Source organism: Ranitomeya imitator, chromosome 2 (genome assembly GCF_032444005.1).
Source record: "Ranitomeya imitator isolate aRanImi1 chromosome 2, aRanImi1.pri, whole genome shotgun sequence".
NCBI classification, from domain to species: domain Eukaryota; kingdom Metazoa; phylum Chordata; class Amphibia; order Anura; family Dendrobatidae; genus Ranitomeya; species Ranitomeya imitator.
The window spans coordinates 628,466,783-628,538,871 of record NC_091283.1 but is presented as its reverse complement, the minus strand read 5'-3'; the positions used below and the strand labels follow the sequence as shown (position 1 = coordinate 628,538,871).

At 43.8% G+C, this 72,089-nt stretch overlaps 2 protein-coding genes across 4 annotated transcripts in view; one reads left to right on the top strand and one right to left on the bottom strand.

The window, feature by feature from the left end:
* The window catches only part of LOC138665263 (gastrula zinc finger protein XlCGF57.1-like), an 85,785-nt gene extending 73,111 nt beyond the window's left edge, over positions 1-12,674 (top strand). For 2 of the 3 annotated variants that reach the window (XM_069752584.1, XM_069752582.1), the window contains 3 exons: positions 6,676-6,773; positions 6,904-7,018; positions 9,891-11,372. In XM_069752584.1, the coding sequence (XP_069608685.1) occupies positions 6,676-6,773; positions 6,904-7,018; positions 9,891-11,050 (1,373 nt within the window). In that variant the 3' untranslated portion in view covers positions 11,051-11,372. Of the gene's footprint in view, positions 1-6,675; positions 6,774-6,903; positions 7,019-9,890 lie in introns of all 3 variants that reach the window. The other variant, XM_069752581.1, reaches the window with a different exon arrangement.
* A 40,508-nt stretch (positions 12,675-53,182) lies between these two features.
* Positions 53,183-67,222, bottom strand: LOC138665251 (uncharacterized). The gene is made up of 2 exons (XM_069752560.1): positions 67,154-67,222; positions 53,183-58,983 (listed from the first exon to the last, which is right to left on the bottom strand). Exon 2 carries the CDS (start codon positions 58,980-58,982, stop codon positions 56,679-56,681), a length of 2,304 nt encoding a protein of 767 aa, XP_069608661.1. The 5' UTR covers position 58,983; positions 67,154-67,222; the 3' UTR covers positions 53,183-56,678.
* Positions 67,223-72,089: the final 4,867 nt, after the last annotated feature.

The window sequence follows — 72,089 nt, the reverse complement described above, 5'->3', positions numbered from 1 at the left end:
GACGCCCCCCCCCCCCCCGTGCCCTGATCTCCCCCCCCCTCCCGGCCGGCAGATTCGTTCCAGAGTGAATTTTGATCACTGTGATAAAACCTCACAGTGATCAAAATAAAAAAAAAACAGTAAATGACCCCCCCCCCCTTTCTTACCCCCATAGGTAGGGACAATAATAAAATAAAGATTTTTTTTTTCCCCCCACTAAGGTTGGAGTTAGAACTAGGGTTAGGGGTAGGGTTAGGGTAGGGTTAGGGGTAGGGTTAGGGTTAGGAATGTGCACACGTATTCTGGTCCTCTGCGGATTTTTCCGCAGCGGATTTCATAAATCCGCAGTGCTAAACCGCTGTGGATTTATCGCGGTTTTTCTGCGCATTTCACTGCGGTTTTACAACTGCGATTTTCTATTGGAGCAGTTGTAAAACCGCTGCGGAATCCGCAGAAGGAAGTGACATGCTGCGGAATGTAAACCCTTGCGTTTCCGTGCAGTTTTTCTGCAGCATGTGTACAGCGATTTTTGTTTCTCATAGGTTTACATTGAACTGTAAACTCATGGGAAACTGCTGCGGATCCGCAGCGTTTTCCGCAGCGTGTGCACATACCTTTAGAATTAGGCTATGTGCACACGGTGCAGATTTGGCTGCGGATCCGCAGCGGATTGGCCGCTGCGGATCCGCAGCAGAGTTCCATCAGGTTTACAGTACCATGTAAACATATGGAAAACCAAATCCGCTGTGCCCATGGTGCGGAAAATACCACGCGGAAACGCTGCGTTGTATTTTCCACAGCATGTCAATTCTTTGTGCGGATTCCGCAGCGTTTAACACCTGTTCCTCAATAGGAATCCGCAGGTGAAATCCGCACAAAAAACACTGGAAATCCGCGGAAAATCCGCAGGTAAAACGCAGTGCCTTTTACCCGCGGATTTTTCAAAAATGATGCTGAAAAATCTCACACGAATCTGCAACGTGGGCACATAGCCTTAGGGTTAGGGTTGGGTTGGAATTAGGGTTGTGGTTAGGGTTAGGGGTGTGTTGGGGTTAGGGTTGGGGTTAGGGTTGTGATTAGGGTTACGGCTACAGTTGGGATAAGGGTTAGGGGTGTGTTGGAGTTAGAATTGAGGGGTTTCCACTGTTTAGGCACATCAGGGGGTCTCCAAACGCAACATGGCGCCACCATTGATTCCAGCCAATCTTGCATTCAAAAAGTCAAATGGTGCTCCCTCACTTTGAGCCCCGACGTGTGCCCAAACAGTGGTTTACCCCCACATATGGGGTACCAAAAAGGCTTCATGGAGTACATACCAGTCACCCAAACGATAATGATATTATTACTCCCAATAGGGACTTAGTTACTAATATATAGAAAGAAACAGGGGGACTGGATAAGACCATCATGGACAAAACTGCATATTCACAAAGAACAGCCCACTAAGAAAAAACGCAGTCATACGTCCAAATAGATATAAATTACAAAAATCTTTATTAAACATGACAAGTATAAAAACAGCAGATAGGGATACTTCCCCGTGCCACCCTCAGCACATACGCACAGGACGGAGGCGGATATTGGTATGCATATCATATGCCAAAACAGTATACATGTATAGCCAGGGACCCTATAAGGTGCATATTACTAGATAAATACCATCATTCACTTTTAGTCAGCCTGATCATATCACCATACAGAATGTAAGTATAGGGGACATACATACCAATAAGAGTAATGACCACAGTATACCGCACGTCCGTCCACCCCTGGGGTACCAGCATACTCCGGACAAACTGTGCAACAATTACTGGGGTCCAATTTCTCCTGTTACCCTTGAGAAAATAAAAAATTGCTTGCTAAAACATCATTTTTGAGGAAAGAAAAATGATTTTTTATTTTCACGGCTCTGCGTTGTAAACGTCTGTGAAGCATTTGGGGGTTCAAAGTGCTCACCACATATCTAGATAAGTTCCTTGGGGGGTCTAGTTTACAAAATGGGGTCACTTGTGGTGGGTTTCTACTGTTTAGGCACACCAGGGGCTCTGCAAACGCAACGTGATGTCCACAGACCATTCCATCAAAGTCTGCATTTCAAAAGTCACTACTTCCCTTCTGAGCCCCGACGTGTGCCCAAACAATGGTTTACCCCCACACATCGGGTATCAGCGTACTCAGGAGAAACTGGACAACAACTTTTGGGGTCCAATTTCTCCTGTAACCCTTGGGAAAATAAAAATTTCTGGGCTAAAAAATTATTTTTGAGGAAAGAAAACGTATTTATTATTTTCACGGCTCTGCGTTATAAACTTCTGTGAAGCACTTGGGGATTGAAAGTGCTCACCACATATCTAGATAAGTTCCTTTCGGGGTCTAGTTTCCAAAATAGGGTCACTTGTGGGGGGTTTCTACTGTTTAGCCACATCAGGGGCTCTGCAAACGCAACGTGACGCCCGTAGAGCATTCCATCAAAGTCTGCATTTCAAAACGTCACTACTTCACTTCCGAGCCCCGGCATGTGCCCAAACAGTAGTTTACCCCCACATATGGGGTATCACCGTACTCAAGAGAAACTGGACAACAAATATTGGGGTCAAATTTCTCCTGTTACCCTTGGGAAAATAAAAAATTGCGGGCTAAAAAATCATTTTTGAGAAAATATTTTTTTTTTTTTTTATTTTCATGGCTCTGCGTTATAAACTTCTGTGAAGCACTTGAGGGTTCAAAGTGCTCACCACACATCTAGATTAGTTCCTTTGGGGGTCTAGTTTCCAAAATGGGGTCATTTGTGGGGGATCTCCAATGTTTAGGCACACAGGGGCTCTCCAAACGCGACATGGTGTCCGCTAATGATTGGAACTAATTTTCCATTTAAAAAGCAAAATGGCGTGCCTTCCCTTCTGAGCCCTGCCGTGCGCCCAAACAGTGGTTTACCCCACATATGGGGTATCTGCGTACTTAGAACAAACTGGACAACAAAATTTGTGGTCCAATTTCTCCTATTACCCTTGGCAAAATAGGAAATTCCAGGCTAAAAAATCATTTTTGAGGAAATAAAAATTATTTTTTATTTTCATGGCTCTGCGTTATAAGCTTCTGTGAAGCACCTGGGGGTTTAAAGTGCTCAGTATGTATCTAGATAAGTTCCTTGGGGGGTCTAGTTTCCAAAATGGGGTCACTTGTGGGGGAGCTCCAATGCATAGGCACACAGGGGCTCTCCAAACGCGACATGGTGTCCGCTAACAATTGGAGCTAATTTTCCATTCAAAAAGTCAAAAGGCACGCCTTCCCTTCCGAGCCCTGCCGTGTGCCCAAACAGTGGTTTACCCCCACATATGAGGTATCGGCGTACTCGGGAGAAATTGCCCAAAAAAATTTAGGATCTATTTAATCCTATTGCCCATGTAAAAATTAAAAAAATTGAGGCGAAAAGAAATTTTTTGTGAAAAAAAAAGTACTTTTTCATTTTTACGGATCAATTTGTGAAGCACCTGGGGGTTTAAAGTGCTCACTATGCATCTAGATAAGTTCCTTGGGGCGTCTAATTTCCAAAATGGGGTCACTTGTGGGGGAGCTCCAATTTTTAGGCACACGGGGGCTCTCCAAATGTGACATGGTGTCCGCTAAAGAGTGCAGCCAATTTTTCATTCAAAAAGTCAAATGGCGCTCCTTCCCTTACAAGCCCTGCCGTGCGCCCAAACAGTGGTTTACCCCCACATATGAGGTATCAGCGTACTCAGGACAAATTGGACAACAACTTTCGTGGTTCAGTTTCTCCTTTTACCATTGGGAAAATAAAAAAATTGTTGCTCAAAGATAATTTTTGTGACTAAAAAGTTAAATGTTCATTTTTTCCTTCCATGTTGCTTCTGCTGCTGTGAAGCACCTGAAGGGTTAATAAACTTCTGGAATGTGGTTTTGTGCACCTTGAGGGGTGCAGTTTTTAGAATGGTGTCACTTTTGGGTATTTTCAGCCATATAGACCCCTCAAACTGACTTCAAATGTGAGGTGGTCCCTAAAAAAAAAGGTTTTGTAAATTTCGTTGTAAAAATGAGAAATCGCTGGTCAAATTTTAACCCTTATAACTTCCTAGCAAAAAAAAATTTTGTTTCCAAAATTGTGCTGATGTAAATTAGACGTGTGGGAAATGTTATTTATTAACTATTTTGTGTCATATAACTCTCTGGTTTAACAGAATAAAAATTCAAAATGTGAAAATTGCAAAATTTTCAAAATTTTCGCCAAATTTCCGTTTTTATCACAAATAAACACAGAATTTATTGACCTAAATTTACCACTAACATGAAGCCCAATATGTCACAAGAAAACAATCTCAGAACCGCTAGGATCCATTGAAGCGTTCCCGAGTTATTACCTCATAAAGGGACACTGGTCAGAATTGCAAAAAATAACAAGGTCTTTAAGGTCGAAATAGGCTGGGTCATGAAGGGGTTAAACCTGACAGGGCACACCTGTGAAGTGAAAATCATTTCCGATGACCACCTCTTGAAGCTCATCAAGAGAATGCCAAGAGTGTGCAAAGCAGTCATCAAAGCAAAAGGTGGCTACTTTGAAGAGCCTAGAATATAAGACATACAGTCATGGCTAAAAGTATTGACACCTCTGCAATTGTGTCCGATAATGCTCATTTTCTTCCTGAAAATGATTGCAAACACAAATTATGTGGTATTATCTTCATTTAATTTGTCTTAAATGAAAAAAACACAAAAGAGAATGAAGCAAAAAGCAAAACATTGATCATTTCACACAAAACTCCAAAAATGGGCCAGACAAAAGTATTGGCACCCTCAGCCTAATACTTGGTTGCACAACCTTTAGCCAAAATAACTGCGACCAACCGCTTCCGGTAACCATCAATGAGTTTCTTACAATGCTCAGCTGGAATTTTAGACCATTCTTCTTTGGCAAACTGCTCCAGGTCCCTGATATTTGAAGGGTGCCTTCTCCAAACTGCCATTTTTAGATCTTTCCACAGGTGTTGTATGGGATTCAGGTCTGGACTCATTGCTGGCCACCTTAGAAGTCTCCAGTGTTTTCTCTCAAACCACTTTCTAGTGCTTTTTGAAGTGTGTTTTGGGTCATTGTCCTGCTGGAAGACCCATGACCTCTGAGGGAGACCCAGCTTACTCACACTGGGCCCTACATTATGCTGCAAAATTTGTTGGTAGTCTTCAGACTTCATAATGCCATGCACACAGTCAAGCAGTCCAGTGCCAGAGGCAGTAAAGCAACCCCAAAACATCAGGGAACCTCCGCCATGTTTGACTGTGGGGACTGTGTCCTTTTCTTTGAATGCCTCTTTTTTTTTTTTTTTCTCCTGTAAACTCTATGTTGATGCCTTTGCCCAAAAAGCTCTACTTTTGTCTCATCTGACCAGAGAACATTCTTCCAAAACGTTTTAGGCTTTTTCAGGTAAGCTTTGGTAAACTCCAGCCTGGCTTTTTTATGTCTCGGGGTAAGAAGTGGGGTCTTCCTGGGTCTCCTACCATACAGTCCCTTTTCATTCAGACGCCGACGGATAGTACGGGTTGACACTGTTGTACCCTCGGACTGCAGGGCAGGTTGAACTTGTTTGGATGTTAGTCGAGGTTCTTTATCCAACATCCGCACAATCTTGCGTTGAAATCTCTTGTCAGTTTTTCTTTTCTGTCCACATCTAGGGAGGTTAGTCACAGTGCCATGGGCTTTAAACTTCTTGATGACACTGCGCAAGGTAGACACAGGAACATTCAGGTCTTTGGAGATGGACTTGTAGCCTTGAGATTGCTCATGCTTTCTCACAATTTGGTTTCTCAAGTCCTCAGACAGTTCTTTGGTCTTCTTTCTTTTCTCCATGCTCAATGTGGTACACACAAGGATACAGAACAGAGGTTGAGTCAACTTTAATCCATGTCAACTGGCTGCAAGTGTGATTTAGTTATTGCCAACACCTGTTAGGTGCCACAGGTAAGTTACAGGTTCTGTTAATTACACAAATTAGAGAAGCATCACATGATTTTTCGAACAGTGCCAATACTTTTGTCCACCCCCTTTTTATGTTTGGTGTGGAATTATATCCAATTTGGCTTTAGGACAATTCTTTTTGTGTTTTTTTTCATTTAAGAACAATTAAATGAAGATAATAATAATAACAGAATTTGTGTTTGCAATCATTTTCAGGAAGAAACTGAGTATTATCTGACAGAATTGCAGGGGTGTCAATACTTTTGGCCACAACTGTAGATGTTAGATTGTTATGCACAGACAATGTTCCCTCAATCACACATGTCCAGGACATGCAGTCGTTTTGTTTCTTACTCGATTAATGTTGTTAGGTTGAGTTCATACTTCTTCACTTGAAGTATGTTGTTAAAGATTTTGATGCATAACTCGATTTTATTCATAGGTTGTCTTTTTGCCACACCTCTGGATGTTTGCATGAATGTAGTTTTTTTTGTTTTTTTTCACCTGAACTGAATAGCTGTATTGACATTAACCCAGAATCGTAAGTCTTGCGCTATACTTCATTTCTTGGTAAGGTAGCTAGCACTTGTATTATAAAGCTGGAGGCAGATAACACAGGACCCATCACTGACAATAAGTGATGGACTTGGGATTCCCACCCCTGCACTGTGACTCCCACCACTGGACAAAGAGCGTGCACACGAAAGTCCCATGCTTTTATTTTGTCATAGATGGATCCAGTGACAGAAGTACATCGGATCGAAGTCACAGTCCTCTGTCTCCACAGGTTTGTGTAGATGAAGATCCTGATGATCCTCCAATAAACCAGGTATTTAGTGTTCCCAAATGCCAACGTATTTTTGTAACTAAAGCTTCATTGAATCCTTTAAAGAACCTTTAGGGAAATATTTGTACCCATTTTTTTGCTGAAATCAAAACATATTATTTTGTCTTTTCAGGCTGACGATATGATTGACATCAAAATTGAAGTAGCCGAGGAAGAAGACGAGGATGCATATCTCATTGATGAGAGCCAAATTAAGGAAGAGGAAATAATGGTAGACATTGGCACAGGTAAGTGATAACCATGGAATAAATACCGTATATACTCGAGTATAAGCCGACCCGAGTACCAGCTCGAGACCCCTAATTTTGCCACAAAAAACGGGAACAGGTGAATATCACATGGCTCACCCTCCCCCGTCATACTCACCCTATCCTGGCGCAGTCTCTCTGTATGTCCCTGCTTCTCTGATGGCCTCCGGCGTGCGCCGGCAGCTTGTTCCTGTGTTCAGCGGTCACGTGGTACCGCTCATTAAAGTAATGAATATGCGCTCCACCCCTATGGGAGTGAAGTCGCGTCCATATTCATTACTTTAATGAGCGGTACCACGTGACCACTGTTTACAGGAAGAGCTGCTGGCACTGGAGTCCATCAGAGAAGCAGGGACTTTCAGAGACCGAATCGGGAGCAGGTGAGCATGATGTGACAGCTGCCGCTCCCCCGCCGACGCCTTGGGACAATGACTCGAGTATAAACCGAGAGGGGCACTTTCAGCCTAAAAAAATCTAATCTCGGTTTATACTCGAGTATATAAGGTAAGCTATTTTATCATTCTTTATACGATTTTCTTAATCCACTCCAATGTTTCTATAATGGGCAGGTTTGGGAAAAAACTCCTATAATAGAGACGTATTTAACTCCGCATATATTTTATGTCTCTTCCCTGCTTTCTTCAACATATGGTGAGCGCGCCTTAGCACTTTGTTATATTGCAAGAGGAACTGAGTAAATTGATACATAGGTTTGTGAGAAAAGATTCAGTATAACCTGTGTTTTCATTATTTAATTGTCTGCTCTTTCTGGGATTTTCAGGATGGCCCACTGGACTATCAGTGACTGACAGCTGTCTCTGCATGCACCCAAAGAAATCTGCCAGTCACTGATAGGACCGCCCACTGGACTGAAAATCCCAGAAAGAGCAGAGGTCTAAATGATAAAACCATCGGTTATACTTTTTTTTTTTCTCTTAAAACTGCACAACTCGGCTATTCCTGTCCTATAACATGGTGCCTGCAGATTAGACTGCATTTTCACAGTAACCGGTTCCTTTTAAAAGGACTCTGTCAGCACAGAATGACTGTGCCAACCCTCCCTCTTCTTTGATTGATAACTCTGGCTTCATAGAATCTGAGGACAACTAGCAGGTGGAAAGGTGTAATTAAATGATTGGTCACGCCATGAAGCACTGAGCGCCTGTACTTCATGTGAACCGTCATTCTGTGTTGACAGAGTCCTTTTTAACCCCTTTCTGACCTCGGATGGCATAGTACGTCCAAGGTCAGAACCACCTGCTTTGATGTGGGCTCCGGCAGTGAGCCCGCATCAAAGCCGGGACATGCCAGATGTTTTGAACAGCTGACATGTGCGCGCAATAGCGGCAGGTGGAATCGCGATCCACCCGCCGCTATTAACTAGTTAAATGCTGCTGTCAAACACTGATAGTGGCATTTAACTAGCGCTTCTGGCCATCGGGACGGAAATGAGTGCATCGTTGTCCCCCGTCACGTGATCGGGGGTCAGCGATGCGTCGGCATGACAACCAGAGGTCTCTTGAAGACCTCTATGGTTGTTAATGCCGGATTGCTGTGAGGACCACCCTGTAGTTGGCGCTCATAGCAATGCAGTAAATGTACTACATAGGAGTGATCTATGCATCACTCCTATGTAGCAGAGCCGATTGAGTTGTGCCAGCTTCTAGCCTCCCATGGAGGCTGTTGAAGCATGGCAAAAGTAAAAAAAAAAAGTTTAAATCTCCTCCCTTTCGCCCCATTCAAAATAAAACAATAAAAAAAGTCAAACCTATACATATTTGGTATCCCTGCATTCAAAATTGCTCGATCTATCAATAAAAAAAATTAACCTGATCCCTAAATGGCGTAGCAAGAAAAAAATTGGAAACGCCAGCGACGTTTTTTGGTCGCCGCGACATTGCATTAAAATGCAGTAGCAGGTGATCAAAAGAACGTATCTGCATCAAAATGGTATCATTAAAAGCATCAGCTCGGCCCACAAAAATTAAGCCCTCACCCGGCCCAGATCACGAAAAATGGAGACACCACGATTGTTGGAAAATTGCGCGATTTTAAAAAAAAAAAAATTATTTTTTTTGTTTTAGCAAAGTTTGGAATTTTTTTTTACCACTTAGACACCAAACATGTCTTTTTTTATCTATCAACTCCTAATGACCTGGAGAATCAAAATGGCATATCAGTTTTAGCATTTAGTGAATCTAGCAAAAAAGCCAAACAAAACAAGTGTGGGATTGCACTTTTTTTGCAATTTCACCGCACTTGGAATTTTTTTCCGTTTTCTAGTACACGGCATGCTAAAACTAATGATGTAGTTCAATAGTACAACTTGTCCCGCAAAAAATAAGCCCTCACGTGGCCATATTGACAGAAAAATAAAAGAAGTTACGGCTCTGGGAAGGAGGGGAGTGAAAAACAAAAACGCAAAACCGAGAAAAGCTGGGGTCAAGAAGTGGTTAAAGGCAATTTGTCAGCACAGAATGACTGTTCAAACCAAGAACAGATGCTCTGTGCACCCATGGCATAGCTAAATAGTTCAGTTTACTTTTCCACCTACTTGTTTTCGGTCTACATCCACCCTCTTGTTTGACAGCTTTGGCTTTATAAAGGCAGAGATACACATATTGCAGATGCTATTACTTTTATGGGGATGAGATGTCCATTTTCAAGTAGATCTTGATCTTATGGATAAGTTAAACTGTTATTGTTTTTGTAAAGAAATGTATCTCCCTAGATGTGTAGCTGAGACTTTAAAGGCACTTTGTCAGCACATGACTGTTCGGGTGCACCCTTGGTGTGGCCAAACATTTAACTGCACCTTACCACCTGCTTGTATTTCATCTTTTGCAATTAGGTACTCACAGAGATGCGTCAGATGAGCAGCTCTTGTCTTCGGATTGTAAAAGTGAAGATAATGACTTTTCACAAGATTCTACAGAAGAAAACTCAGTTACACCTCAAGTCTTGGACACTACAGATCAGTCCCCTGATTTATCACATTATGAGCAACATTCTTTTGAGAAGTCATTTACTGACACTCAAGGTGCAGATCACAGTATGGACAAAATCTACACGTGTTCTGAATGTGGTAAATGTTTTACGACAAAACTTTTCTTGCTCCGACATCAGAAAACGCACTCAAAAAAGATTCTGTTTTCATGCTCTGACTGTGGAAAATGCTTTATACATAAATCAGAACGCACTCGGCATGAAAGAATTCATACCGGAGAGAAGCCTTTTTCATGCTTTGACTGTGGAAAAAGTTTTCCCCACAAATCGGAACTTGTTCGACATGAGAGAATTCACACAGGTGAGAAGCCATTTTCATGCTCTGACTGTGGGAAGAGTTTCAGGCAGAAATCTGACTTTCTGAAGCATCAGAGAATTCACACCGGTGAAAAGCCGTTTTCATGTACAGAGTGTGGGAAATATTTTACACAAAAGTCTAATCTTGTCGAACACCAGAAAATTCACACTGGTGAGAAACCATTTGCATGTTCAATTTGTATGAAAAGTTTTGCAAGGAAAGCAGAACTTGGTAAACATCTGAGAATCCACACAGGAGAGAAGCCCTTTTTATGTTCTCAGTGCGGGAAACGCTTTACACACAAATCTGAACACATACGACATGAACGAATTCACAAGGGGGAGAAGCCATTTTCATGTTTTGAATGTGGATACAGCTTTGCAATGAAATCTGAATTGGTTAAACATCAGAGAATCCATACAGGAGAGAAGCCGTTCTCTTGTCCAGATTGTGGGAAATGTTTTACTCAAAAGTCTACTCTTGTCACTCATCAAAGAACACATACAGGAGAGAGGCCATTCATGTGTTTGGAGTGCGGAAAGGGGTTTACCCAGAAATCGGATCTTGGAAAACATCTAAGAATACACACGGGGGAGAAGCCATTTACTTGCTCTGAATGTGGGAGATGTTTTGCAAGGAAACCTGAACTTCTCACCCATGAGAGAAGTCATAAATATGAGAACACTAGCACAGTGTTAGATGAATAGAAATTTAGAAATTTACTATCTATTACTCTTAGACAAGCAATTTTCATATATTGAATGTTGTAGTTCTTTTGGTTCTTCTGTTTTTAGTGTCCCTCCCCACCACTATATTTATCTTCATAGAAACAAACATATGAAAATGCACCTTCTTAAATTTTATTTCTGTAAAATGCTTTATTTTTTAACATTAATGGTTTTCAATGTAAAATACATTAATTTGAGAGTGAGATATTGTTTTCCCTTCATAAATATGATTGAGATGATTCCTTCACCATAATTAAATATACCTTTGAGCTGGGAAACAATATAAGTTTGTGTGTGACTGATCAATCCGAAAGTGAGTATTGGCATGCGATTCATACATGTTATTACTTCACTTCCATAGATGCTTTAATAGCACCAGTGACAGCTCCTGTTTTCTATATGCCTCAGGTGTCCATGTCCTGACAACACATTGTAGTCAATTTTCCTAAAACATGGATTATCCCATCAATTCAACTGATGCCAGCAATATTGAAGGAAAAGTATTGTGGATTATTTCTGACTGCTCAACCTTAAAGTGGTTTTCCAAACTAGGCGTTCAAGTCTACAGTCACTGTATTTTACTGCAGATGTATGAATTCTCACAGCGCACAAAACGCTCTGTCATGATTTTACTTTGTTTAGAGCGGGTAAGCCCTTGACCACAAGTCGCACACCTTCGCTCAATACAAGTGAATTGAATGAGGCTGGACATGTCTTGGAATTTGGCCAAAAGTATGCAATCGCATACTTGTGATCACATTGCCACCTGCTCCTGGCAAATCCTGACTGCAAATATGAACACCATGTCTGGACAACCCTTCTAACATGATCAAAATACTTGTTTCCATAGTTCATAATCTTCAGCTTTCCCAGGATTTTTCTGCAGTGCATTAAAGGGGTTACCTGGGACTCTAAAAAAAAAATTTACTAAATTTACTAAGAACTAACAGCTGTTAACCATCTGCCTGCCGCCGACCTCTGCTGGTCGAGTGTTCACAGACCGCTTCTGCCAGCAATCCTACAGCCTCTGCTGAAAGAGCATTTTCTTCTCTTCCGCTCTGTTGACAGGGCGTGACTGCCGATATCATGTTGATTGACAGTCAGCTGTCTATCAGCAAGACTTTAGTTGTCGCACCCATTCAACAGAGCTGCCTGAAAGAGAAGAACTGCTCAGTTGACATGAAGCATCAAAATCACTGGCAGGAGCAGTCAAAGACTGCTCTGACAGTGTGGATAGAACAAGCAAGTTGTTGGCAACTACCTGCCTGTTATTTTGTTAATTTTATTGTAAAAAAAAAAAAATAGTCCTGGATAAACCATTTAAGTGATGTGACCAAGAAAATGTGAGAAACTATGTTCACAGTATCATATTTTCAGTCCCAGTGCTGTCAGTGGAATAAAAAGTGACACCACATTGACAACACAAGGACCAATTGTTATTCAATTGGGCTGTTCAGATGACCTTTTATTTACATGGTCCAAAAGTGTCTGTGTCAGGAAAAAAATGATATGAGACTTGTCTATTCAAGTCTTTGTGCAAAAAAAATAAATCTGATCCCATATGGATCACCTGTATAGCATCCAGTTTTTACATACATATTGCTGTTCTTAGCATGGGAAATTGTTTTTAGTCTTATAAACTTTACTCACTGCTGGTGTATAAAAGATAATGCCACATGGATGACAATACAGATGAAAATACAGATGAAAAATCGTCCTTTTTCTTAATGAAAATTCGACTTTTATATTATATGCTCGTCTGAATTTAGCTTAAGATGTGATTATTATTACAAAGCTCTGAATGCTGGCCAAGGACAGACTGTGGAGACAGTCATGCAATACAATTGAGCCAGAAAACATTCCATATTATAAATCAATGCAGATTTAGAAAATCCCCAACATTAATCAAATAAACATGAAATAAACACTACTATTCCAAAGTGTAAAACATAATGATTCAAAGGCTTTGCAAAATTATAGCTCTGTTTAACCTCAAACATAGACATCATATTATAAATCTGTATATTACAGTGTATGAGCCCTTCAAAGGGAATCTGTAACCCCGGGACATATATGACCTATTGCTATGGGCATACAGGTAATAGAAATGTTAAACTAGTCCTACCTGTATGCCTCATATTAATGGTCTTGTTGCTGAAAAATTTTATATTTTTTCCTTATGGTAATGATTTCTTCCATACTCCGGGGCATTCAGTGCTTTAAATAAATCCCTGCCTCCTGTCTTCATTACAATACTTCTTCTTCCCCCCCAATGCACGTCAGTTATGGCCTCGGAAGCCTGCGCCCTGCACTTCCTCAGAAATACATACCTCATCCTGCAGTTTGTCAGCCCTACCATTCAATCCACTCATAATAGAATGAATAAGCATGGAAGCGGAGCTCTTGTCTACGGTGAGACACACACACATACACTAAATACAGATACCACTGATGCATATTAATGCAAACTACTCATAGGGATACACCCTACAATGGACATGAGAAATAACAGGGTAAAACTCCTCTACGAGATAAATCCTACAGAAAAACTATGGAGTATCAAAAACCCAAAAAGCGTAACAAGCTAAAAAGCGTAACAAATTTTATTAGATATAATCATGACATAAAAATAGCAGACATAACATACAAGGGACACGTATAGTACATGTACGGCAGACAACAAACACTGCAAGTAACACCTAGGGCATAGAGAGGACAGGAGCAAAATGGCTATTAGAAGCATATCAGTCCATCATAGATATGTTAGTAAAGTGCACAGTGCTTTTAAGGGACATGCATATACCTAATACCGCCATATATATTGATACTAATCAGACCTAAAATAGGTAGAAATAATGATAATAGATCTCTGCCAATCTTACCCAAAACCAGTGGTGCCAGTGTGTGTCCAGCGGCCCCGACGTGCGTTTTGCGTGAGCTTCCTCGGAGGGTCGTATTTGTGTGCTTACCTGGGGTTATATTTAAGGGCATATCGACAGCTGCGGCGACCGTGCTGCACAATGATTGGCGCATGCGCACCGCCATAATCTGGGACGCTGCACACAACACCTCCGGCACTTCCGGCATGCAGAGCAGGCCGAGAGAAAACCCTCCAGACGACATTTCCTGCTCCGCCGCAAATGGATGCCGGAGATGATGGTCAGTAAGCCCCACCGTGGCGCGCATGCGCGCGTGCAGTAACGGCCATTTTACTCAAGGGAACCACTGATGGCAGCAGGAAGAATACCAATCTCGTGAAACAAACAAAAAGGTGACCGTGATGTCAAAAGGGAATAATTCCCTACCCAAATACCCTCAGACTCAAACAGTTGACAGTATGTGCCAGCTGTCATAATATATAACTAAAGTGCAAAAAGTGCATATGAAAGAATAGCAGCCCTTTGCCGTGAGTGAAGCTATGAGGACAACAGGGCAGGACAAGAATGTGAAGATACTAAATAAATAAGCGTGATGTAAAGGGGGATAATTCCCAACCCACACTCCCTCAAGGTCATACTATAGTGGGTATGTGCCAACATGGAGATTATATCTCACAATATATGTACAATATATAAGAGATAATGTGCACAAAGTGCACGTGCATAACAATTAGAATAACAGACACGTAATATGCTAGTCGTACAACAATCCACGTGCACAGAACTAAATAATGGTAATATAGTACACATATAAAAACTACACTGTGTATTAAAAATAAACAAAACATAAAAAACAGAGAAACATAAAAAACATATATCACAGCTATATTCCTACTGCCATAAAGCGCCCTCAAGTTTATAAGTAGAGGACAAAAAAGCCACACACACACAGTCAGTAACTAGTTAAATTCTTTTTCCAATCTTTTCGTCCATCAGGATGTGCTGCTGTCAAGATGTCCAGATGTCACATGCTAAGCCCAGAAGAACAGACAATGATGAAGATGGATACGTGCAATACAGGTACTACAAATAAACATAAAAACACACAAAATTAAAATCCAAAGACAGGAGATCAGAGCGAACCCAACACTTGAGATTTATAGAAAAGACGCAAAGCTCAGCTGTTCATTAAGACCATGTGGGGCCATAGTGCCCAACACAGATATCCATCGACATTCCAACTGAGCCAGTTTTTTCTTCAAATCCCCACCTCTTATTCCACCCCTAACATGATCTATCCCAAAGACTTTTAGGTCCTTAGGATTGCATCCGTGGTACTGCTTGAAATGTCTCGGTATAGACTTCAGAGGTACATCATCACCCGCTTCTTTAGCTGCCATAATGTCCCTGATGTGTTCCCGGGTCCTGACTCTCAACTCCCGTGAGGTCAGTCCGACATAGGGAAGGCCGCATGTACATATTGCCATGTAGACCACAAATGTGGTACTACAGGAAATGTAATCTGTGATTTTAAATTCTTTTTTACCATCTGCAGAAGCAAATGATAGTGTCCTCACATGATTCCGACATGCCAAGCAGTCCCCACATGGGAAAAAATCCCACTTTCTTTTCCCAGTACCAAAGGTAGATGGCATCTTGGAAACGTAGTGGCTTTTGACCAAGATATCTCTCAGATTTTTTGATCTCCTGGCTGTCATAAGCGGTTCATCTGAGAGGTATTTGGCCAAAACGGGTTCTGTTCTAAGAATGGGCCAATGTCTCCTCAAGATGTTCCTCATTTTTCCCCACTGATGGTTAAATGTGGAGATATATCTAATTTTCCCATCCTTCTTCTTTTTCATTTTGGGTTGTTGCGATAAAAGGTCACATCTTTTCTGATTCTTGGCCCGAGTGAAACCTCATTTAATGCTCCTATTGCTATACCCACGTGACCGAAATCTCTCCCCAAGGTCCGCAGATTGTCTCGCGAATGCCTCCTCAGTAGAACATATCCTCCTCATCCTTAAAAACTGCCCTATAGGGATAGCTCCAATTGTGGAGCTATTGTGGGACGAGGAGGCATGGAGAAGTGCATTAACCGAGGTGTCCTTTCTGAATACGTCCGTACCAATGGAGCCATCAGTCTGAATCTGCAGCATGATATCAAGAAAAGAGATGCTCACCCCACTAAAATTATACGTGAGCCTGATGTTGAGGCTGTTACGGTTCAAATCCTGCATAAACAAATGAAGATGTTCGACCGGCCTTTGCCAAATAAACAGAATATCATCAATATACCGATACCACCCCAGTACTTGGGGGGTGGAGTGTGCACCTCCGAACAGGGTCCTTTCCCAGTATCCCAAGAATAAATTTGCATACGAAGGCGCACACGCCGCCCCCATCGCAGTACCGCGACTCGAGGTAGTATCGGTCCTTAAAAGTAAAACAATTGTGTGTTAGGATGAACCGCAAGAGCCTCAACACCAGGCCCACCACATCTGAGTCAATATTACTCGATTCCAGATAGAAAGTTCCAGCCTCCATCCCATCATCATGATGGATGGAGGTATATAATGTTTCAATATCTGCTGTGACCAGTACCATGTCTGGCTCCAAGGACAGACCATCCAATCTCCTCAGGACGTCCGTTGTGTCCCTGACATAGGAGGGCAAAGTCTCCACCTGTGACCTTAAATAATAATCTATGTATTTACACACTGGGTCACACAGCCCCCCTATGCCAGAGACAATCGGACGCCCCGGGGGATTCACAGAGTCCTTGTGGACCTTGGGGAGAAGGTAAAACGTGGGCATAATAGGGCATTCCACTACTAAACCATCAAATGTTTTTTTACTGATGGTTCCCTGATATAGAGATTCCTCCAAAATTTCCATAAGTCCCCTCATAAATTTAGGTAGAGGATTGTGGGGAAGCAAAGTATAGGTATCCTTGTTGCGAGCTGTTTAAATGCCTCTTTTTCATATTTCCCAATAGGCCATATAACCACGTTCCCCCCTTTATCAGATGGTTTTATAACCACATCCTGCAGGTCACGTATTTCCCGCAGTGCTGTTCTCTGACTGCGTGTAAGATTATCTTTCTTATTTCTGTTGCTAATAGTTTTTAGATCAGCAGCCACAAGATTGGTGAATATTTCCACCTGAGGGCATAATGACAAAGGGGGGAACGTGGTTGACTTGGGAAAAATTGATGGAGGAGGCATACCTGTAGGAGGATAGGCAGATTCGTTTTCCAATTCTTCCAAAATGGCGATAGTCTCTTGTTCAGAAACCAGAGTCCCCTCAGATGAAGATCGGGAATGAAGTTTTTTCAAAACAAGTTTTCGTGCAAATAAATTCAAGTCTTTTAATGCTGTAAAGTAATCATAGTTATTGCATGGGGAGAATGAAAGACCGAGACCCAGAACCTCACATTGAGTCTCTGTGAGAGTGTGTTGTGACAAATTTATTACCTCAAGTGTGGCGTTCTTGGGTCTCTTGTCTTTCTGAGGGGATGTGGGGGACTTTCCTTTTGTTACCATATCTGGTAACTTTCTGCCACCGATCTTTATTATATCCTTCCTCTCTGGTCCTACGCTTCCCTTTTCTTCTCTTTTCTCGTCAATAGATGACACTGACGAGAAGGAAACAGATCTAGCTCTTGAAGCAGATCTCCTGTTGGGCTGATTACTCCTCCACCTGTATACTCTGTTATTTTTAGCATCTGAAACATCACGCTGATATTTTTTGGTTTTCAGGGATACAATTTCTTTCTCCCATTTCTGAATATCTATATCAAGCTCATTTTTAAAGGAGATGTTAGTCTCTGGGGTGAGGATCTTATTAATTTCTTTCTGGATACCTTCTAGTTCTTTGTCCAGGTCATTAATCGTCAATTCATTATGTTTAATCAAAAGAGTCATAAAGTCATAAAGATCTCCTGTCTTTGGATTTTAATTTTGTGTGTTTTTATGTTTATTTGTAGTACCTGTATTGCACGTATCCATCTTCATCATTGTCTGTTCTTCTGGGCTTAGCATGTGACATCTGGACATCTTGACAGCAGCACATCCTGATGGACGAAAAGATTGGAAAAAGAATTTAACTAGTTACTGACTGTGTGTGGTTTTTTTTGTCCTCTACTTATAAATTTGAGGGCGCTTTATGGCAGTAGGAATATAGCTGTGATATATGTTTTTTATGTTTCTCTGTTTTTTATGTTTTGTTTATTTTTAATACACAGTGTAGTTTTTATATGTGTACTATATTACTATTATTTAGTTCTGTGCACGTGGATTGTTGTACGACTAGCATATTACGTGTCTGTTATTCTAATTGTTATGCACGTGCACTTTGTGCACATTTTCTCTTATATATTGTACATATATTGTGAGATATATATTCTCCATGTTGGCACATACCCACTATAGTATGACCTTGAGGGAGTGTGGGTTGGGAATTATCCCCCTTTACATCACGCTTATTTATTTAGTATCTTCACATTCTTGTCCTGCCCTGTTGTCCTGCTATTCTTTCATATGCACTTTTTGCACTTTAGTTATATATTATGACAGCTGGCACATACCGTCAACTGTATGAGTCTGAGGGTATTTGGGAAGGGAATTATTCCCTTTTGACATCACGGTCACCTTTTTGTTTGTTTCACGAGATCGGTATTCTTCCTGCTGCCATCAGTGGTTCCCTCGAGTAAAATGGCCGTTACTGCACGCGCGCATGCGCGCCACGGTGGGGCTTACTGACCATCATCTCCGGCATCCATTTGCTGCGGAGCAGGAAATGACGTCTGGAGGGTTTTCCCTCGACCTGCTCTGCACGCCGGAAGTGCCGGAGGTGTTGTGTGCAGCGTCCCAGATTATGGCGGTGCGCATGCGCCAATCATTGTGCAGCACGGTCGCCGCAGCTGTCGATATGCCCTTAAATATAACCCCAGGTAAGCACACAAATACGACCCTCCGAGGAAGCTCACGCGAAACGCGCGTCGGGGCCGCCGGACACACACTGGCACCACTGGTTTTGGGTAAGATTGGCAGAGATCTATTATCATTATTTCTACCTATTTTAGGTCTGATTAGTATCAATATATATGGCGGTATTAGGCATATGCATGTCCCTTAAAAGCACTGTGCACTTTACTAACATATCTATGATGGACTGATATGCTTCTAATAGCCATTTTGCTCCTGTCCTCTCTATGCCCTAGGTGTTACTTGCAGTGTTTGTTGTCTGCCGTACATGTACTATACGTGTCCCTTGTATGTTATGTCTGCTATTTTTATGTCATGATTATATCTAATAAAATTTGTTACGCTTTTTAGCTTGTTACACACACATACACTGCCCAGCTCTGGAGCTCAGCTTTCTTCTAGAGTTAACTGAATGAGCCCAAAGGCTTCTGGATGGCACCGTGGGGTGGAGATATGGTGAACAGCCTCCCACCCACTCTTCAGCTGTTCACTTAAAAAAAACAGCCCTCAACATGGCTGCTTAACCCCTTCAAGACCCAGCCTATTTTGACCTTAAAGACCTTGCCGTTTTTTGCAATTCTGACCAGTGTCCCTTTATGAGGTAATAACTCAGGAACGCTTCAACGGATCCTAGCGGTTCTGAGATTGTTTTTTCGTGACATATTGGGCTTCATGTTAGTGGTAAATTTAGGTCAATAAATTCTGCATTTATTTGTGATAAACACGGAAATTTGGCGAAAATTTTGAAAATTTCGCAATTTTCACATTTTGAATTTTTATTCTGTTAAACCAGAGAGATATGTGACACAAAATAGTTAATAAATAACATTTCCCACATGTTTACTTTACATCAGCACAATTTTGGAAACAAAATTTTTTTTTGTTAGGAAGTTATAAGGGTTAAAATTCGACCAGCGATTTGTCATTTTTACAACGAAATTTACAAAACCATTTTTTTTAGGGACCACCTCACATTTGAAGTCAGTTTGAGGGGTCTATTTGGCTGAAAATACCCAAAAGTGACACCATTCTAAAAACTGCACCCCTCAAGGTACTCAAAACCACATTCAAGAAGTTTATTAACCCTTCAGGTGCTTCACAGCAGCAGAAGCAACATGGAAGGAAAAAATGAACATTTAACTTTTTAGTCACAAAAATTATCTTTTAGCAACAATTTTTTTATTTTCCCAATGGTAAAAGGAGAAACTGAACCACGAAAGTTGTTGTCCAATTTGTCCTGAGTACGCTGATACCTCATATGTGGGGGTAAACCACTGTTTTGGCGCACGGCAGGGCTTGGAAGGGAAGGAGCGCCATTTGACTTTTTGAATCAAAAATTGGCTCCACTCTTTAGCGGACACCATGTCACGTTTGGAGAGCCCCCGTGTGCCTAAAAATTGGAGCTCCCCCACAAGTGACCCCATTTTGGAAACTAGACGCCCCAAGGAACTTATCTAGATGCATAGTGAGCACTTTGAACCCCCAGGTGCTTCACAAATTGATCCGTAAAAATGAAAAAGTACTTTTTTTTCACAAAAAAATTCTTTTAGCCTCAATTTTTTCATTTTCACATGGGCAACAGGATAAAATGGATCCTAAAATGTGTTGGGCAATTTCTCCTGAGTACACCAATACCTCACATGTGGAGGTAAACCACTGTTTGGGCACATGGTAAGGCTCGGAAGGGAAGGAGCGCCATTTGACTTTTTGAATGAAAAATTATTTCCATCGTTAGCGGACACCATGTCGCGTTTGGATAGCTCCTGTGTGCCTAAACATTGGCGCTCCCCCACAAGTGACCCCATTTTGGAAACTAGACCCCCCAAGGAACTAATTTAGATGCCTAGTGAGCACTTTAAACCCTCAGGTGCTTCACAAATTGATCTGTAAAAATGAAAAAGTAATTTTTTTTCACAAAAAAATTCTTTTCACCTCAATTTTTTCATTTTCACATGGGCAGTAGGATAAAATGGATCATAAAATTTGTTGGGCAATTTCTCCCGAGTACGCCGATACCTCATATGTGGGGGTAAACCACTGTTTGGGCACTCGGCAGGGCTCGGAAGAGAAGGCGCGCCATTTGACTTTTTGAATGGAAAATTAGCTCCAATTGTTAGCGGACACCATGTCGCGTTTGGAGAGCCCCTGTGTGCCTAAACATTGGAGCTCCCGCACAAGTGACCCCATTTTGGAAACTAGACCCCCCAGGGAACTTATCTAGATGCATATTGAGCACTTTAAACCCCCAGGTGCTTCACAGAAGTTTATAACGCAGAGCCATGAAAATAAAAAATAATTTTTCTTTCCTCAAAAATGATTTTTTAGCCTGGAATTTCCTATTTTGCCAAGGATAATAGGAGAAATTGGACCCCAAATATTGTTGTCCAGTTTGTCCTGAGTACGCTGATACCCCATATGTGGGGGTAAACCACTGTTTGGGCGCACGGCAGGGCTCGGAAGGGATGGCACGCCATTTGGCTTTTTAAATGGAAAATTAGCTCCAATCATTAGCGGACACCATGTCACGTTTGGAGAGCCCCTGTGTGCCTAAACATTGGAGATCCCCCAGAAATGACACCATTTTAGAAACTAGACCCCCAAAGGAACTAATCTAGATGTGTGGTGAGGACTTTGAACCCCCAAGTGCTTCACAGAAGTTTATAACGCAGAGCCATGAAAATAAAAAAAAAAATTATTTTCTCAAAAATGATCTTTTAGCCTGCAATTTTTTATTTTCCCAAGGGTAACAGGAGAAATTTGACCCCAAAAGTTGTTGTCCAGTTTCTCCTGAGTACGCTGATACCCCATATGTGGGGGTAAACCACTGTTTGGGCACATGCCGGGGCTCGGAAGTGAAGTAGTGACGTTTTGAAATGCAGACTTTGATGGAATGCTCTGTGGGCGTCACGTTGCGTTTGCAGAGCCCCTGATGTGGCTTAACAGTAGAAACCCCCCACAAGTGACCCCATTTTGGAAACTAGACCCCCAAAGGAACTTATCTAGATGTGTGGTGAGCACTTTGAACCCCCAAGTGCTTCATAGAAGTTTATAATGCAGAGCCGTGAAAATAATAAATACGTTTTCTTTCCTCAAAAATAATTATTTAGCCCAGAATTTTTTAATTTTCCCAAGGGTAACAGGAGAAATTTGACCCCAATATTTGTTGTCCAGTTTCTCCTGAGTACGGTGATACCCCATATGTGGGGGTAAACTACTGTTTGGGCACATGCCGGGGCTTGGAATTGAAGTAGTGACGTTTTGAAATGCAGACTTTGATGGAATGCTCTGCGGGCGTCACGTTGCGTTTGCAGAGCCCCTGATGTGCCTAAACAGTAGAAACCCCCCACAAGTGACCCCATTTTGGAAACTAGACCCTGAAAGGAACTTATCTAGATGTGTGGTGAGCACTTTGAACCCCCAAGTGCTTCATAGAAGTTTATAATGCAGAGCCGTGAAAATAATAAATACGTTTTCTTTCCTCAAAAATAATTATTTAGCCCAGAATTTTTTATTTTCCCAAGGGTTACAGGAGAAATTGGACCCCAAAAGTTGTTGTCCAGTTTCTCCTGAGTACGCTGATACCCCATATGTGGGGGTAAACCACTGTTTGGGCACACGTCGGGGTTCAGAAGGGAAGTAGTGACTTTTGAAATGCAGACTTTGATGGAATGGTCTGCGGGTGTCACGTTGCGTTTGCAGAGCCCCTGGTGTGCCTAAACAGTAGAAACCCCCCACAAGTGACCCCATTTTAGAAACTAGACCCCGAAAGGAACTTATCTAGATGTGTGGTGAGCACTTTGAACCCCCAAGTGCTTCACAGACGTTTACAACGCAGAGCCGTGAAAATAAAAAATCATTTTTCTTTCCTCAAAAATTATGTTTTAGCAAGCATTTTTTTAGATTCACAAGGGTAACAGGAGAAATTGGACCCCAGTAATTGTTGCGCAGTTTGTCCTGAGTATGCTGGTACCCCATATGTGGGGGTAAACCACTGTTTGGGCACACGTCAGGGCTCGGAAGTGAGGGAGCACCATTTGACTTTTTGAATACGAGATTGGCTGGAATCAATGGTGGCGCCATGTTGCGTTTGGAGACCCCTGATGTGCCTAAACAGTGGTAACCCCTCAATTCTAACTCCAACACTAACCCCAACACACCCCTAACCCTAATCCCAACTGTAGCCATAATCCTAATCACAACCCTAACCCCAACACACCCCTAACCACAACACTAACCCCAACACACCCCTAACCCTAACCACAACCCTAATTCCAACCCTAACCCTAAGGCTATGTGCCCACGTTGCGGATTCGTGTGAGATATTTCCGCACCATTTTTGAAAAATCTGCGGGTAAAAGGCACTGTGTTTTACCTGCGGATTTTCCGCGGATTTCCAGTGTTTTTTGTGCGGATTTCACCTGCGGATTCCTATTGAGGAACAGGTGTAAAACGCCGCGGAATCCGCACAAAGAATTGACATGCTGCGGAAAATACAACGCAGCGTTCCCGCGCGGTATTTTCCGCACCATGGGCACAGCGGATTTGGTTTTTCATATGTTTACATGGTACTGTAAACCTGATGGAACACTGCTGCGAATCCGCAGCCAAATCAGCACCGTGTGCACATAGCCTAATTCTAAAGGTATGTGCACACGCTGCGGAAAACGCTGCGGATCCGCAGCAGTTTCCCATGAGTGTACAGTTCAATGTAAACCTATGGGAAACAAAAATCGCTGTACACATGCTGCGGAAAAACTGCACGGAAACGCAGCGGTTTACATTCCACAGCATGTCACTTCTTTGTGCGGATTCCGCAGCGGTTTTACAACTGCTCCAATAGAAAATCGCAATTGTAAAACCGCAGTGAAATGCGCAGAAAAAAACGCGGTAAATCCGCCATAAATCCGCAGCGGTTTAGCACTGCGGATTTATCAAATCCGCAGCGGAAAAATCCGCAGAGGACCAGAATACGTGTGCACATTCCTAACCCTAACCCTAGCCCTAACCCTACCCCTAACCCTACCCCTAACCCTACCCCTAACCCTACCCCTAGCCCTACCCCTAACCCTAACCCTAACCCTATTCTAACATTAGTGGAAAAAAAAAAATTCTTTATTTTTTTATTGTCCCTACCTATGGGGGTGACAAAGGGGGGGGGTCATTTATTATTTTTTTTATTTTGATCACTGAGATAGATTATATCTCAGTGATCAAAATGCACTTTGGAACGAATCTGCCGGCCGGCAGATTCGGCGGGCGCACTGCGCATGCGCCCGCCATTTTGGAAGATGGCGGCGCCCGGGAGAAGACGGACGGGACCACGGCTGGATCGGTAAGTATGATAGGGTGGGGGGGGACCACGGGGGGGGGATCGGAGCACGGGGGGGGGAATCGGAGCGCGGGAGGGGTGGAACGGAGCGCGGGGGGCGTGGAACGGAGCACGGGGGGGTGGATCGGAGTGCAGGGGGGGTGATTGGAGCACGGGGGGGTGATTGGAGCACGGGGGGAGCGGACACGAGCACGGGGGGGAGCGGAGCACTGGACGGAGGGGAGCCGGAGCAGTGTACCGGCCAGATCGGGGGGGTGGGGGGGCGATCGGAGGGGTGGTGTGGGGGCACACTAGTATTTCCAGCTATGGCCGATGATATTTCAGCATCGGCCATGGCTGGATTGTAATATTTCACCCGTTATAATGGGTGAAATATTACAAATCGCTCTGATTGGCAGTTTCACTTTCAACAGCCAATCAGAGCGATCGTAGCCACGAGGGGGTGAAGCCACCCCCCCTGGGCTAAACTACCACTCCCCCTGTCCCTGCAGATCGGGTGAAATGGGAGTTAACCCTTTCACCCGATCTGCAGGGACGCGATCTTTCCATGACGCCGCATAGGCGTCATGGGTCGGATTGGCACCGACTTTCATGACGCCTACGTGGCGTCAAAGGTCGGGAAGGGGTTAACCCCTCTCAGTACTTAGTGTGCTGTAGCATTTTCCTGGGTTTATATCATTGAAGCCAACATCCTCAGTGATACATACAGTTAGGTCCATATATATTTGGACAGAGACAACATTTTTCTAATTTTGGGTATAGACATTACCACAATGAATTTTAAACAAAACAATTCAGATGCAGTTGAAGTTCAGACTTTCAGCTTTCATTTGAGGGTATCCACATTAAAATTGGATGAAGGGTTTAGGAGTTTCAGCTCCTTAACATGTGCCACCCTGTTTTTAAAGGGACCAAAAGTAATTGGACAATTGACTGCAAGGCTATTTCATGGACAGGTGTGGGCAATCCTTTCGTTATGTCATTCTCAATTAAGCAGATAAAAGGCCTGGAGTTGATTTGAGGTGTGGTGCTTGCATTTGGAAGGTTTTGCTGTGAAGTAAACATGCGGTCAAAGGAGCTCTCCTTGCATGTGAAACAAGCCATCCTTAAGCTGTGAAAACAGAAAAAAACCCATCCAAGAAATTGCTACAATATTAGGAGTGGCAAAATCTACAGTTTGGTACATCCTGAGAATAAAGAAAGCACTGGTGAACTCATCAATGAAAAAAACCTGGGCTCCCACGGAAGACAACAGTGGTGGATGATCGCAGAATAATCTCCATGGTGAAGAGAAACCACTTCACAACAGCCAACCAAGTGAACAACACTCTCCAGGAGGTTGACGCATCAATATCCAAATCTACCATAAAGAGAAGAATGCATGAAAGTAAATACAGAGGGTTCACTGCACGGTGCAAGCCACTCATAAGCATCAAGAATAAAAAGGCTAGACTGGACTTTGCTAAAAAACATCTAAAAAAGCCAGCACAGTTCTGGAAGAACATTCTTTGGACAGATGAAACCAAGATCTACCTCTACCAGAATGATGGAAAGAGAAAAGTATGGCAAAGGCTTGGTACAGCTCATGATGCAAAGCATACCACATCATCTGTAAAACACGGCGGAGGCAGTGTGATGGCTTGGGCATGCATGGCTGCCAGTGGCACTGTGTCACTAGTGTTTATTGATGATGTGATACAGGACAGAAGCAGCCGAATGAATTCTGAGGTATTCAGAGCCATACTGTGTGCTCAGATCCAGCCAAATGCAGCCAAACTGATTGGTCATCGTTTCATACTACAGATGGACAATGACCCAAAACATAAAGCCAAAGCAACCCAGGAGTTTATTAAAGCAAAGAAGTGGAATATTCTTGAATGGCCCAGTCAGTCACCTGATCTCAACCCAATTGAGCATGCATTTCACTTGTTAAAGACTAAACTTCAGACAGAAAGGCCGACAAACAAACAGCAACTGAAAACCACAGCAGTGAAGGCCTGGCAGAGCATCAAAAAGGAGAAAACACAGCGTCTGGTGATGTCCATGAGTTCAAGACTTCAGGCAGTCATTACCAACAAAGGGTTTTCAACCAAGCACTAAAAATTAACATTTTCTTTAAAATTATTGAATCTGTCCAATTACTTTTGGTCCCTTAAAAAACAGGGTGGCACATGTTAAGGAGCTGAAACTCCTAAACCCTTTATCCAATATTAATGTGGATACCCTCAAATGAAAGCTGAAAGTCTGAACTTCAACTGCATCTGAATTGTTTTGTTTAAAATTAATTGTGGTAATATCTATAACCAAAATTAGAAAAATGTTATCTCTGGCCAAATATATATGGACCTAACTGTATCTCCGTTCCAGTATTTTCCCAGTGTCCTTGTCACATATCACCACCCCTATGCCCAAAACTGAGAGTTCTGGCACCTTCAGTAACTGGGTTACTGTGTAGTTTCCCGGTCCTGTACTTCACATGGAAGCTGAAGTCCTGGAGCGTTAGAAACCGTCTTGTCATCGGGGCATTCTTACTCTTCTTTTTGCTCATCCATCTTAAGGGCGCATGGTCTGACACTAGCCTGAATTTTCAGCCTAACAGGTAGTATCTCAGAGTGTCAATTGCCCATTTGATGGCAAAAGCATTATTTTTCTACAATGTCATAAATCCTTACACAGGAGGAGAGTTTGCTACTTAGGTGTAGTGTTGCGGTCTAACGCAGTCCGTTAACGCTGCCATTAATCCCTATTATCGGGTGCTTCACCAACGCATGCCATAATCGGCATGCGCTAGCAATGTGCCGTTATTCAGTGATAGAGAATCAGACGTGGGCTGCAGCGTCTGAGGCTCCGTCACCGCTAGCACAGATGAATCATCTGTGCTATTGGTATAGCATAATGCGATGGTGTGTATGCTATAGCATTAACGCAGCCTGTCAACGCTATGCGTTGAACGGGCTGCTTTAACGCAGCATGAACCTGGCCTTAACTTCCTTGTGGAGTGTGTCAATGACTGCCTTCTGGACATCTGTCAAGTAAGCAGTCTTCCCCTTGATTGCGGAGCCTACTGAAACAGACTAAGGTCTGTTTCATACATCCGTTTTTTTCCGGTACTGGAGATGTCCGTGTGTGTACTATGTCTGGCAACCGGGTGCCGCATCAGTACCACACGGATGGCCGCCGTGGAAGAAGCTCTACAGTAAGTGCTGTTCCCCGGCGGCAGGTGCTGAAGCCAGCTCTCATCATTCTCCCCTGCTCTGCCGGCAAGCAGAGGAGAATGATGAGTGTTATATTAAAGTCCGAACGACAGCAGGTGAGGGCTTTATCCGACACCTGCTGCCGCTAGTAACAGTGACAGTAGGTGCAGATGATCGGGGTATTCCACAGCCGCCTGCTGCGATCTAAGGAAATGAATGAAAAACTTGATGTGGGTTCCCCCTTATTTTCTTAACCAAACAACCAAAACTCACAGCTGGGGGCTGCAACCCTCAGCTTCTGCAAGGTTGGTTATCAGGAATGGAGGGGTCCCCATGCTGTGTTTTTTAATTATTTAAATAAATAATTTTAAAAATTGACGTATGGTCCCCCAATTTTTAACAACCAGTCTTGCTAAAGCTCACAGCTGGAGGCTGGTATTCTCAGGCTGGTAAGGGACCATTGATAAAGGCCCCCCAGCCTAAAAACAGCAGCCCAAAAAGGCGTGTCTATTAGATGCACCTTTTCTGGTGCTTTTCCCTGCTCTTCCCACTTGCGCAGTAGCGGTGGCAAGTGGGGCAATATTTGTGGGCTTGATGTCACCTTTCAGATGACATCACACCCACAGTTTAGTAATGGAGAGGCATCTATAAGACACTTATCCATTGCTAATCCTATGGTTGTATTGTTTGTAAATAAAGACACAGCCAGAATAAAACCCTTTATTCAAAAAAAAATTACACAGACTCCTTTATTATTCTAAATTAAACCACACTTACGGAATTGCCTAATTCCCCGATGCCCTCGATCTCCTGTAATAAAAGTAAAATAATAAACCAACAATATACCATACCTGTCCATCGTTGTGTCCCACACTGTAATCCATGTCATGTAACAAGTGTTCCCGTGCGGTTGGCGGGCATGTCAAAACTACGTGTAGAGAAAGGAAATATGGATCCAGCTCCAGGAATAAAATGTAAAAACTTTATTAGTTCACATTAAAATGCTGCTGAGATATGACCGGCATAGTGGGTAAAGGAGAGCAACCAGCACCCGACTGGACGCGTTTCGAGCAACAAATGTGCCCTTAGTCCTCAGTATGCTGATAGAAACACAGGTTGCAATAAGTATGTTCACAGCAGGTGAGTACAATTAAAATGGACATGTGAGATAAACACAAACGTGATAAACTCAACATAGTGAACAAATTAAAACTACTTGACGAAAAGGTTGACAGAAAAATATATAAATAAAGAACGTGCGATTACATAGAAAAAATGAAAATGATAATAAGGAAAGAAAAAAAAAACACCACAAGATTCGTTAGTAATGGAGCATAATCTCCTTTCTAAGATTTAACCCTGAAGGGGCTCTGGTATTGAGTCTGAAAATCCAGAAAGCCTCCCTATCACGCATTTTTTTTTCCCGATCACCACCGCGTATATCTTTATGTATTTGCTCAATGGCAAATGTCTTAAGATGCATAGTTTGCCTGTCATGATTATTAATAAAGTGGTTAGATACATGTCGAAGTGTAGGATGTACTATATCATAAAGATGTTCTCTGAATCTTTCTCTGAACTTCCTAATAGTAGATCCAACATAGAACAATTTACATTCAGTACATTCAACAATGTAAACCACATGATCAGAGTTGCAATTAAGAAATTTTTTATGGGAAAAGTGGTTAAATTTTGTGAGCAATTAAAAAATGCGTTTTTTTTCATGTAAGCACAAGTTTTACAGGAGTGCGAACCGCACTTGAAACAGCCTGTGATGGACAACCAATCTGCATGATTTTTAGTTTTTTTGGAATGTAAAAAACTAGGCGATAAAGCATTCCCCAATGTTGGGGCTCGTCTTGATACGATTCTGATGCCGTCTTTCAAGATAGAATCCATGATATGGTCATCTCTGAGTAAATTTAGATTACGTGTAACAATTTGGGAGACAGATTTGAACAAAGTACTATAAGTAAGAACCAGCACATGCTGTGCTGAATGCGCATTGCGAAGGGAATTCATGTTGGACTCAGTGTTTATTTGAGTACGACTATCAATTACTGTAGGTTCAATGAGTTCTGACCTCTGTCTGGAATCAGCAATGTTAAAGGCTCTGTTCAAAGTCCAATTAGGATATTTTCTGTAGTGAAGCCGCTGTTTGATAGTTGTTTTTTCACGGCTGAATGAGGATTCAAGACTGCAATTTCTACGTGCTCTCAAGGCTTCACCTAAAGGAATCGACTGAATGGTATGTGGGGGATGGAAACTTTTAGCATGTAAAATGGTGTTACCTGCAGTTTCTTTTCGATATGTGTGACTTCTGATGTTTTCAGAAGGAATACCCTCAAGGCAAAGGTCCAGAAAATTAATACGATTTTTATTCCATAAATAAGTGAATTTTAGATTAAACGGATTGTTATTGATATAAAAAATAAAATTAGATATGGATTCCTGATCACCTTCCCACACAAGCAATAAATCATCAATGTATCTAGAATACCATTTGATGTTGTCCAAAAAAGGATTATTGTGGGAATAAATATAATGTTCTTCCCACCATGACATTGTTAGATTGGCGACTGAAGGGGAAAATTTAGCACCCATTGACACGCCACTGGTTTGAATGAAAAATTTGCCATCAAATAGAAAATAATTATGTGATAACAAAAAAGATAATACTGATAAAATAAAAGACTGAAAATCATGAGAAAAATTACTGTACTTGAACATGTCAAAACTACGCCTCGGCATACATTCGCATCTCCTGCGTACCGAATGTTAAAGATGGGTATGCAGGACGCATGCAGAAGTAGGCGGGGCTTAACGGAGGACGTGCAAAGCCCCCAAATGCTAATGTGAACCCAGCCTAAGCCATGTTAGAGATAAGTAACAATGAAAACAAAAAGCAAATGAGTGACATCACCCTCTACTCCCCTACAGCCCCAACATGCAGCCCTATGCATGTGAAATCAACCCCTTCCCTGCACAGCCGAGCACATGCAGGCACACGCAAGTAATATCACCAACTACCCCGAGCAACAGCCATCATACAGTCCTACACGACTGACAATACAATCATTCACCACGCAGAACCACAGCATGCAGCATCATGCGATTGACTTTATCCCATTTTCAGCCTCTCGGCATGCAACTCCATGCATCACAGTCATGCATCAGTCCCCCAGCTCCATGAAAGTAACATCACCACCATCCTCGCACAGCCCCCCACGAGTGACATCACTCCCTTCCCTGCACAGCCCCCAGCATGCATCCCTACGAGTAATATCAACCCCTTCTCCCTAAGCGAGTGACATTACCCCCTTCACTATGCAGCCTCACGAGAGTGAGCCCAAACAGCCCCTTGCCGTCAGCCTAGCCCCCTTTTCCGAATAGGCCCTTGTCATCCCCCATCCTTCTCAGCACAGCCCCATATCATCCCCCTTCCTTTTCAACACAGCCCCATATCATCCCGCTTCCTTCTCAGCACAGCCTCATATCCCTCCTCAGCACAGGCCCATATTATTATTTATTTATATAGCACCATTGATTCCATGGTGCTGTACATGAGAAGGGGTTACATACAAATTACAGATCTCACTTACAGTAAACAAAACTAACAATAACAGACTGGTACAGAGGGAAAAGGACCCTGCCCTTGCGGGCTTACATTCTACGGGATAATGAGTATCATCCCCTTCCTTCTCAGCACAGCCCCGTATCATCCCGCTCCTCAGCACAGCCCCGTATCATCATACCCCCTCTGTCTCAGCATAGCCTCATATCATCCCCCCTCCTCAGCACAGCGCCATATCGTCATCCCCCTCCTCAGCCCAGCCCCGAATCCTCATCCCCCCTCCTCAGCACGGCCCCTTATCATCATTCCCCCCTCCGTCTCAGCCTCGTATTATCCCCCCTCCTCATCACGGCCCCGTATAATCATCCCCCTTCCTCAGCACGGCCCCGTATAATCGCCCCCCCTCCTTCTCAGCATGGCCCGTATCATCATGTCCCCCTCCTCAGCATGGCCTCGTATCATCCCCCCTCAGCACGGCCTCCTATCATCCCCCCTCCTCAGCACGGCCTCGTATCGTCCATCCTTCTCAGCACAGCCTATCATCCCCTCTCCTCAGCACAGCCCTGTATCATCATCCCCCCCTTCCTCAGCACAGCCCCGTATCATCCCCCCTCCTCAGTACAACAAATACGTTTTCTTTCCTCAAAAATAATTATTTAGCCCAGAATTTTTTATTTTCCCAAGGGTTACAGGAGAAATTGGACCCCAAAAGTTGTTGTCCAGTTTCTCCTGAGTACGCTGATACCCCATGTGTGGAGGTAAACCACTGTTTGGGCACACGTCGGGGCTCAGAAGGGAAGTAGTGACTTTTGAAATGCAGACTTTGATGGAATGGTCTGCGGGCGTCACGTTGCGTTTGCAGAGCCCCTGGTGTGCCTAAACAGTAGAAACCCTCCACAAGTGACCCCATTTTAGAAACTAGACCCCCCCAAGGAACTTATCTAGATATGTGGTGAGCACTTTGATCCCCCAAGTGCTTCACAGACGTTTACAACGCAGAGCCGTGAAAATAAAAAATCATTTTTCTTTCCTCAAAAATGATGTTTTAGCAAGCATTTTTTTATTTTCACAAGGGTAACAGGAGAAATTGGACCCCAGTAATTGTTGCGCAGTTTGTCCTGAGTATGCTTGTACCCCATATGTGGGGGTAAACCACTGTTTGGGCACACGTCGGGGCTCGGAAGTGAGGGAGCACCATTTGACTTTTTGAATACGAGATTGGCTGGAATCAATGGTGGCGCCATGTTGCGTTTGGAGACCCCTGATGTGCCTAAACAGTGGTAACCCCTCAATTCTACCTCCAACACTAACCCCAACACACCCCTAACTCTAATCCCAACTGTAGCCATAACCCTAATCACAACCCTAACCACAACCCTAATTCCAACCCTAACCCTAAGGCTATGTGCCCACGTTGCGGATTCGTGTGAGATTTTTCAGCATCATTTTTGAAAAATCCGCGGGTAAAAGGCACTGCGTTTTACCTGCGGATTTTCCGCGGATTTCCAGTGTTTTTTGTGCGGATTTCACCTGCGGATTCCTATTGAGGAACAGGTGTAAAACGCTGCGGAATCCGCACAAAGAATTGACATGCTGCGGAAAATACAACGCAGCGTTTCCGCGCGGTATTTTCCGCAGCATGGGCACAGCGGATTTGGTTTTCCATAGGTTTACATGGTACTGTAAACCTGATGGAACACTGCTGCGAATCCGCAGCGGCCAATCCGCTGCGGATCCGCAGCCAAATCCGCACCGTGTGCACATAGCCTAATTCTAAAGGTATGTGCACACGCTGCGGAAAATGCTGCGGATCCGCAGCAGTTTCCCATGAGTTTACAGTTCAATGTAAACCTATGGGAAACAAAAATCGCTGTACACATGCGGAAAAACTGCACAGAAACGCAGCGGTTTACATTCCGCAGCATGTCACTTCTTTGTGCGGATTCCGTAGCGGTTTTACAACTGCTCAAATAGAAAATCGCAGTTGTAAAACCGCAGTGAAATGCGCAGAAAAAACGCGGTAAATCCGCCATAAATCCGCAGCGGTTTATCACTGCGGATTTATGAAATCCGCAGCGGAAAAATCCGCAGAGGACCAGAATACGTGTGCACATACCGAAACCCTAACCCTAGCCCTAACCCTAGCCTTAACCCTAGCCCTAACCCTAGCCCTAACCCTAGCCCTAACCCTAACCCTAGCCCTAACCCTAACCCTAACCCTATTCTAACATTAGTGGAAAAAAAAAATACTTTATTTTTTTATTGTCCCTACCTATGGGGGTGACAAAGGGGGGGGGGGGGTCATTTATTATTTTTTTTTTATTTTGATCACTGAGATATAATCTATCTCAGTTATCAAAATGCACTTTGGAATGAATCTGCCGGCCGGCAGATTCGGCGGGCGCACTGCGCATGCGCCCGCCATTTTGGAAGATGGCGGCGCCCAGGGAGAAGACGGACGGACCCCGGCAGGATCGGTAAGTATGATGGGGTGGGGGGGAGCACGGGGGGGGATCGGAGCATGAGGGGTAGAACGGAGCACGGGGGGTGGAACGGAGCACGGGGGGTGGAACGGAGCACGGGGGGTGGATCGGAGTGCAGGGGGGGTGATTGGAGCACGGAGAGGGTGATTGGAGCATGGGGGGAGCGGAGCACAGGACGGAGGGGAGCCGGAGCAGTGTACCGGACAGATCGGAGGGCTGGGGGGGGGCGATCGGTGGGGTGGGGTGGGGGCACATTAGTGTTTCCAGCCATGGCCGATGATATTGCAGCATCGGCCATGGCTGGATTGTAATATTTCACCAGTTATAATAGGTGAAACATTACAAATCGCTCTGATTGGCAGTTTCACTTTCAACAGCCAATCAGAGCGATCGTAGCCACGGGCTAAACTAACACTCCCCCTGTCCCTGCAGATCGGGTGAAATGGGAGTTAACCCTTTCACCCGATCTGCAGGGACGCGATCTTTCCATGACGCCACATAGGCGTCATGGGTCGGATTGGCACCGACTTTCATGACGCCTACGTGGCGTCATGGGTCGGGAAGGGGCTAGACACTGCTGTCCTCTATCCTCACTCCTGCTCTTCTGGCAGCGGGTTACAACTGTTGCAAGTGCACAGCTCTGGCCAGGTTTCTGTCTACAACTTTCATCTGCAGACACTGAAATGTATTATAAACTGTAGTTCTAAGGCCGGAAGTAGCAGCGCTTTACTAACATAGTCGCCATTGACGGCCAGACACCTACTCGCCCGGCACTGCCGGCAAGAGGCGCGGAAACACATGGGGCCCCATGTCATCCAATGCCGTCCGCACATCGATAACAGCGACACGACTGGGCATGCGCAGGATCTACATCGCGGCCATCTTAATAAAGGGCACATCATGGCAAACAGACAGAACCGCTATGAAACAATAAAAAGTACAGGTACTAGCACATGCTTCTCAAAATCAAAACACCACAGGTTCAGCCACATTGATTATGGGCAGAGGAGAATACTTAAATTTATCCCATGAGACGTATATCAAAAAACAGTGGTACATACCGTATATAAGAAAATATCACAAATATATTTTAGGAACTCAATGTAGTATCACTTATGTCATATAGGGTACACAAACAAAGATAACAATGGACATATATAGAATGGTAGCATAGATCTATCACAAATGCCACGTGGTATTCATGCTAAATAACAAGAACATATTCTAAATGACAATAGGTGTGTACTCAAAATGATAGCATGGATCTCCTATAGGGAGGATACAGCGCCCTTTAACCCTATATATACACATATACAGGCATTCAATATCATATCACGATAATAGTATTACTATTTTCACATAGGAATACATCTATATATATAATTGTCTAAGGGTTTTTCCGTCTGTCTGTCTGTTTGTCCTGGAAATCCCGCGTCTCTGATTGGTCGAGGCCGCCAGGCCTCAACCAATCAGCGCATGTACAGCATGGCGACGATGATGTCATAAAGGTTGCCTCGACCAATCAGCGACGGGCACAGTCTGCCGCGAATTCGCCTCGACCAATCAGCGACGGGCACAGTATTGACGTAGATGTCATAATGGTTGCCATGGCGACGATGATGTCATAAAGGTTGCCTCGACCAATCAGCGACGGGCACAGTCTGCCGCGAATTCTGGAATCATCTTTGTCCATATACTACGGGGACATGCATATTCTAGAATACCCAATGCGTTAGAATCGGGCCACAATCTAGTAAATATATAACACTAGATGGTGGCCCGATTCTAACGCATCGGGTATTCTAGAATATGTATGCATGTATATAGCAGCCACATAGTATATAGGAGTACTACGTGGCCTGTGGTATATACCATGTGGCTGCTATATACATACATACATATTGTAGAATACCCGATGCGTTAATATAGGCCACGCAGTAAATAACACAGCCCACGTAGTATATAACACAGCCCACATAGCATATAGCAGCCACACAGTATATAACACAGCCCACATAGTATGTAACACTGGCCACGTAATATATAGCACAGCCCACATAGTATCTAACAGTGGCCACGTAGTATATAGCACGCAGTATAGAACACAGCCACGTAGTATATAGCAGCCATGTAGTATATAACGCAGCCCACGCAGTATAGTACACAGCCCGCATAGTATCTAACACTGGCCAGGTAGTATATAGCAGCCACGCGGTATCTAACACAGCCCACATAGTATTTAGCAGTGTGGGCACCATATCCCTGTTAAAAAAAATAATTAAAATAAAAAGTAGTTATATACTCACCCGCCGGGATCCAGCGAACCTCTGGTGATGCGCGCGCGGCTGCCGCTATCTTGCGTTCCCAGGATGCATTGCGAAATTACCCAGATTACTTAGTGGTCTCGCGAGACCGCTAAGTCTTCTGGGTAATTTCGCAATGCATCTCTGGGAACGGAAGCTGGCGGCAGGCGTGAGCGCATCGTCGGATTACAGAAGGTGAGAATGTTTTTTGTTTTTTTATTATTTTTAACATTAGATCTTTTTACTATTGATGCTGCAGCGACTTGGATTTCCATGACAGACAGAGGCCGCGACCAATGAATATCCGTGACAGACAGAAAGACAGAAGGACAGACAGAAGTGACCCTTAGACAATTATATAGTAGATTTAGTAATAATAATACTTAAGATATATGTATCCGCATTGGTCCATGTATATTGGAGAGTCTGAGATCCACTGTATGGTATACCAAAAAGAACTGCACCATAGGAGGACTCTTACCCATCATTTGGTGACCACTGGCACTCCACCGTGCAGCCCCAACGCGCGTTTTGCGTTGGCTTCGTCAGGGGGCGGTGCTGCAGTGTGTCCCACGCTCAGTTTAAATACCCGACGCCATGCGTCCTAATCAGTCACCGGCATCGGCGCATGTGTTCCGTCGACAGCGCCGGGAAGTGCATCACCCCCGGCTTCCATGATGGTGCTGCGGGTCACAGTGCCGTTGCGATGACGTCACTGAACCGCATGCGTCACCACTTGGCGCCGCGAGCAATACTCTGGAAGACCAGCAGCCGAAGACATGCGCACAGGTGACTGAAGTGACCGCAAGTATAATAACCCTGCTCAGTCCTATTCAGTAGCCTCCCATATTTCTAAAAACAGCCCTTAGTGGCAATACAACATAACTACCATACCCAGGATGTGAATAGTGATATGAAAGGGCATTAAAAGTAAAAAAATAATATGATTACCAGACAGGTAAACAGTGAATGATAAATAACATAATTGATGTATAACAATAAAACATTATATAAGATATGTTAACTACATGTGAAAAGTGAAAACAATGAAAAAAAATTATTGAACATTTTAAAAATAACATAATTATATATAATATAATATATAATAACAATACAAACACATATAATAAATATAATAAAGTGCATATATACGGGCCGCATACATTTATTATAAAACATACTCCTTTCTGATCACAGAAAGAAAGGGGAAGGGGAAGAAAGAAGAAGAGAGAAAGGGAGGATAGTCCATTCTGAATATCTTTCTCTTTAATGGCGTAGAAAAAAATCTCTTTATGAAGATGATATATCATGTTGGGTCAATACCACATCAATAGGATAAGGAAACTAAAAAGAATTAAATATAAAAGAAAAACAAGTCAAAAGACAATAAGAACACACATACAGAACAATAATTAAAAATAGGAGACAAATCTGAAATGGAACAAATTACATTTATCATGGCTGGGAAGAATTAATGCTATTAAAATGGATTTACTTCCGCGCCTCCTTTACTTCTTCCAGACCATTTATTTGTTCCTACCAGCGTCGTTCTTCTCTAGACTCAAGACAGCAATAACGAGGTTTGTTTGGTCGGGGAAGCGCCCACGCCTGGCATACCGTCTCCTGAGCAGAACTAAATTCACTGGGGGGTTGGGTCTCCCGGACTTTTCACTTTACAACAACGCATCTCTTGGAACCTGTATCCTAGATTTATTCCATCACAAATTCAATAAGAGATGGGTAGTTTGGAAATGAGGCTTTCAAGCCATAACCCTTTAGCTCATATCTGGAAGGAGGGAATCACGAGCTGAGCCACCCCGGGCTCATGGTTCCTCCATGAACAAATCAAAAGTTACCTCACCAAATTATCCAAACAGACTGACATCTACAGACAACTTACTCCCTTTTAATCTGCGTGCCTGGGTGGGGACCCTCCGACACACACGGTATCACTATTATACAAAATGTTTCAAGGGCACCAAATAACCTCCGATAACTCCACTATATTCTTTTCAAAATGGGAGAATGAACTAGGTAAACAACTGTCACCGGAAGATCGCCACAAAAGCCTTCTCTTCACCTTTAGATCCTCTCTATGCTCAGACTACCAAGAGAGAAGCTATAGACTCTTGTCTAGGTGGTACAGATGTCCATCAAGTGTCCATATTATTTACCCCACCACCCCAGATACTTGCTGGAGGGATGAAGGGACATACTCACATGTCTGGTGGTCCTGTCCACCTATACATAATTTTTGGGTAAACATCTTTGAACTTCACAATAAACTATCCTTCCACAAAACCCAACCTACAATGGATTTAGCCTTATTATCTATTTGTGACCTCTCCATCTTAAAATTCAAGAAAAGCCTGCTGAGACACTTTCTAACGGCGGCGCGTAACTCTATTCCCCGCTACTGGAAGCAATCTAAATCTCCTTCGCGCTCTGATTTCATAATGGGACTCAATCACATCTTTAGAATGGAGCAACTGATTGGTCAACCTCGGACAGGGTGTTTAGGGTTTGGTCTCCTTGGATCGCCTTTAGGAAAACTGAAGAGCTAAATAACTGTATATACTAAATAACTAGCCCAGTGCACTAGAAACCCATACTTACCATTTACCTTGGAAATGGGACTAATATTGTACTATCATGTAGAACTACAGACACTAGTTCACTTGGACCAGAAACCGGATTCTTATTCCCTACCTACCACACCCACATCTTCTCCTCCCCTCTCCCCTTTTTTTTTCTCCTTTTCTCTCTTTCTCTCTCCCTCTCCTCTTCTTTCTTTCTTCTACTCGTCTTCTTCTCCTTTCATAATCTAGGTCACTTATAGAATTTCCTTTAGGAGTTTAGTATTATGGAGAACCTAGCCCCACTACTCCCATTTAATAAATAAATAATATCCTCATAATTCGTAAAAGTGGAGTAGCGGGAGCTCGGGAAATGTAATATCTACAAACTTATATTACAATCATTAATGAATCTTTAATGTACTAAATGTTCACAGGACTAAAACTATAATAACCAGTTTACAACACCCCGACTCCCTTTTCCTTTTTTTCTCTTTATACTCTCTTTGTTGAGACAGTTATACTTTTATTATAATATTGCAAGAGTGACAAATACTGGATATACATAATGATTTAAATAATATGATTATCTAACATCTTTGTATGTGTTTATGAATGCAAATTATTACTTTGAATCTCATGTTGATTCATAAACAATTCAATAAACCTGATTCACAAAAAAAATAGGAGACAAATTATTTTTCACAGGAAGGAACTGAAACTCAACTGTTCATTGAGGCCCGCCAGGGCTATAGTATTCAACACAGTAATCCACCGGCATTCTCTTTGTGCTAGCATCCTTTTCATATCTCCACCTCTGATGCCAGTGCGAACTCTGTCAATTCCCCATATTCTGAGTTCCCTAGGATTGCACTTATGATGCAATCGGAAATGCTAAGGAATTGGCTTAAGATTGATCACATCCTCCACGTCACGGGCCGCCAGGATGTCTCTTACATGTTCTCGTGTACGAATACGTAGCTCCCGAGAAGTTAATCCTATATATGCATGAGCATACTGCATAATAGACCACATGGGTTGTGCTGCACGTTATGTATCTCTTATTGAAAACTCACGTTTCCCATCCGATGACGTGAAGGATGTGGCCCTAATTAAGTTTTTACACGCCAGACAGTCACCACATGGATAGCATCCTCCTTTTTGTTTGCCCACTTTGAAAGGATCCGGTGACTTAGCTACATAGTGGCTATGTACAAGAATGTCTTTTATATTGCTACTTCCCCGTGCTGTCATAAGAGGACAATCTGAGAGGCATTTCCGTAAAATCGGGTCCGTTTTTAAGATTGGCCAATGTTTATTCATAATGTTTCGCATTAAATCCCATCTATGATTAAATGTGGAGACAAATCTTGGAAAGTCATACATTTTTTTGTTTCTTTTTTTATTCTTTACCACCAAGAGATCATTTCTTGAGGTATCCTTTGCCCTCACATGTCCTCTCCTAATTGACCTATTGCTATATCCTCTCTGTCTAAAACGCTCCCCAAGGTCCACAGCCTGTCTTTCAAATAAAGGATCCGTAGTACATATCCTTCTGGCTCTTAAAAATTGGCCAGTTGGGATGGCTCTTATAGTGGACCCTGGATGTGAGGATGAGGCATGCATTAGGTCATTAACTGAAGTTTCTTTACGGTACATATCTGTATATATTATACCATTATCCTGTACATTGAGTGTCACATCGAGAAATGAAATCTCTTTATGATCATATACATAGGTGAGACTGATATTGTAATCATTGTGATTCAAACCTGACATAAAAGTATGTAGTTCCTGGACCTGCCAGATAAATAGGACGTCATCTATATATCTGTACCGTCCAAAAATTTGAGGGGAGGCATGTGCGCCTTCAAGGAAAACTTCTCTTTCCCAAAACCCCAAAAATAAATTAGCATATGAAGGCACACATGCTGCCCCCATCGCGGTACCCTGTCTCTGAAGAAAAAAACAATCTTTAAAAAAAAAAAAAAATTATGAGTCAGGATGAAATCCAATAACTCGAAGCTCACGTATGTCTGCTTCTATATTACTGGATTCAAGAAAGAATCTCACTGCCTTTAGTCTATCCTCATGGCGGATGCTGGTGTATAAAGATTCTACATCCGCTGTTACCAGGATCATATCAGGGTCCACAACATGGCCATCCAATCTCCTCAGGACGTCCGTAGCGTCTCTGACATAAGCGGGCAATGTTTCGACCTGTGGTTTCAAATAATGTTAAATAAATTTACATATGGGGTCGCACAGCCCCCCCATGCCAGAGACAATAGGACGACCCGGGGGGAGACTATGTGGGGGCTCACATTGTATACTGGGGGTTGCTATGTGGAAGCTCACATTGTATACAGGTGGCTAAGTGGGTGCTCTCACTGTATATAGAAGGGCTAAGTGGGGGCTCATACTATATGTAGGGGCTGTAATTGCCCACCCCTGCTGCATACTAATAGTGGATGACAATCACTAACATTATTGAATTTTCAAGGCTGAGCTACAATTTATCAGTTATGTACCACATCATTTATGACTTGATGACTTGCTAGCACTACCTCCTATGTTATTTTGCTGCAGTTTTATGCACTGGAGAAGGAAGAGGGCAATAAGTTAATGGCAACTTACCAAAGATCTAGTTTTATTAAAAAAAAAAAAAAAAATGTATATATGATACATATGCATTTACTTTTTTTATAGATACTTTCATAACAGCAAGTATCCATTGTTTTTCTTACCTATTTTTTAATGGAAGCGCGCTGCCATCTTGTGGATGGTATGGCTTCTCACTGAACCCTCTGCTCTAAGCATGCTTCAAATCCGCAGAGAAAGGAAGAGTGCTGCTCCAAGGCACATAATGCTGCTTTATTAGAGGACTTTTCCCTACCCCTCTGCAGCTTCATACTACCATTGTCACACTGGTCTGTGCTCTGACCAGAGTACAAGTGCTCCAATCACAGAAAAGAGCAAGGTGAGTGATAGGTAATGAAGCCGCTGACAGGCAGGAACGAGAGATAATATACTCATTGCTGGGGGAGTGTTCTGTCTAATCAGACAGATAGGACCATTAAAGATGCCCTTCACCTGGATGAGTGTCCATGATGCATGGGGCCCTGTGAAGCATGCTACAGGCATGCATGCATGCTACAGGCATGCATGCATACATGCTACAGGCATGCATGCATACATGCTACAGGCATGCATGCATACATGCTACATGCATGCATACATGCTACATACAATACATATAACAGAGTACATACTCACCATCACTTGTCACTTTGTTCCACGAAGCCAGTGTCATCTGTAAAAAAATATGAAAATAACAAACAACCAATATACTCCCTGATCCGCAGAAATCCACGGGTGTCCCACGACGATCTCCCGTGGAGAACGGCAGCATCAGCTGATGCGACCGCTCTCTATGGGCTCCAGGAATACATTGATGGGAGGAAGGTATCCTTCCGCACTGTATTCCTCTGCCGCTGTAATAAAAATAGTCCCTAATCTCAGTTTTGGCATTGCTGTGTGAGAAATTTCCCACGCATTAATTGCCATAAAGTGAGACCAGTGAACTATAGTAACCTCTTAGTGATGCACTGCAGGAGCCATTGTCTCCTGTCAGTGTGTCACTGAGGGTTCTATAGAGGAGTGACATCACCCGATGTCACTGTTCTATAGGGGAGATCGTCATGGGACACTCGTTATTAATTGGACTACGGCGGACAGGTAGTATACGGTTTATTAGTTTACGTTTTTTGCAGGCGTTGAAGTATGGCAAGTATGGTTAAATGAAGAATATTAAAATACTTTTTTTCTGGCTGTTTTTTTTTTTTTTTTTAAACTCTTTCAGTTCACTAGGATTAATAATGGATAGTCGTCTTACTGACGCCTCTCCATTATTAACCCGGCTTAATGTCACCTTACAATAGCAAGGTGACATTAAACCCTTATTACCCCATATCCCACCGCTACACGGGAGTGGGAAGAGAGGGGCTAAGTGCCAGAATTGGCGCATCTTACAGAAGCGCCATTTCTGGGGCGACTGCGGACTGGTATTTGTAGCCGGGGGGCCAATATCCATGGGCCCTCTCTAGGCTATGAATATCAGCCCGCTGCTGTCTACGTAGCCTTTCTGGCTATAAAATATAAGGGGACCCCACATTACTTTTTTTGGGGGTCCCCCTATTTTAATAGCCAGTAAAGCCTACGCAGACAGCTGCGGGTTGATATTTATAGCAGGCTACAAATATTGCCCCCCGGCCGTCGGCTTTCCCCCTCTGGCGCAGAAAATTGCGCGGGAGCCCACGCCGTTTTTTTTTTTTAGATTAAACTCTCATTAAGGCCTCTTTCACACTTGCGTCGGGCCGATGTACTGACGCACGTTGTGAAATTTGTGCACAACGTGGGCAGCGGATGCAGTTTTTCAAGGCATCCGCTGCCCAATCTGAAGTCCGGGGAAGATGTGGCGGAGTTTCAGCCGCGACGGACAAAAAAACGTTCACTTGAACGTCAAAACATGATGGATCCGTTGCATGACGGACGCGACATGTGGCCATCCGTCGCGATCCGTCGCTAATACAAGTCTATGGGTTAAAAACGCATCCTGCTAGCACATTTGCAGGATCAATTTTTTTCCGCCGGATTTGTTTTTTTCTTTAAGTTGTATTAGCGCCGGATTGCGCCTGATGGCCACACGTTTCATCCGTTTTTTGCCAGATCTGTCGCTGTGCATTTTTTCGCCGGACAGAAAAACTGATCCTCTGTATGTGTTTTCCGTCCGGCGGAAACAGCTTTTGACGGATCCAGCAAAAAAATGGATGAAACGTGTGGCCATCAGGCGCAATCCGGCGCTAATACAACTCTAAGAGAAAACGGATCCTGCAAATGTGCTCGCAGGATGCGTTTTTTATCCATAGTCTTGTATTAGCGATGGATCGTGACGGATGGCCGAAACTCCGCCCCCTCCTCACCGGACTTCAGAATGGGCAGCGGATTCGTTGAAAAACTGCATCCGCTGCCCACGTCGTGCACAAATTTCACAATGTGCATCGGTACGTTGGCCCGACGCATAGCGATGGACCCGTACCAACAAAAGTGTGAAAGAGGCCTTAATGAGCGTTTAATTTAAAAAAAGAAAAAACGGTGTGGGCTCCCGCGCAATTTTCTGCGCCAGAGGGGGAAAGCCGACGACCGGGGGCCAAAAAATGACATGGGGTCCCCCTATATTTTATAGCCAGAAAGGCTACGCAGACAGCTGCGGGCTGATATTCATAACCTAGAGAGGGGCCATGGATATTGGCCCCCCCCCCCCGCTACAAATACCAGTCCGCAGCCGCCCCAGAAATGGCGCATCTGTAAGATGTGCCAATTCCGGCACTTAGCCCCTCTCTTATGTAGTGGTGGGCTATGGGGTAATAAGGGGTTAATGTCACCTTGCTATTGTAAGGTGACATTAAGCCGGTTTAATAACGGAGAGGCGTCAATAAGACGCCTATCCATTATTAATCCTAGTGTTGTGAAAGAGTTAAAAAAATAAAGACACAGCCAGAAAAAAGTCCCTTAATATTCTTCATTTAACCATAATTACCATACTTCAGTGCCTGCAAAAAAACGTAAAATAATAAACCGTATACTCCCTGTCCGCTGTAGTCCAATTAGCAGCGAGTGTCCCACAAAGATCTCCCCTATAGAACAGTGACATCGGGTGATGTCACTGCTCTATAGGACCTTCAGTGACACACTGACAGGAGACAATGGCTCCTGCAGTGCATCACTGAGAGGTTACTATAGTTCAGTCTCACTTTATGGCAATTGCTGCGTGGGAAATTTCTCACACAGCAATGCCAAAACTGAGACTAGGGACTATTTTTTTTTACAGCGGCGGCGGAATACAGTGCGGAAGGATACCTTCCTCCCGTCATTGTATTCCTGGAGCCCCTAGAGAGCGGTCGCATCAGCTGATGCTGCTGTTCAACACAGGAAATCAACGTGGGACACTCGTGGATTTCTGCAGATCAGGGAGTATATTGGTTGTGCCATTTTCATATTTTTTACAGGTGACACTGGCTTCGGGGAACAAAGTGACAAGTGATGGCGAGTATGTACTCTGTTATATGTATGTATGTATGTATGTAGTATGTACGTACATAGTATGTACGTACGTAGTATGTATGTACTGTATGTACGTAGTATATATGTATGTATGTATAATAACAAAGATCCCAAAGTCATGACGACAGTCTGGACCAGAGCACATATAAATAAAGTGCCCCCAGACAAATTATATCCGCTCCATGGACTACATATGTAAACAGGAGAATAAACAATGTCTTTATTAGTTCAAATATTAAAAACAAAGAACAGTAATACATTCCAGTAATAGGCATTCCTAATCAAGCACAGAAGGGGAACTACCGCCCCATTGCCCCCCTATATAAGTAAGGGGAAAAGGAACCCCATGTGGAAAGTAGAATTGGCAAGCCTGAATATGTCTAAAGTAGTGCGGTAGCCAAAATCAGACTAAAGTAACAGTAATAGATAATCCATAGCAACACAATGGATATTGCAGGAGAGCTTACCAATAGGGAGGGCAGAGGAGGGAAGTCCCGCCGGAAAAAAGCGCTTAGGAATGCCTATTACTGGAATGTATTACTGTTCTTTGTTTTTAATATTTGAACTAATAAAGACATTGTTTATACATAATAGTACTATATGCTCCTTATTCTCCTGTTTACAAATGTATGTAGTATACATGTATGTATGTTGTATGTATGTAGTATGTTGCATGTAGTATGTATGATGTATGTAGTATGTTGCATGTAGTATGTATGATGTATGTAGTGTGTATATAGTATATATGATGTATATTGTATGAATGTAGTATGTATGTAATATGTTGTATGTAGTATGTATGTTTGTTTTTTTTTGTTTTTTTACATTCAACACATTAGCCAGATGATGGGACTACTACTGTCCCATCATTGGCTAATGTGTCAATCACTGTCATTGTAGCAGGCATAGCCCGATGGGACTTGTAGTCCCATCGGATGATGCCTGCACACATACAGACCCCCGGCAGGCCCGCACAGACCCCCACGGTCACGCACAAACCCCGCCCGCACACACAGACACGCAGTCTCCGCCCACGCACACTCCATTATAGTGCATCATTGCACTATAGGAACTTCCGATTCCGGTATCCGATACCTTAAAAGTATCGGAACTCAGTATTGGAAATCCGATACCCGATATTTGCAGTATCGGAATGCTCAACACCAATAACCACACTGCAACTGTTGTTGGGTAATGTTAATGAGAATTTTTTATTACCTCGTGTCCAACTTAAGGAACCCCATGATCCTGCATACTTGATTATTTGGGGATATTGGGCCAGATGGTGTCCCTGTTTGGTTGTAACCACACTAAGTGGCGATAATGCTATTTTAAATGTATTTGTTGTGGGTTTTGTGTGCAATAATAAAATTTGTTAAATTGTTAAAAGGTGATCCCTGCTTTCGTGCAAGTCTCCTTGTTCTTTGGTGGTTTCACTTTTTGATATAGACTAGCTGCAGGTAGATCCCTTTAATATTGCATATATCTGACGGTGCCCTCCCTGTGTTTTATATGTCTTTTCAGACGGTGCTGCGATATCCCTGCGAGTTATCTTTGCTTAGTGAGGAGTGAGACCTCATATGTGAGGCTCCCGGGCATATCACTGCACTCTAGTTACATAGCTTGAAAAAAAAAAAAAAAGACCCTAAAGGTACCTTCACACTGAACAACTTAACAATGATATCGCTAGCGATCCGTGTCGTTGCAGCGTCCTGGATAGCGATATCGTGTTTGACACGCAGCAGCGATCAGGATCCTGCTGTGACATCGTTGGTCGGAGCAGAAAGGCCAGAACTTTATTTCGTCGCTGGATCTCCCGCAGACATCGCTGAATCAGCGTGTGTGACGCCGATTCAGCGATGTCTTCACTGGTAACCAGGGTAAACATCGGGTTACTAAGCGCAGGGCCACGCTTAGTAACCCGATGTTTACCCTGGTTACCAGTGTAAATGTAAAAAAAACAACAAAAAAAAACACTACATACTTACATTCCGGTGTCTGTCGCGTCCCCCGACGTTCTGCTTCCCTGCACTGACTGTGAGCGCCGGCTGGCCGTAAAGCACAGCGGTGACGTCACCGCTCTGCTTTATGGCTGGCACTTACACAGTGCAGGGAAGCAGAACGCCGGGGGACGCGACAGACACCGGAATGTAAGTATGTAGTGTTTGTTTTTTTACATTTACACTGGTAACCAGGGTAAACATCGGGTTACAAAGCGCGGCCCTGCGCTTAGTAACCCAGAGGCGTAGCTAGAGCTTTTGCCGCCCGGGGCTGTTCCCGAGTTTGGCGCCCCCCCCCCCCCCCAGCTCAATACACACAAAGGTTACCAAAAATGGTTTTCCTGTTTTGTAGAACTTAAACTGGGCCTAATGGTGTCACCCCCACATGCCACACCTGTGACTTAATACCACCACACCATGACCAGGCCACATAGTGACCGAATAATACTACACACAAGGGACAAATACCACCGCACCATTTCCAGATCACATATTACCACCACATAGTGACTGAATACTACAATACTGATCAGTAATAAAAAAAAAACCACAATACTATCACCATAAGTGCCAGTATTCACAGGAGATCTGTACTTAGTATGCAGTGTCTGTGTAGAGGTAATACAGAGATCACTGGTGACATTATACACAGGACCTCTATATAGTATACAGTGTATAGTGTCAGTGTATAGGTAACACTGACTCACCAGTGACGTCTCTAGGTGAAGTCCTTCATCTTTCATCCAGCACAGACCGCCATCATTCCTTCCAGCCAGGACTCGTTTCTGCAGGAAATAACACAGTTATCTCGAGCTCCGCTTGCAGAACACATTACTTAATTTTTCACAACTTCTACATTACACCACATGAAGAAAAAAAGGTGATATAGTGTCACTCTGCACAGTAACAGGACCGCCCCCCCATTTAAAACAGTATACTCAAAAAATAAAATAAATACATCACTGCAGTAACAATATCCCTTAATTATCCCCTATGGTAATAATATTCCCCACCCTGGCCCCGTTTATCTCATTCCTGGCTCCAGCCATATGTTCTCGCATCCTGCCCTCATGAGTATCCATTCTACCCCATATGATCTCCACATCCTGCCCCACCAGCCTCCATCGTATCCGTCCTGCCCCATGATCCAATCCTGCCCCGTGTCTCCAATCATGCCCCGTATCTACATTCTGCCCATGCCTCAAGTCCTGCCCCCAGTGTGTCCAGCATATTACCCCCATGTTGTCCAGCAATCTGCCCCAGTGTGTCCAGCATATTACCCCCATGTTGTCCAGCAATCTGCCCCAGTGTGTCCAGCATATTACCCCCAGTGTGTCCAGCAATCTGCCCCAGTATGTCCAGCATATTACCCCCAGTGTGTCCAGCAATCTGCCCTCAGTGTGTCCAGCAATCTGCCCCAGTGTCCAGCCTTTCCCCAGTGTGTCCAGCAGTCTGCCCCAGTGTGTCCAGCATATTACCCCCAGTGTCCAGCATTGCCCCAGTGTGTCCAGTATATTACCCCCAGTGTGTCCAGCAATCTGCCCCAGTGTCCAGCATTGCCCCAGTGTGTCCAGAAGTCTGCCCCAGGGTCTCCAGCATTGCCTCAATGTGTCCAGAAATCTGCCCCAGGGTCTCCAGTATTGCCCCAGTGTGTCCAGCAATCTGCCCCAGGGTCTCCAGTATTGACCCAGTGTGTCCAGCATTCTGCCCCATAGTCTCCTGTACTGCCCCAGTGTGTCCAGCATTCTGCCCCATGGTCTCCAGTATTGCCCCAGTGTGTCCAGCAATCTGCCCCATGGTCTCCTGTATTGCCCCAGTGTGTCCAGCATTCTGCCCCATGGTCTCCAGTATTGCCCCGGTGTGTCCAGCAATCTGCCCCATGGTCTCCAGTATTGCCCCAGTATGTCCAGAAGTCTGCCCCAGGGTCTCCAGCATTGCCTCAATGTGTCCTGAGATCTGCCCCATGGTCTCCAGTATTCAGTGTGTCCAGCATTCTGCCCCATAGTCTCCTGTACTGCCCCAGTGTGTCCAGCATTCTGCCCCATGGTCTCCAGTATTGCCCCAGTGTGTCCAGCAATCTGCCCCATGGTCTCCAGTATTGCCCCAGTGTGTCCAGCATTCTGCCCCATGGTCTCCAGTATTGCCCCAGTGTGTCCAGCAATCTGCCCCATGGTCTCCAGTATTGCCCCAGTGTGTCCAGCATTCTGCCCCATAGTCTCCTGTACTGCCCCAGTGTGTCCAGCATTCTGCCCCATAGTCTCCTGTATTGCCCCAGTGTGTCCAGCAATCTGCCCCATGGTCTCCTGCATTGCCCCAGTGTGTCCAGCAATCTGCCCCATGGTCTCCTGTATTGCCCCAGTGTGTCCAGCAATCTGCCCCATAGTCTCCTGTATTGCCCCAGTGTGTCCAGCAATCTGCCCCATGGTCTCCTGTATTGCCCCAGTGTGTCCAGCATTCTGCCCCATGGTCTCCAGCATTGCCCCAGCCCCAGACAGTCAGAAATAAAGAAAAAAAAAAAAAGTAAAATCCTCACCTCTCCCGTTCCCAGCGCAGGTCCGGTGCAGTCAGCGTCTCTCCGGCTCTGCGATGCTCAGGACAGAGAGGCAGAGCGGCGCGCACAGTAGTGACGTCATCGCGCCCTCTGCTCTGAGACGTCGCAGAGTCAGAGGACGCTGAAGCCGCAGGAACCAGGAGAGGTGAGCATTAGAGCGGGGGGCGGGGGCGGGGGCGGGACCCGGGACCCGGGGGTGGGGGGAGCTGGCCCTGGCCGTGGCGGCGGACGGCGCCGCCCGAAGATTTAAAGGGGCGTCTTTTTTTTTTTTTTTTTTATCTTCTCCTGCAGCGCCGGCCGCCCCCAGCATTGTGCCGCCCGGGGCGGACCGCCCCCCCCCCCGCACCCCCCTTCCTACGCCACTGTAGTAACCCGATGTTTACCCTGATTACCCGGGGACTTCGGCATCGTTGGTCGCTGGAGAGCTGTGTGACAGCTCTCCAGCGACCACAGCGACGAAACAGCGACGCTGCAGCGATTGGCATCGTTGTCTAGATCTCTGCAGCGTCACTAAATGTGACGGTACCTTTAGGCTGTGTGCACACATTGCAGATTTGGGTGCAGAATTTTCTGCACAAAATCTGCATCTCCTGGCAGAAAATGCAGCTGCGTTTTTGGTGCGGTTTTTGCATGGTTTTGATGCAGCTTTTGTATGCGTTTTTGAAAGCTAAATGAAGATGTATTATTGAACAAACAAAAAAAAGATTTGTGATGTCATTATTGTCCAACCTCCTCTTTTACATTTGTCCAACCCACACTCCATTACACACAGATACAGTTATTGTAAAGAGGAACGCGCCAATTCCGGCACTTAGCCCTTCTCTTCCCACTCCTGATTAGTGGTGGGATATGGGGTAATAAGGTGTTAATGTCATCTTGCTAATGTAAGGTGACATTAAGCCCGGTTAATAATGGAGAGGAATCAATAAGACGCCTATCCATTATTAATCCTAGAGTAGTGAGAGTTAAAAAATAAAGACAGCCAGAAAAAATTATTTTATTATTCTTAATTTAACCATACTTGCCATACTATCACCTGCAAAAAATTAAAAATAATAAACCGTATACTCTGTTGTGAATTCCGGTCTTGGGCTCCCTCCGGTGGTTGTAAGTGGCACTTTTGTGAGTTCTGCTCTTGGGCTCCCTCTTGTGGTTTCAAGTGGTATGGCTGCTCCTTGGATTTAGCTGTCAGCAGCTGCTTCTACTGATTGTCTTTTCTGCTCGGCTATTTATGCCTGGCTCTTTCCTTCAGCCAGTGCCACTTGTAAATGGTTCCTGGTTGGATTCACATCTCTTTGGATTTCCCTGTTATCCTGACCAGTTCAGCAAAGCTAAGTTCTTGCTTGCTCTTTTCTGTCCACAGATTGTGGACTTATCCGTTCTGTGCTTTCTATGTTTGTCCAGCTTATCAGTATGAAATATCTCTGTGTTGCTGGAAGCTCTGGGAAGCAGATTTACCCTCCACACCTTTAGTCAGGTGTGGAGATTTTTTGTAATCTCTGCGTGGATTTAGATTGTAGTGTTTTATACTGACCGCACAGTATTCCATCCTGTCCTATCTGTCTAGCTAGACTGGCCTCCTGTGCTCATCCTGGTTTCATTCTGTGTATGTCTTTTCCCTCTCCACTCACAGTCATTATTTGTGGGGGGCTAATCTATCCTTTGGGGATTTTCTCTGAGGCAAGATAGTTTTTTCCTGCTTCTATCTTTAGGGGTAGTTAGCTCTTAGGCTGTGACGAGATGCCTAGGGAGAGTTAGGAGCATCCCACGGCTACTTCTAGTGTTGCGTTGAGCTTAGGGACTGCGGTCAGTACAGATACCACTTCCTTCAGAGCTCGTTCCATGTTGCTCCTAAACCACCAGATCATAACAGTACAAGTGGCCAAAAATGAATTAAATGCGTCTCAAAAGAAGGAAAAGAAAGTTCTGAACCATTTTTTTTTTCTGTGCTCTAGTTTGTCTTTTTTTTTTCTTTTCCTCTTGATATCTGGGTGGTTCAGGATATATGCTTTGGCATGGATGTTAAGAAAACATTTTAAAACATTAAAATGTGTGCCGACGCTCATCAATCATTCCTACCAATCTGTTTAATTACATCAGGCTTACATTATTGATTATGCAGATCAGCTACCAATTACTGCAATAGGAGTGGAGATGCAGTACCTGAGTATGGCCACATACAGTGTTGGCGCTGTGCTGTTCCATCCCCAGACAGACAGTGTGTAAACTCTTTTATAAACAGTGGTATATTGAGTGTGCAGATATAGACGAGCCAGGCATAGAAGTTAAGATATTTTATTGCCTCACTGGACACTAAACATCTCTTGAACTGTTCAAAAACACAGTTAATTTTCATAAAAATATTACAAAACAGGCAACATTAAAGGGTTATCCCAAAACAACCATAAAGACATCAATAGGCACCTGGCACCTCAAGACATAATAACTTAGCCTTATTTTTTTTTACAATGGGGCGTAACTGCACACTTGTCACCACCTTTCATTGGTGATCAGAACCAGCATCTAATCACTTATGGTTTAGTGATGGTCCTATGGCCAGATCTTAGCATAAGCTACCTACTAACTCACAGAAGACAGCAAAAACAGACTAAAAAGAACAGCAAATTTTATTGGAATCAAATATATATTAAATGCCACATAGCATAAAAAGGGAGACAAGTATGGCCCAGTTGGACAAAATCAGGCTTCAGTCAGAATACCTTGGTTAGGAACAATTGAAGAAGGATGCCACGCCACCCACAGTTGTGTACAGCAGGGGTGTCAAACTACATTCCTCGAGGGCTGCAAACAGGTCATGTTTTCAGGATTTCCTTGCATTGCACAGGTGATAATTTAATCACCTTCAGAGAATGATTCCAGCACCTTGTGCAATGCTATGGAAATCTTGAAAACACGCATGGTTTAAGGCCCTCGAGGAATGCAGTTTGACACCCCTGGTGTACAGCATGATGTGTGCAGTACCAAGCAGGGATGAGGCGAGAAGGAAGCCATCTCATCCAAACTCACTCCACTGTGCCCTGTACTCAACAGTGTAAGGCCTGTCCCACACGTCCAGATAATTCCGGTACCGGAAAAATCGGTACCAGTTATCCGTGTGCTCACGTGGCACATCAGTGTGGCACACATGCGGCAGCCGTGTGCCGACTGGGTACCACACGCACCGTGCAGGAGACAGCGCTAGAGTTAAGCGCTGTCCCCAGCTTTGGGTGCTGAATCCAGAATTCATTCCTTCTTCCCAGCAGCGTTCGCTGGAGAGAAGGAATGAAAAATCAGTTTTTTGGGGTTTCTTTGTGTGCGTTTAAAATAAAGTTCCCGGTCAGCTCCCGCCTCCCTCCCCCTGTGTGTCCGCCCGCTGGCATTAAAATACTTATAACATGAAAAAGAGGGTATATAGCCAGCTCATCAGTGATCACCGCAGGAGCACGGAACTCCGCTGCGGACAGGCGAAATGTTCATTCATGTAGAAAAAGAAATCATAGTTCCAGCTCCTTAAAACGATTAGTTTATTAAGTCCAAAATATAAAATCCAAATATCCAAAGTGAAAAAACTCCCAACGGTTCTGCTGAGATAGCAGAGACTGAATGGCAACGCGTTTCGATCGGATTGATCTTTGTCAGAGTCACAATTCAGTATGGTTGCGTCTTTCCTATATAGGGAGACTTGTCTAACCCAAACACAGATATAAGTCATATGACTACCTCGAAGGTCCTATCTTAAAACCAATACTATTACAATAAAAAATATACAAAAAAACATAATTTGGGAGGGGGATGTATCTACCATACCACACTTTATGGAGTACTTGAATTGTAACATGTATAATATCAGATTTACACACAAAGTTGATAATGGTAATATCTCCTTTTTAGACCTGGAACTTACGGGACATGTTAATCAGGAAATTGTCACCAAAACACACCATAAGCCGGTTAGGGGGAATACAATTCTACATGCCCATAGTAGCCATAGCAAGCATAAGATTAAATCAATACCGGTAGGTGAACTCACCAGGATCAAACGGAATTGCTATCTCAGCACCAACCGTTGGGAGTTTTTTCACTTTGGATATTTGGATTTTATATTTTGGACTTAATAAACTAATCGTTTTAAGGAGCTGGAACTATAATTTCTTTTTCTACATTAAAATACTTACCCAGCTCCCTCGATGCTTCCTCTTAGCGTCGCTGCTTGACCTGTATGAGCGGTCACGTGGTGCCGCACATTACAGTGATGAATATGCGGCTCCACCCCTATGGGTGTGGGAAAATATTCTGAAAAGTTCCCAGGCTCAAGTTCATATGAGGACATCCAGCAGAGGGTGCATCACCGCGACTGAAGGTAACTACAGGTCATTGACCTACATTCCATTCATTCCCCGGGGTTTGCAGGCAGGAGCACAGCTGCATTAGCAGAGCTTCTGCTTGTAAAATTAGTTAACCCCTTCAGATGGATTTACAGCGTGGGACAAGACTGATCATCGGAAGGTATGGAATATTGTTGTTTTTTTATTTTACCTTTTTTTTACAGAACGAGGGTCTTCAGGTGGATTACCAGTATAATAAAATATTACAAAAACCTGTGTATTTATTTCATTAAAATACTTTGTAATAATGTGTGTGTGTTTTTTAACCATTTCATACTATTGGATTAATAATGGATAGGTGTCATAATTGACGCCTCTCCATTATTAATCTGGCTTAATGTCACCTTACAATAGCAAGGTGACATTAATCCTTCATTACCCCATATCTGTTATGACCTGGTGGTTAAGAGGCCACACTGAAATTACCTGGTGGCTAAAACGCAACATGGAACAAGCGCTGAGAAGGTGGTATCTCTACTGACCGCTGTCCCTAATCCTAACAACACAACTAGAAATAGCCGTGGGATGTTCCTGACACTCCCTAGACACCTCGTCACAACCTCAGATATAACTACCCCTAAAGAAGGAAATAGAAAGCTATCTTGCCTCAGAGAAACCCCCAAAAGGAAAGATAGCCCCCCACAAATATTGACTGTAAAGGAGAGGGAAATGATGAACACAGAAATGAAATTAGAATTCAGCAAAGGGGAGGCCAATACTAAACTAGATAGACAGAGCAAAGGAAACTGTGCGGTCAGTATAAAAGACTACAAAATCCACGCAGAGTTTACAAAAATGAACTCCACACCGACTCACGGTGTGGAGGGGCAAATCTGCTTTCCCAGAGCTTCCAGCTAGCCTAAATAAGACATAGTGACAAGCTGGACAAAGAGACAAATGCAAAGCAATAGAGTCCAAACAAATGGACAAACAAACTAGCAAAACTTATCTTTTCCAGACAAGGACTGGCCATATGAGAAATCCAAGGGAAGAATCAAATCCAACCAAGAACATTGACAGCAGGCATGGACTAAGGCTCAGAGCAAGTTTAAATAACAAACCCAGGCAAGGCGATTAGTGAAGGCAGCTGTTCCAGCTACCTAACGGAGCAGCAGTTCCACTCGAAACCACCAGAGGGAGCCCAAGGGCAGAACTCGCAAACATACCATTAGCAACCACAGGAGGGAGCTCACAACAATATCCCACCGCTAGACGGGAATGGGAAGAGAGTGGCCAAGTGGGGTGGCTGGGGGCAGATGTTTTTAGCCAAGGGGGAGCCAATAGCCATGGACCCTCTCCAGGCTATTAATATCTGCCCTCAGTCACTGGCTTTACCACTCTGGCGGAGAAAATTGCGTGGGAGCCCACGCCAATTTTTTCCACGATTTAACCCTTTAATTTAATAGCTAGAGCACCCAAATTTTGCACATACACACTACCAACATTAGTAGTGTGGAATATGCAAAAAAAAAAGGGATATGAGATGGTTTACCATATGTAAACCATGTCTCGTATCCTGTCGGGTTTGTGAAGGCGATAGCAAAAGCCGGCAATTGAAATAATATTATATATATATATATATATATATATATATATACACACACCTATTCTATGTGTATATATCTACTCTAATCTAACCTGTCAGTGTGATTTTACTGTACACCACGCTGAATTGCCAGCAATACGCAGCATGAAAAGACACCTATTGACTAACATTGGTCCGAGTGCAGTCCGATTTTTTAATCGGATTGCACTTGTCCGTTTTCCTCGCAAGTGGAAAGGAGCCCTAACAGAGAGCAGCTTCTGCTACAATAACCTCTGTTTGGTTCAGCTGTTCCCGCTTCACCAACCTGTAACTGGCCGCTACATAGAAGCGCTGATAAAGCTGTATAGCGAAACGCGCATCGTGGCATTTCAGTAGCCACGGAAAGTGGAGTCTGTTTCGAATAAAGTCTGCAGGTAAAGTGATTTAAATTTTAGCCATACTCTAAGAGAGTGCAGATGTTTTGGCAGTTATGGATGTTTTCTCCATAAATCCTGAATGTTATACTGTATAGAAGGATACGCTGTAATATAAAACTTCTTATATACTAGTGGCTCTTGTTCAGCCCTTTATTTCCTCATTCTATATCGAGCTACATAGCCATTTGATGTGTTTTCATATACTATATCTAGCACTACCCCGTTTTATTTGTGCTTGTTTGCATGGCTATCTATATCCTTTAGGATAGATATATTTTTGGGCACACATTACAGAAGTGGACATACTATTGACTGCATCAACGCCCAAAAGATAAGTGGGCCCACTACCACCTCCAAAACAGCATCTTCTGCCACAGAAATTACTGGACTGCACAGGGGCCCTCTGTTTATGTCAGCCCTTGAAGACATGAAAATAAAAATGTATAAATAGATTTTTATTGGATCTTCGAGGCCTGCATTTGTCCACCTTGGCCATAGTGGTTTCCCTGTTATCCTGCTTGACGCTTTATATATTCTTTTATAATAATATTTGCTGTACTTTTGTAGATATTTAGGCCTTTTTTCTCTCTTTTGTGACTTGGTGGGCAGATCTTTACTTTAATCAGATTTTATTTAAAAGGAACCTGTCACGTGAGAAAATGCTATCAACCTGCAGATGTAGGGTTCATCTGTATGTTAACAGCTTTCAGAACCTGCCCGACACCCATACTTAGCGCCCCGCTGATGAAATTAAGTTTATCCCTCCTGACAGAAATCAGCATTTAGTCACTGCAGTAACCTCGCCCCAGCACTGACTGACAGCCGGCTCAGTATTAGGGCCGGATGTCAGTCAGTGCTAGGGTGCAGGTACAGCCGCCGCTCTCTATACACAGAGCAGTGACTGAAACCCAAATTCTGCTGGGAGGAATAAGAGTTAGAGCCCTGCTGCCGGGAGGAAACTAAGTGTGGGAGCTGGGCAGGTTCAGAACACCATTAACCCCATATCAACAGGTTAACAGCATTTTTTCACATGACAGGTTCCCTTTAAAAGTTGCGGAGCTTCTTTTGGGAAACCTGATTAGAAATTTTCTCTGTATATTTTGTACAAAATATATATATATGTATAAAAAAAAAAATATCAATAGAAACTCTGGAATTCTTTCAATATATTGAACAAAGAAAGCAAATGAACGTAGCAACAAGATAGTATCTAGACTGGCATGTGGTCCATGTTCATTGGTTAATCAGAAGACATCTCATTCATGTACACCCAAAGCTTCTCTTCCCATCTGCCAGTTCCAGAACATCCTTCATCATCTCCAATAAGAAACCTTGGTTGCTTGGCTCATAGACCGCACACATGAACTGCTGTTTTCTATCTCTGCTACAGACCGCCAGATGCCTTCGCGTTGCAGATCTTATCGTGGCTTTTCGGACTACGTGTTGGACTCGGTGAATGCTGTAATTGTGATGTAGACCTGCTAATCGAATCCTAGCCTTCACACTGTCCTTGATGAAGTCGCCTTTCTTTGGACGGTACTTTGAAATTGCGCTGTGGTACATTTCGATGTCACCTGGGTGACAGTAGGTGAAGAGGCGTTTTAGGTCAGTCTGCAACCTTGGATTTAGCACAATTGCTCGAAGGGAGTTGTGGGCAGCACTTCCCCAGCGAAGCCATTTCCTCCGCCTCTGTGATTTCTCGTCGGGGTCATGCTCACAACGGTGGTACAGTTTGTTGTTGGACCAAGAGTGCTCATTTGTGGTATGGTTTATCAACGAGTTCCACTTTTCGAGAAGAAGTTCTGGATTGTTATCGCACGTGCTAGCCGACCACCACAAGTGATCTCGAACAGCGCTCACCCACGCACTCAGGTCAGCACAATATTTTTTTTTGCTCGCAGACAGAACCTTTGCCCCTATGGATCTGGCCACATGCCACACATCAAACTGGTGTATCATACTGTCACAATCATTTTTGATCAGCTTCCTAATGCCAGCACATTTATCAGTACATACAATCTTAATGCCAATTTTTTTTTTCTGAAGTTTTTCCAAGGCTTTCTGAAAGGCTTCTTTCTCCAAGTGGGCAGGAGAAATGCCTGGCCTCATCTGCTCAACCTGAAAATTAAGTATTTTTTTAGTTGATGCATCCATTAGGGTGTACAGACAATATCTGGCATTGCGACCCGGGGCGTCACACTGTCCATCGCCAACTATACATATGGAAGAGTTGCCCAAAGCTGACAGATTTTTGGCCTGGTCCTTCTTCCAATAGTGTTGCACTGTTGGGAAGATATATTTCCTTTGATATTTGTGGTAGGTGGATTTTCTAATGCATTCAAGGCCCATAAAGTAGAACAAATTGTGCACCTGCCTAAAGGTGGAACCACTGAATAAAATGGACGCTGAAAGCGCGAGATTCCCTACAGGCATGCTGCCTTTTTTGGGTTGGCTTTCCCATAAATGTGTCCGGTGGTTGTCTGCACAGGTGACATATACACTAACAAAAGTTCCCACTATTTTTTTAAAGATTTTGATAATAGGCTTTCCACAGGGGCCAGGCCACTTGCAGGAGACCATATTTATCAGGGCATCGAGACACGATTCAGAAACAATAAATTTTCTTTCGGTCATGAAAGTTCTATTCATATCTTCTGGAGTCACACTTATGCCTCGTTTCTGGAGGGCATCATACGTTTCCGTTAATGTTGAAGCTTCCACTAAATCTGAGGCTTCACATGTGGGTTTCAGCTCTTTTTGGGAACTGGAAGTCTGTTGTGATCCAACACTATGGCTCTTTTCTGCCACAGTATTCTGCGCACCGATTCCTTTTTCTACTGGAGGGGACGGTGTAGTCTTTGTGGTGCGGGTGGATGGGCGAGAATCATGAGGTGGTGCCACATTGACACCTGGTGTGTGCGCTTTTGCATTGGAAACAGTATTGATATTTGGTGTTTTGCCATCACTAGTTTTCAGTTTCATTTTTTTCCTGTTAAAGGGCAAATTACACTGCGTTTTTTTGCGATAGGTCTTTATTTTATGTTCCACGGCAACTGCCCTGGTGTTCATTTTGGGATCAGTTTGTGTAGACCTGTCCCACTTTACAATGACCGACTCTGTGTTAACCCCAACGGAGACAGCTTTTGGTATACGCAGTGACTGTTGACCACAATGTTCACAAAAACCAAGTGGTGCCAAATGACCATCTCTGTCCACTTTGCGTCTTTTTCGAGCAGGAATTTTTCCATTGGGCCCCAAACTACTAGCTGGAAAACCGGGATATTGAAAAATGGTGGGGACAGCATCCTTCCTAAGAATCTTCCGCCAGCCATCCAAATGTGTGTAACATTCAGGAGCAAAGTGCTTGGAGCATAGTCTGAAGCTGTCAGTTTTTTTACCCTCATAAACCTTATTTACAAACTCGTCTAGATCTCCAAAGTCTTGTCCTGTCTGAACCAGCCATGCCTTTATCATGTTCTTGTCTTTTGGAAAAACGTGAACGATGACTCCATGCTCTTTTTGGCGACCGCCTGATGGACATCCATTCACAATGCAAACAGGCATACTGCAAAAGAAAAAAACATAATTTAAGATATATGAAATAGTCCTCAAGAAAATAAGTATTAAAGGGATCAGCTTCATGTAGGGACAGAGACCCTGATTCCAGAGATGTATCACTTTCTGGGCTGCTTTTTGCAGATCTGCTCTAGCAGATCTCTGAATGCTGAGCTCTGTGTACTCTGTGTAACCCTCCCCACTGATTGACAGCTTCCTGTGTACATCGTGCATAGGTAGAAAGCTGGTTAATGAGGGGTATACAGAGCTCATGAATGTGGAGGACTAACTAGCACCAGGTTTACTAGTCCTCTTGTCCTTCTCTTGCTGCTAAAACAGTGATTTGTTTGTTTGTTTTTTTCAAAAACACAGCAAGTAGCCCAGTGACACATGACTGGAATCAGGGTCTCTGCCCCTAGATTATGATGCTCTCAGATTAGGTGGCAAAAATCTGATAACAGATTTCCATTAAATTAAAGCCATTCTCTGCCAAACAGTCAATACAGCTGGTCACTTCGCTTTCCCAGACAGCCAAGAGGCAAAATGTCAAGGGCAAGAGGAATTTTTTGCTGTATACCTGTCAGAATACCAGAACTGTATAAATCTAATACATCTGCTGTAATAATTACACAACATTTTATTAACTCCTTAAGTGACATACATTTTCGGCATATGTCATTAAAGGGAACCTGTCACCCCCTTTTTTCAATGAGATAAAAATAGCGTTCAATAGGGCCTGAGCTGTGCTTTACAATAGTGCTTTTTTTATCCCCCGATTCCCCTCCTTTGCTGCCAAAATACCTTAGTAAACCCACCGTTATCGGCTGTCAATCACGCTGGTCCGGTCAAATGGGCATTGTGAAATCGCTGTTTCTCCCCCACCTCTTGCTTTTCCCTAAGAAATTTCTCCCCGGCGTTGACGTAGTATTTTGCGCCTAAGCATTGAAGTCTCATCTCGCGCCTGCGCATTATGCCTTGCCCAACTGTGGGCATAGCATACAGCACATCATTGCGCATGCGCGGGCTCCTCACAGTAACCTGTGTGCTCCAGAAGTCTGAAAATGCAAATTGTGATGTCCTGGATGCCGGTAAACTTTTCCCATCCAGAACTGCTAGTGTAAGATTTGTAACAAAATCGCTTATCTATCTATCTATGGTATTCCTTCTAACTTTCTTATTCCTTCTTTCTATTTATCTATCTCATCTATCTAACAGCAGATTACCTACAACATACACCCTGCGACATACACCCTGCGAAATACACACTGTGACATCCACCCAGCGATATACGTCTTGCAACCTACCACATGTGGCATGCAACATACTACATGCAATATACCACATTTGACATACCACATACGACATGCAACATACTACCTACAACATACTACATGCAACATGTGACGACATGCGATACGCAACATGCTACGACATGCAACAACATGTTACATGCTACAATATGCGGCATGCATCAACATGCGACAGCATGCGGCGACATGCGATTACATGCAACAATATGCGTCATGCTACGACATGCAACAGGCGACAACATGCAACAGCATGCAAAAACATGCAACATGTGGTGACATGCAGTGACATGTGACACGCATGTTGCAACGACATGCGACAACATGCGACATGCAACGCCATGCACCAACATGCAACATCATACAACATGTGACAGCATGCGACACACAACATGCACCATGCAGCAACATTCAGCGCCATGCAACATGCGATGACATGCAGCAAAATGCGCCATGCAACATATAATATGCGACATGGGATAACATGCGACAGCATGCCGCGACATGCACCGACATGTGACAACATGCAATGACAAGCAACATGCGACATGCACCATACAACACATACATACAAAAATATATATATATATATATATTACACACATACAGTACATTAAACAGAGTACATACTCACCATCACGTGTCACTTTGATCCCCGAAGCCAGTGTCATCTGTAAAAAATATTAAAATAACAAACAACCTATATACCCCCTGTCCGCAAAAATCCACTGTAAACAAGTGTCCCTCGACGATCTCCCGTGGAGAACAGCAGCATCAGCTGATGTGACTGCTCTCCAGGGGCTCCAGGACTACAATGATGGAAGGTATGCTTCCCCAATGTATTCCCCACAATGTATTCCTACGCCCCTGTGAGAAAATAGTCCCTAGTCTCACTTTTGGCATTGCTGGGTGAGACATTTTCCCACGCAGCAAATGCCATAAAGTGAGACCAGTGAACTAGAGTAACCTCAGTGATGCACTGCAGGAGCCATTGCCTCCTGTCAGTGTGTCACTGAAGGTCCTATAGAGCAGTGACATCACCCGATGTCACTGTTCTATAGGGGAGATCGTCGTGGGATACTCGCTGCTAATTGGACTACAGCGGACAGGGAGTATACGGTTTATTATTTTACGTTTTTGCGGGCGCTGAAGTATGGTAAGTATGGTGTGTTTTATTAACCCTTTATTACTATTGGATTAATAATGGATAGGCATCTTATTGACGCCTCTCCGTTATTAACCCGGCTTAATGTCACCTTACAATAGCAAGGTGACATTAACCCCTTATTACCCCATATCCCACCGCTACACGGGAGTGGGAAGAGAGGGGCTAAGTGCCAGAATTGGCGCATCTTACAGAAGCGCCATTTCTGGGGCGGCTGCGGACTGGTCATTATCCATTATTAATCCAATACTAATAAAGGGTTAATAAAACACACATTAGGAAAAAAGTATTTTAATATTCTTCATTTAACCATACTTCAGCGCCTGCAAAAAACGTAAAATAAACCGTATACTACCTGTCCGCCGTAGTCCAATTAGTAGCGAGTGTCCCACGACGATCTCCCCAATAGAACAGTGACATTGGGTGATGTCACTGCTCTATAGGACCCTCAGTGACACACTGACAGGAGACAATGGCTCCTGCAGTGCATCACTGAGAGGTTACTATAGTTCAGAGTGTCACTTTCTTGCAAAGCTGCCAGGGATTTTTCCAAAACAGCAGTGCCAGAAGTGGGACTAGGGACTATTTTCTCACAGGCGCGTAGGAATACATTGTGGGGAATACATTGGGGAAGCATACCTTCCATCATTGTAGTCCTGGAGCCCCTGGAGAGCAGTCACATCAGCTGATGCTGCTGTTCTCCACGGGAGATCGTCGAGGGACATTCGTTTACATTGGATTTCTGCGGACAGGGAGTATATAGGTTGTTTGTTATTTTAATATTTTTTTTTACAGAGGACACTGGTTTCGGGGATCAAAGTGACAAGTGATGGTGAGTATGTACTCTATGTTTAATGTACTGTATGTCTATATGTATATATTGTATGTGTTGTATGTTGCATGTTGTATGGTGCATGTTGCATGTCGTCGCATGCTGTCGCATTTTGTCCCATGCCGCATGTCACATGGTGCATGTTGCTGCATGGCGCCACATGTTGCTTGTCGCATGTTGTCGCATGGTGCATGTTGTTGCATGCTGTCACATGTTGCTGCATGTCGCCGCATAGTGCATGTTATCGCATGTCACATGTTGTTGCATGCATGTTGCTGCATGTCATCGCATGGTGCATGTTGTCACATGTCGCATGATGTTGCATGTCATAGCATATTGTCGCATGTCGCCGCATGGTGCGTGTTGTCGCATGTTGTCACATGTCGCATATTCTTGCATGTCACATGTTGCTGTATGTCGTAGCATGGTGCATGTCATAGCATGTTGTCGCATGTTGCTGCATGTCATCGCATGGTGTCACATATTCTTGCATGTCGCCGCATGCTGTCGCATATTCTTGCATATCATTTTGAGGTTGCATGTCACATGTTGAATGTTGTATGTTGCATGTCACACGTTTTATGACGCATGGTGCATGTCGTATGTTGCATGAAGCATGTATTATGTTGCATGCCACATGTGGTAGGTTACAAGTCTTATATATCGCTGGGTGGATGTAACAGTGTGTATGTCGCAGGGCGTATGTTTTAGGGTGTATGTCGCGGGGTGTATGAGATAGATAGATAGATAGATAGGCGATTTTGTTACAAAACTTAGGGTACCGTCACACAGTGCAATTTTCATCGCTACGACGGTACGATCCGTGACGCTCCAGCGTCGTAACAACATCGCTCCAGCGTCGTAGACTGCTGTCACACTTTGCAATCTACGACGCTGGAGCGATAATTTCATGACGTATGTGCGATGTAGAAGCCGTTGGTTACTATGCGCACATCGTATACGATATATGTTACACCATGCAATCATGCCGCCACAGCGGGACACTAGACGACGAAAGAAAGTTTCAAACGATCTGCTACGACGTACGATTCTCAGCAGGGTCCCTGATCGCAGGAGCGTGTCAGACACTGCGATCTCGTAACTATATCGCTCGAACGTCACAAATCGTGCCGTCGTAGCGATCAAAATTGCACTGTGTGACGGTACCCTTAAGCTAGCAGTTCTGGATGGGAAAAGTTTACCGGCGTCCAGGACAACACTATTTGCATATCCAGACTTCTGGGGCACAGAGGTTTCAGTGGAAAACCGCTAGAGCTGAATGCACTGCACCACTGCAAAGAAAGAGCGCGATCTGTGCTATTCACAGATCGAGTTACATCAGACACGCTGAGGGGCGGGAGGGGGGCTTGAAACAGTGATTTCACAACGCCCATTTGACCGGATCAGCGTGATTGACAGCCGAAAACGGCGGGTTTACTAAGGTGTTTTGGCAGCAAAGGTGGGGAATCAGGGGATAATAAAAGCACTATTGTAAAGCACAGCTCAGGCCCTATTGAACGCTATTTTTATCTCATATTGAAAAAACGGGGTGACAGGTTCCCTTTAAGCAGAGTATAAAGCCGGCTCAGAAACTTGACCCGGCTTTATTTGCAGCAAATGCTGGCTGTGTTGCATAGCGGACATCTGTCTGTAATTTAACTGCAGCAATCGGAGAGTGCAACAGTTTAACTATTTAAATGTCGCTGCAAATCTCTGACAGTGGCATTTAAATTACTTCAATTCCAATGCATATGCACCACCTCTCATCGGTCCCCTGCTAAGCAATAGCAGGCAACTGATGGATTACCATGGCAGCTGGAGGGCTGGAGAAAACCCCCAGAATTGCCATGTTAGTCTTCCCTAGAAGCTCAGCCTCAGGCATAAACCGGCAGAACCAGCCACATGGCAGAGCTTCAATTTCACTATATATTGCAATGTTGTGTTAGTATAAGTGATCAAATGTCCGCAAATACAAGTCAATAAAAAGGACTAAAAATAAAAACTAAATAAAAAGTTGAAAAATCACTCCCTTTTTCCTCATAAAATATAGAAATGAAAACAAGCATATTTAAAGGGAACCTGTCATCCCCAAAATCGAAGACGAGCTAAGCCCACCCGCATCAGGGACTTATCTACAGCATTGTATAATGCCCCCAATGTATCCTGAAAGATGAGAAAAAGAGGTTAGATTATACTAACCCAGGGGCGGTCCCGCTGCAGTCCGGAACAGCGCCTCCCATCTTCTTACGATGACGTCCTCTTCTTGTTTTTACTTGCACACTGCAGTACTTTGCTCTGCCCTCAACAGAGCAGACAAAGTACGCCTGTGCCGGAGCCGCAGCGAAGACAAGAAGAGGACGTCATCCTATGAAGATGGGAGGCCCCGGACCGCGACACCCATCGGATCAGACCGCCCCTGGGTGAGTATAATCTAACCTCTTTTTTCTCATCTTTCAGGATACATTGGGGGCTTATCTACAGCATTACAGAATGCATTCCAGAATGCTGTAGATAAGCCCCTGATGCCGGTGGGCTTAGCTCATCTTCGATTTTGGGGGTGACAGGTTCCCTTTAAACACTGTTATGTGCAATAAAAGGCCAATCAAAATATAAACCGTACATTAAAAGCTAAAAAAAAAATTGTAACACTAGAATTGCTCTTTAATCTGTGACCACACTTCCCTAAGATATGACATTTTGATTGCTCTTTATTGCATATGTACCTCAAAACTATATATAAATATCCACAGAAGTCACAAAAACAATCTCTAATCGATGGAAAAACAAATTACAGGTCTCAAAAAAGAATACTTATATTTCCCTCCCCCCCCCCCAAGTTTCAGAAATATTTTTACCTACCATTAAAATAGAAAAAAACTAAATATACGGTATTTGTTATTGCCATAATCATACTGACCTGGAGAATCATGTTGCCATGTAATTTTTATGACACAATGATCACTAAAAAAAAAAAAGAAAAAAAAAAACACCCAAAAAAACCAATGGCGGAATTGCACTTTTTTTTTTTGCAATGTCACTAGACTTAGATATTTTTTTAATCGTTTTCCAGTACATAGTATAGTAAAAGAAAAATACAAATCCTGGGGCAGAGTATATAAACACAAAAGATTTTCAGGTGGGCTGAAAGTGCTTAATCAAGGTTAAATCGAATGAACATAAGCACTGAAATGGAAAAACAACATGCTGTGCATATGAGCAATCTCTATAGCTTCATTTAACCATTTATAAATACACAAAGTGGTTAAAAGAAGTGACCTGACAAATCTTAAGGTGGGTCTAGATTGTTTGTAAAGAAAAGAAAAAAAAACAGGCCACATTTCCTGAAGTGTCTTCTGCTTTAAAGGGAACATGTCATCAAAACATTTTTTTTTCAACAATTGAAGAAACAAACTCTGGGATAAGCAGATGCCTAAAAGACGTAGTGTGCACATACCCTGAGGGGTTCATATTAAAACCTATGCGAAATGAGCTCATCAACAGATCATACATATGTGGCCAAGGTGGGGAGTTTTGATGCAGTGAGAAGACTGCAGTCTGCTCCTCCTCGTTATAACAAGCAGATACAAGGGGAACACCACAGTCTACTCCTCCTGTGCTGTAACAAGCAGGACACCACAGTCTACTCCTCCTGCGCTATAATAAGCAGATACAAGGAGGACACCACAGCCTGCTCTTCCTCGTTATAACAAGCAGATACAAAGAGGACACCAGTCTACTCATCCTGTGCTATAACAAGCAGCTACAAGGGGGACACCACAGTCTACTCCTCCTGCGCTAGAAGAAGCAGATACAGAGAGGACACCAGTCTACTCCTCCTGTGCTATAACAAGAAGATACAAGGAGGACACCACAGTCTACTCCTCCTGTGCTATAACAAGCAGATACAAGGAGGACACCACAGTCTACTCCTCCTGCGCTATAACAAGCAGATACAAGGGGACACCACAGTCTACTCCTCCTGCGCTATAACAAGCAGATACAAGGACACCAGTCTACTCCTCCTGTGCTATAACAAGCAGCTACAAGGGGACACCACAGTCTACTCCTCCTGTGCTATAACAAGCAGCTACAAGGACACCACAGTCTACTCCTCCTGTGCTATAACAAGCAGCTACAAGGGGACACCACAGTCTACTCCTCCTGTGCTATAACAAGCAGCTACAAGGGGACACCACAGTCTACTCCTCCTGCGCTATAACAAGCAGCTACAAGGGGGACACCACAGTCTACTCCTCCTGCGCTATAACAAGCAGATACAAGGGGACACCACAGTCTACTCCTCCTGCGCTATAACAAGCAGATACAAGGACACCAGTCTACTCCTCCTGTGCTATAACAAGCAGATACAAGGAGGACACCACAGTCTACTCCTCCTGCGCTATAACAAGCAGATACAAGGACACCACAGTCTACTCCTCCTGTGCTATAACAAGCAGCTACAAGGGGACACTACAGTCTGCTCCTCCTCGTTATAACAAGCAGCTACAAGGAGGACACCACAGTCTACTCCTCCTGTGCTATAACAAGCAGCTACAAGGACACCACAGTCTACTCCTCCTGTGCTATAACAAGCAGCTACAAGGGGACACCACAGTCTACTCCTCCTGTGCTATAACAAGCAGCTACAAGGACACCACAGTCTACTCCTCCTGTGCTATAACAAGCAGCTACAAGGGGACACCACAGTCTACTCCTCCTGTGCTATAACAAGCAGCTACAAGGGGACACCACAGTCTACTCCTGTATTACGAGGCTACTACACTACAGTCTACTACGCCTGCACTGTAACCGCAGACAACACCCGCTCCGCCATTTGCTTCCCATACAGTTTAATTAACAGTATTACTGCCGTTACCTGTAGTACTTCCTCACCGTGTCGACTCTTAACTTGTTACCCGGAAGTTAACGTTCTTCCATCATTGTGTGATGACGTCACTTCCACAGTAGACCCCGCCCTCTGAGGCAGCTCCGCGCTCCCACAATGCCCAGCGCAGGAGTCCGTGTGTTACAGCTGTGTTATCCTTTATGCCATCGTGAACACACGAGGCCGGCGGTGCGGAGCATCAGGAGCAGCGCCATTTTGTTGTAGACCACTGACTTCCTGTCAGACGGCATGTGGCCATTCAGTGGTACTGAGCGCACTGTTCCCGGATGTGACTTCCGCCCCACATCTGCGTTTGGGAGATCTAGTGGTAAATAGACTTAGTCTCCATAGCAACGGAGCGTGTTAGAGCAGGTTGTGTTCCGGCGCCTTGCACTGTACTCAGCGCTAAGTGTGGTGCGGAGCAGCTGTATATCAGCCACATAACATGCCACTGCCTAGTACCGAGCTGCAGCTGGTTTCTTATTAGACATTTCTGTTTTTTTGCAGGTTTAACAAGAAAACTCACAATAATAAAATACAAAGCAGGGAGGAGGCCTGACGTGACTGCACCTAAAAGCAGCTACAGAACCTATAAAACTGATTCGAAAATGGGCATCAACGTGGGCACCAAACGGCATTATCGAAAGGGTTAAAGGACCTTGGGCCACTGATTTCACACCAGCATTACATAGATAGTGACGCCCCGCACGGGTTCTGGGCACCAGAGCTGGCATCAAAATGGGCAAATGGCAATATTAACCAGAACTGAGTGATGCTTTTAAAAGGGTTAAATGACCTTGGGCCACTGATCTTATAGCACCAGCACAAAACCGGACCCACAGCCAAAACCAGAATTCTGATGTTTTGAATTTTTTTTCTCGTTATGCCGTATAGCGATCGGGTTCATTCTTTTTTTTATATTGATCGGGCGATTCTGAACGCTGCAATATCAAATATGTGTATGTTTGATTTGTTTTATTTTCATTGAGGTGAAAGGGGGGTGATTTGAACTTTTATTTTTTTAATATTTTTAACCCCCGAGGGTGGTTTGCATGTTAATGACCGGGCCAATTTTTACAATTCTGACCATTGTCCCTTTATGAGGTTATAACTCTGGAACGCTTCAACTGATCCCAGTGATTCTGACATTGTTTTCTCGTGACATATTGTACTTCATGATAGTGGTAAAATTTCTTTGATATAACCTGCGTTTATTTGTAAAAAAAACAAAAAACGGAAATTTGGTAAAAATTTAGAAAATTTAACAATTTTCCAATTTTGAATTTTCATGCCCTTAAATCACAGAGATATGTCATGTAAAATAGTTAATAAGTAAAATTTCCCACATGTCTACTTTACATCAGCACAATTTTGGAGCCAACATTTTTTTTGTTAGGGAGTTATGAGGGTTAAAAGTTGACCAGCAATTTCTCGTTTTTACAACACCATTTTTTTTAGGGACTACATCACATTTGAAGTCATTTTGAGGGGTCTATATGATAGAAAATACCCAAGTGTGACACCATTCTAAAAACTGCACCCCTCAAGGTGCTCAAAACCACATTCAAGAAGTTTATTAACCCTTCTGGTGCTTCACAGGAATTTTTGGAATTTTAAAAAAAATATGAACATTTAACTTTTTTTCACAAAACATTTATTTCAGCTTCAATTTGTTTTATTTTACCAAGGGTAACAGGAGAAATTGAACACAAAAAGTTGTACAATTTGTCTTGAGTACGCTGATACCCCATATGTGGGGGTAAACCACTGTTTGGGCGCATGGCAGATCTCAGAAGGGAAGGAGTGCCGTTTGACGTTTCAATGCAAAATTGACTGGAATTCAGATAGGACCCCATGTCGCGTTTGGAGAGCCCCTGATGTGCTTAACATTGAAACCCCCCACAAGTGACACCATTTTGGAAAGTAGACCCCCTTAGGAACTTACCTAGATGTATGGTGAGCACTTTGACCCAAGTGTTTCACAGAAGTTTATAATGTAGAGCTGTAAAAATAAAAAATCATTTTTTCACGAAAATGATCTTTTCGACCCAATTTTTTTATTTTACCAAGGGTAACAGAAGAAATTGGACCCCAAAAGTTGTTGTGCAATTTGACCTGAGTGCACTGATACCCCATATGTGGGTGTAAACCACTGTTTGGGCGCATGGGAGAGTTCGGAAGGGAAGGAGCACCATTTGACTTTTCAATGCAAAATTGACTGGAATTGAGATAGGATACCGTGTCACGTTTAGAGAGCCCCTGATGTGCTTAACATTGAAACCCCCCACAAGTGACCCCATTTTGGAAAGTAGACCCCATACGGAACTTATGTAGATGTGTTGTGAGAACTTTGAACCCCCAAGTTCAAAGTTCACTACAGTTTATAACGCAGAGCCGTGAAAATAAAAATTCTTTTTTTTTTTCACAAAAATTATATTTTAGCCCCCAGTTTTATATTTTCCCAAGGATAACAGGAGAAACTGGATGCCAAAAGTTGTTGTCCAATTTGTCCTGAATATGATACCCCATATGTGGGGGGGAACCAACGTTTGGGCACATGGCAGAGCTCGGAAGGGAAGGAGCGCCATTTGGAATGCAGACTTAGATGGAATGGTCTGCAGGCGTCACATTGCATTTGCAGAGCCCCTGATGTACCTAAACTCCCCCCACAAGTAACCCCATATTGGAAACTAGACCCCCAAGGAACTTATCTAGATGTGTTGTGAGAACTTTGAACCCCCAAGTGTTTCATTACAGTTTATAACGCAGAGCCGTGAAAATAAAAAATCATTTTTTTCCCACAAAAATGATTTTTTAGCCCCCCAAATTTTTATTTTCCCAAGGGTAACCAGAGAAATTGGACCCTAATATTTGTTGTCCAATTTGTCCTGAGTATGCTTATACCCCATATGTTGGGGTAAACCCCTGTTTTGACGCAAGGGAGAGCTTAGAAGGGAAGGAGCACTATTTTACTTTTTCCACGCAGAATTGGCTGGAATTGAAATCAGACGCCATATCGCGTTTGGAGAGCCCCTGATGTGCCTAAACAGTGGAACCCCCCCAATTCTAACTGAAACCCTAACCCAAACACACCCCTAACCCTAATCTCAGCCATAACCCTAACCACACCCCTAACCCGAACATAACCCTAATCCAAACCACACCCCTAACCCCAACACACCCCTAATCCCAACCCTAATCACAGCCCTAACTCCAACACATCCCTATCCCTAATCCCAAACATAACCCATACCACACCCCTAACTCTGACACACCCCTAATCCCAACCGTAAATGTAATCCAAACCCTAACTTTAGCCCCAACCCTAACTGTAGCCTCAACCCTAACTGTAGCCCCAACCCTAACTGTAGCCCCAACCCTAACTGTAGCCTTATCCCTAACTTTAGCCCTATCCGTAACTTTAGCCCCAACCCTAACCCTAAATTTAGCTCCAACCCTAAAGGTACCGTCACACTCAGCAACTTTCCAACGATCACGACCAGCGATACGACCTGGCCGTGATCGTTGGAAAGTCCTTGTGTCGTCGCTGGAGAGCTGTCACACAGACGGCTCTCCAGCGACCAACGATGCCGAAGTCCCCAGGTAACCAGGGTAAACATCGGGTTACTAAGCGCAGGGCCACGCTTAGTAACCCGATATTTACCCTGGTTGCCATTGTAAATGTAAAAAAAAAAAAAAACACATACTCACATTCCGGTGCCTGTCACATCCCCGGCGTCCGCTTCCCTGCACTCCTCCTGCATCCTGTGTAAGCGCCGGCCATAAAGCAGAGCGGTGACGTCACCGCTGTGCTCTGCTTTACGGCCGGCCGGCGCTGACACAGGATGTAGGAGGAGTGCAGGGAAGCGGACGCTGGGGGACGCGACAGACACCGGAATGTAAGTATGTAGTGTTTTTTTTTTTACATTTACAATGGTAACTAGGGTAAATATCGGGTTACTAAGCACGGCCCTGCGCTTAGTAACCCGATGTTTACCCTGGTTACAAGTGAAGACATCGCTGGATCGGCGTCACACACGCCGGATTCAACCGTTTGGCAGACTCGAGATAAATCAAATTCTTGTGATCCGTCAAGACCACCACGCGGTGCTTGGCTCCTTCAAGCCAATGACGCCACTCCTCGAATGCCCACTTCATGGCCAACAACTCTCGATTGCCAACATCATAATTGCGCTCAGCAGGCGAAAACTTTCTAGAAAAGAAGGCACATGGTTTCATCACTGAGCCATCAGAACTTCTTTGCGACAAAACAGCCCCTGCTCCAATCTCAGAAGCATCAACCTCGACCTGAAATGGAAGCGAAACATCTGGCTGGCACAACACAGGGGCAGAAGCAAAACGACACTTCAACTCTTGAAAAGCTTCCACAGCCGCAGAAGACCAATTGACCACATCAGCACCCTTCTTGGTCAAATCAGTCAACGGTTTAGCAACACTAGAAAAATTACTGATGAAGCGACGATAAAAATTAGCAAAGCCCAGGAACTTTTGCAGACTCTTCACAGATGTCGGCTGAGTCCAATCATAAATGGCCTGGACTTTAACAGGGTCCATCTCAATAGTAGAAGGGGAAAAAATGAAACCAAAAAATGAAACCTTCTGAACTCCAAAGAGACACTTTGACCCCTTCACAAACAAAGAAGTCGCACGAAGGACCTGGAACACCATTCTGACCTGCTTCACGTGAGACTCCCAATCATCCGAGAAGACCAAAATATCATCCAAATATACAATCAGGAATTTATCCAGGTACTCTCGGAAGATGTCATGCATAAAGGACTGAAACACAGGTGGAGCATTAGAAAGCCCGAATGGCATAACCAGGTACTCAAAATGGCCCTCGGGCGTATTAAATGCTGTTTTCCATTCATCACCTTGCTTAATACGCAAGATTATACGCACCACG

Bases quoted from the DNA above. Each gene is read 5' to 3' on its own strand.
- LOC138665251 (XM_069752560.1), bottom strand. From the start codon at position 58,982: ATGCCTGTTTGCATTGTGAATGGATGTCCATCAGGCGGTCGCCAAAAA.